Source organism: Lathyrus oleraceus, chromosome 2, assembly GCF_024323335.1.
Source record: "Lathyrus oleraceus cultivar Zhongwan6 chromosome 2, CAAS_Psat_ZW6_1.0, whole genome shotgun sequence".
Classification (NCBI taxonomy): domain Eukaryota; kingdom Viridiplantae; phylum Streptophyta; class Magnoliopsida; order Fabales; family Fabaceae; genus Lathyrus; species Lathyrus oleraceus.
The window spans coordinates 471,674,822-471,746,910 of record NC_066580.1 but is presented as its reverse complement, the minus strand read 5'-3'; positions in this window follow the sequence as shown (position 1 = coordinate 471,746,910).

The window sequence follows — 72,089 nt, the reverse complement described above, 5'->3', positions numbered from 1 at the left end:
GAGAGGTTAACCCTATAATAAGCATGGAAGGGTCATTGTCCATCACTAAGGACGAAGGTGAGTATTACATCTACCACAAAGATAACTCAAACCTAATAGCTAAATGTTATGGAAAAATTTGATTAAGAAGTGGCCGTTGGAACCACAAAAGAAATTTGAATGGGTTATATTTACCACTTAGAAGTATGTACAAAAATGGTCAAAGTTGACTTAGAGATTCAATTCAAAAGAAGTGTTATGAAAAGGAGGTTTGAAAATCAAGAGCATAAGGCTTAGGTTTCTAATGTTGAAAACAAATGAAATGTTTGCACAAAAAGTTTTGGCTTGGGTTAGAGTGGAGAGAAGGAGAAGAATGGCTAAGTCCTAAGGAAAATAAAAGGTGAGGGATAAGAAATCAAAACCACACTAGGAGTTCCTCTCTTGAGATCATATTGATGATCCAAGTAGCTCCCATCCTTTGGAATAAGCAATCACAAGCAAATATTTCAAGCAATCAACACACAGTTCATGCTTCTAGGAATCCTTCAATGGCTTTTGTATCTTTCTCTTTGGATGCTCATGGTAATGGTTCCTCAAAGTGACTCAAAGTGGGAATCCCCTAGCACAAGAAAACACACATCAAAAAGTTCTATAAACAATCAAAGAATGGACAAGAGGAAGTTTAGAATATGGTCCTTTCAAAGTTCATCCTTTAAGCTTTAAGCATTCTAAAGGCATGAGGCCTAGTTGCTCTTCAAATTCCATTTGCTTAGGTAGGGTCCTAAATTCTAAGTCCATATTGTCCAATTCTTGGCATTTGGTCACAACAAACAGACAAACACAAGCACAAAAGATATATTCACAATTATAAACCCAAGTGGGCAAAAGGCAAATGGCATTAACATAAACATGTGCTCCAATGAGCAAAGGAAAAAGCAAATGAATAATATGTGCAAGAATTATAAATTTCATAAAAGTAAATTGCATAAAAGTAAATGTTAGTTGTTAGTGGTTAATAGTTAGTATGCCATAAGGCAAAATTTAGCGCTATGTTAAGCAATCGTAATTGGACTTATGTAGAAGTCACAACTATCTGAGGCCGGCCAATAATAATGTAGGCAACAAACACAAGTTAGGAGTCTTGATTAGTGAACCAAGTCCCAACAACTTGCCATGCCAAAAAGGAGAAGAGAATTGATCTTGTATTGGTTTAAGCCATTTGCATGATTTAGAAGACAACATATCCTTAATGCAAAGCCATTCACTTGATCAATTGATCAAGATGAATTAGATTTGAATCAAGGAATGTTAAATCTCCCTAATCAATGCTAACTTATCAACCTTCAACTCATTGATAAAAAAGAAAAGAAATAGAAGGAGAAGAAAGAGAAGATGGATAAGAGAAAATGGAAATGACAAAATAAAATGCATTAAATGGAATAAAATGTACCAATCCTCATATGTTGACCAATAACATTGAAAGTCAAGGTCAAACAATCAAAAACAGAAGTGAGATGAAGATTGGAAGTCAAGAAAAGAATAGATTTTTTTTGGCATTTTTTATTATTAAAATAAACTTGAATTAAAATAAAATGGAAAGGTCAAACTTCAAAATCACTTCAAATCAACCTTGAAAGGTCCAAGTGATTTATCCCAAGTTCAACAACGTCAAACAAAGTTTGACAAAAAATTTCAGCATTTTTTAAAGTCAGAAACTATTTTTTATCAATTAAAAATGAATAAAAATAACCTAATTGAACTAAAATCTCAAATAAATCTCAAATCAATTCAAAAATTGATGAGAATATTTTTCATAGATCCATCATCATTCAAATAGGTTAGGAAAATATTTTTGTATTTTTTGAATATCAAAAACTATTTAAAATGAATTAAAAATAACCAGAAAAGAGAAAATTCACAAAAAATATCAAATGATGAAATAAAAAATATTAAAAATCAGAAATAGAAACTAGAATTTATTTGAGAAATAATGCAATTGGTCCCATATTTTTTGGAATTAAAATGAGAGAGATATGATTTTTTGAAATAAAAGGAAATAAACAAAATAAAAACAGAAATTAGAAAAATGCAAAAAACGAGAGCCCTTGGATCAGAGCTCATTAATTGAGCTGGCAGATCCAAGGATCTAGAGGCGCGCGCTCACGAAACACCACAGTCAATGCCACCACATGGGAAAGAATAAAAGGTCATAACAAGCAATGGCTATGATTGAATCTGGAGATCACATCCAACGGTCCAAATTCAAACTGGACATGATAAAGCCACCAGAGCCTTCATCTTCTCCGGCGAGCTTCACAGATTCCGGCCAAGTTGTAGAAAATAAAAAGGCAACCAAAACGTACGATCTATATATCAATCGAAAGAGGAAGTGATGTACATCACTCCTATGTCATGCACTTCCACTCTAGATCCCTATAAATGGAGAAATTAGAGCTGGAAGTATGATGGTGTTCATCATGAACTTCATGTTTTTGCAAAATTGAAAGCACAAATCAAATGCCTCTATTGAGAGGACTTCAGCCAACAGTAGATCCAAGCAAAAAAGTCCATGGATGAAGAGAATTGAGTAAATTACCAATTGGAGTGCAAGCTTGAGTTCTGGTGAATGGAGCACGAAACCTTGCTTGCTTTATCAAAACAGAAGTCCAATGGATCAAGGTGAAGAGGTCTAGGAACTTTTAGATCAAAGAAAACAGTCGAGGAAACTGAATTCTAGATCTGAAATTTTTAGAGAAAAGAGGGAGTTCCTTTGAGTGTGGTTGAGGATTCAATTCAGCAGAGGTTCAGGCGCCTTCAGGTTAGTGAAATGAAGCTCATAGGCAATGTATTTATAGGCAAGGCAATGCTGAATGCATGATTTTAAATTTGCATGAATGGAAAGGGCCTCCATGCATGGGCCTGTACAGGCGCATGGATGGCCCAATTCCACTTGGTTTTGGCAGCTGATCATCATCATGTACAAATTGGACGTGCAGATTGTGTATTAATGGATCATGCATGGCAATTGAAATGATTTTCACAAAATGCACTATTTCATTGAAGCCTTCGAAAATGCCATGTCCAAAATCAAAATGCAAGCTTATGAGTAATGGTTGGAAAGCTTATTGCATAAGGAACAAATGTCATGTTGATCAAAATTTCATTTGGGCCTTGGAAATTAGTGAAATTTGAGCTTGAAGGGTGATGTGCAAAACATGTCAAGGCAAGGTTTCTAAAATTGGCCAACTTTCAAGCCCTTCTGTTTTGATGATGCAAGCTCCAAATGGAAAAATCTCAAACATCAAAGTTGTAGATATTTTCAAGAAAATCAAAATGGACTTAAATTTTGTATCATTTGGATTTTTGATGAAAGAGTTATGGGCACTTGAAGTTGGACTTTTTTGACTTTTAATGCCTTTGACCCAAAAGGACCTATAATGTCTTGCATTATCACATGTATTTCTTTTGAGATTTGGAAATTTTGTTCAACATAACATTTGAATTAGACATCTGAAGCTTTCCAATGAATTTGATCCCATCTCAAAATCATAAAAAATGAATGAGTTATGTCCTTGGGAATTTGACCCAAAATTAGGGTTTCAGTCAAAATAACCTATAATGTATTGAAATGGCAGATGGTCTTCCAAGCTTCAAATCAAATTTTGATGAACATGAAAGTTGTTCGAATTGTCCTTAAGAACATTTTTTCTTTTGGAACCATCTCCATTTTACCAACACATAAAAAGTTAGGTCTCCGTGCATTTCAAAAAAAGTCAGATGAATTGACTGATCAACTTCTCAAATCCACAACCCATATCTTGATGAATTGATGATTGAGGACACTCAAATAAGTTCAAATATGCATGAAATGATGAATTAAAGAACTTCCCTTTATTATATTTGACCATGGGCTGAGGTTGCTTCATGAGCAAGGCATTGTGATGCACAGATGAATTAGGGCTTCTCTGGGGAACAACCTCAAATCCTTTGACTTGCCTTGATCAAAAATGATGAATTGAAACACTAGGGGGCATATTTGATGGATGAGAGCTTTGGGAACCATTACCATGCTTGCTTCCACCTCCTCTTGACCAATGACCTCCTTGAAGCTTTTGATCTTGTGATTGCTCAAGCTACAACCAAAAGATGTTAGTGACATATTTTTGGGCTTTTGGTTAGTAAACAAAATGAGAAAAGCAATGATATACAATTCAAGCATGCTTGGTGATCTCAAACCACTCACAAGGAGTCCCACCCAAAGGCAAAGGGAACCAAGATGCTCAATGATCCTTGAGGCTATGCAAATGCAATGTTATGATGCCATGAGGGATCTTAGGGGCAAAATTAGGGTCTTACAGATGCCCCTATTTAAGGTCATTCTAGCCGGAGAAGGGAAGGTTAAAATCTTCGTCTCGACGAGGTAGAATGGGCTTAAATAAAAACAAAGGGACGAATTTTGGTCCCTAAGAGACCTCATGATGCAAATGTATGTATGCAAAAAAAGGTAAAACCCTGTGGGTATATGTGTCCACAATGGTAAAGATTAAGAGGAAATTGACGACTCCCATGAATAATTCATTCTTATGGGGCAGAGACTCTACTGGGGAGTAAAGGACTGAAATCGCATGAGTAGGTCACGACTCAAAGCTGGGGAAAAGAGTCTCCAAAGGGAATAAATCCATTGGAAAGACTCGAGCTGACTCAAAGATGCATGTATTGGGGAATATGCCAATACAGCGAAATTATCCACAATGGATACTTCGGATAAAAATCCGGACGAAGACAAATCACTAAGGACTCGCTGGGGATACCCAACAGAATCTCCTAGGGAAGCAGGGGGATGACGTATTACCGGTTACTGGGTAATAAGCTCAAAGAGACATGTGATCCGAACACCGGTATAAGGGTGAGAGATACCACATACTCAGGAAGAAATGAATATCTAAGATCGGTATAAGGGTGAGAGATATCAAAACTTCAAAACATCTGAGGAAGACCTAAAAAAGGTATATTTCAACTCAGGGACTCTAACTCCACAGGGGACAAAAGTCATAATAGGGAGCAGAAAGGAAGAAACACCAGGGATACCGGTTACTGGGCATATAATAGGTGACCAACCAACGAGTGAATTGGGGAACATTTCCAAAACACTCATCATTCAAAAGAGGGCTAAAAGAAAACTCGATTATAGGATGGATATTCGATTCCGTAAAGGGGATACGAATCTTACTCAACTGGGGAAGAACAAAAGGCTTCAACCAAAGAGTACATGAGATATATTGTCTATTAACGTCAGAACGTAGATAATATACTCGCATGGAAGATTATCCACAACCGGTTACTGGGTTAATAAAGGATAATCAACCGAAAAGAAAAGGCACCGGGATACCGAAACTAGGTATATAATGATGACCAATTCAGAAGAGAATCAATCGTTACCAACAACAGGGTAAACGAGAGATAACTTGCCGGGGGATAAATTGCATAATCAGGGCAACTATCCGAGCAAAAGAGGGAATATCAACATCGAATATTGGATGAAGATAACCGTCAAGGAGGGGATTACACCTACCGGATACTGGGTAGGAAACCACGGAAGTGTAACCGTCATCAATTATGATGAACAAAAGGTTAACTCTGCGAGGAAAAAGAATAGGGTTTACAACTACCGGTATAAGGGTAGAAAAACCACAGACTCCGCCGGGGATAAAATGAATGATTACTAATTACTGAGCAATTATTCATTTATCACGGGGAAGCAAAGGAAACAGTCACAAGATGCCAATTTAGGATCAAACCAAAGAGGCGAACTGAATCAAGACTCGTCCTAATGAGGATATAACTCAATAGGGGAACCCATCCCAATATATGTGTTGGGAAGGAACAGGAACAACCATCATCCACGAGGATATAACTCGGTGGGGAATGTGGAAGAAAGGATAGACGCTTTCTGCCTATGGGGCTGACTCTATATGGAGAGATCAGACGCACACATCTGCTTGGGGAAATGTATACCACCAAATAGCAGGAGGCAACAAACAATGATATATGGCAAAGAAATGCAGCATGAATATCTGAATGTTATAATTATGCATGTATATGCGTGATTTATGTTTGATGAATGCTGACAAACAAACATATCTAACACAAACAGGTCCAGGAATCAACCACCCGGTACTACATCTCAAGAGAGAAAGCCAGGATCACCGGAGAATATCCAATCTGCCAGGGATCAAGGATACCAGAAAACAACAATATCTCTGTAGGGGATGAATCATCACAGATAAAGTCCGCCATACCAACAACTCTACTAGGGATTTATCCGAGGAAAAGAAGGAATTATGGGGGCTGATCACCAAAAAAATGAATCTTCCAGAGAGGACACATCTGCTGAGGAGAAGAGATCACTACTCTATTGAAGGGAGGGGAGGTGAACAAGTACTCTACTCGGTGGACTACACCACAACAATATTCTGAAGGAAGAGGATACAGTCATGCCAGGAATATAAACAAATGTCTTACCCTGTTGGAGATCATACCACCCTTGGGAGAGCACTGAGGATCTCTTAAGTATCCTTTCATCATTGTGAATGTTCACTTTGTTTTAAAAATAATTTATGAAAAATTTATTTGTTTAAAACAATGACATTTTCTCAATTAAAACATGCAAAACATTTGTTGAATGGAAACAAATAAGAGTGCAAATAATTGGATAAAGGCTCAAATTTATTTGATGGAATGGTAGTCTGCAAATGGAGAGACTCCATAGATCTTTACAAATTTGAAATTGGTGATATATATTGGAAAAGGGATACATTGAACATAATGACCATTTCTCCACCAATTCCGAATCCGATGTATTTGAAGCTTCGGTTGATGATGACTGAGCGAGAATCTCTGATGGATGACAGTTGTAGAACAAAAGTCTTGTCAGGATGCAGTTACTTGCCAAATCCCTAATTTTTGCCTAGATTGCCCCAGGATGAGGTGCTCAATCTAGCGGGATATATATATATATTTATTTTTTCATGTCTCTAATTTTTGCCTGGATCTCCCTTTCGGGTTTTCAATCCACCGAGACGCTCATTTTTGCCTAAGCCGCCCTTTCGGGTTTTCAACTTAGCGAGCTATTCTGTTTTTATTTTTAGGCGAAGTATTTCTTGACTGCATCTGAATTCACAGGACGAGTGAAATCCTCCCCATCCATAGTTGTAAGTATCAAAGCGCCGCCTAAAAAGGCTCTCTTAACAACATATGGACCTTCATAGTTTGGAGTGCACTTGCCCCTGGAATCGGGCGCGAAAGACAAGAATTTCTTGAGCACAAGGTCACCTTCTCGGAACACACGAGGCTCGACCTTCTTATCAAAAGCTTTCTTCATCCTTTGCTGATATAACTGACCATGACACATGGCAATCAATCTCTTCTCTTCAATCAGATTTAGTTTGTCGTAACGACTCTGAACCCATTCAGCATCAGTCAACTTGGCTTCCATCAAGACTCTCATTGATGGGATCTCCACCTCTACTGGGAGTACAACCTCCATGCCATAAACAAGAGAAAAAGGGGTTGCCCCTGTTGAAGTGTGGACAAATGTACGATATCCATGTAAAGCAAATGGCAACATCTCATGCCAATCTTTGTACGTAACCACCATCTTCTGGATAATCTTCTTGATATTCTTGTTAGCAGCTTCAACAGCCCCATTCATCTTGGGTCTATAAGGAGAAGAATTATGATGTGCTATCTTGAACTCGCTAGACAACTCTGTCATCATCTTGTTGTTCAAGTTAGATCCATTATCAGTAATGATCTTATCTGGCACACCATATCGACATATGAGTTGATTCTTGATAAACTTCACAACCACCTGTCTGGTCACATTTGCATACGATGCCACTTCAACCCACTTGGTGAAGTAATCAATTGCTACGAGAATGAATATGTGCCCATTGGACGCTTTCGGCTCTATCATGTCAATCATGTCAATTCCCCACATGGAGAAAGGCCATGGTGATGAAATCACATTCAGAAGTGTCAGAGGAATATGAATCTCATCCGCATAGATCTGACACTTATGGCATTTCTTCACATATTTGCAGCAGTCAGACTCCATTGTCAGCCAATAGTACCCTGCTCTTAACATCTTTCTAGCCATGGCATGTCCATTGGAATGAGTACCAAATGAACCCTCATGGACCTCAGTCATTAACAGGTTTGCTTCGTGTCTATCCATGCATCTGAGCAAAACCATGTCAAAATTTCTCTTGTAAAGCACATCACCATTGAGGTAGAAACAGCCAGATAATCTCCTCAAAGTTTTCCTGTCTTTCACAGATGCCCCAGGCGGGTAAATTTGACTCTGAAGGAAACACTTGATATCATAATACCATGGCTTATCATCTTTCACTTCTTCAACTGCAAATACATGAGTTGGTCTATCCAAGCGCATTATAGTGATATTGGGAACTTCATTCCATAATTTAACCACAATCATTGAGGCAAGTGTAGCAAGAGCATCCGCCATCCGATTCTCATCTTGAGGAATATGATGGAAGTCAACCTCAGTAAAGAATGTTGAGATCCTTCTTGCATAATCCCTATAGGGAATGAGACCAGGCTGATTCATTTCCTATTCACACTTAATCTGATTAACGACGAGGGCCGAATCACCATATACATCAAGATGCTTGATCCTAAGATCAATGCATTCCTCCAATCCCATAATACAGGCCTCATACTCAGCCATATTATTTGTGCATTTGAAAGTTAGCCTTGCTATAAAAGGAATATGTGTGCCTTGAGGAGTAATAATCACTGTCCCAATACCATTTCCATACTGATTTACAACGCCATCAAACACCATACTCCATCTGGAACCAGGCTCTGGCCCTTCATCAAGTGTAGGCTCATCACAATCTTTCATTTTCAAATACAGAATCTCCTCATCCGGGAAGTCATACTGAACTGACTGATAATCTTCAATTGGCTGGTGTGCCAAATGGTCAACCAAGATACTACCTTTGATAGCTTTCTGACCTCGATACTCAATATCATACTTAGACAACAACATCTGCCAACGGGAAATCCTCCCAGTTAAAGCAGGTTTCTCAAATATGTACTTTATTGGATCCATTCTGGATATCAACCAAGTTGTATGATTTATCATATACTGGCGTAAGCGCTTAGCAGCCCAAGCCAAAGCACAACATGTTTTCTCAAGCATTGAGTATCGAGACTCACAATCAGTAAACTTCTTGCTCAAGTAGTAAATAACATACTCTTTATTTCCTGATTCATCTTGCTGACCAAGGACACAACCCATTGAGTCTTCAAGAACAGTCAGATACATAATCAATGGTCTCCCTTCCACAGGTGGGGACAAAATCGGAGGCTCGGACAGATACTCTTTAATACTGTCAAAGGCTTTTCGGCAATCCTCGGTCCAATCATGAGACTGATCTTTCCGGAGGAGCTTGAATATCGGCGCACATGTGGGAGTCATGTGGGATATGAATCTGGAAATATAATTCAAGCGGCCAAGAAAACCTCGGATTTGCTTCTCAGTTTTGGGCGCAGGCATCTCTTGTATTGCTTTGACCTTTGCAGGATCAACTTCAATACCTCTTTCATTGACGATAAAACCCAATAACTTGCCAAAACGAACTCCAAATGTACACTTGTTGGGATTCAGACGAAGCTTATACTTCCTCAGACGCTGAAAAAGCTTCAAAAAGTGCTCTACATGTTCAACTTTCGTTCTCGACTTAGCAATCATATCATCAACATATACCTCAATCTCCTTGTGCATCATATCATGAAACAAGGTAGTCATAGCTCGTTGATACGTGGCTCCGGCGTTCTTCAAGCCGAAGGGCATAACTCGATAACAGAATGTTCCCCAAGGTGTGATGAATGTTGTCTTATCCATATCCTCGGGTGCCATTTTAATCTGATTATATCCGGAAAATTCATCCATAAATGAGAAGACTTTGAATTTAGCTGTAATGTCTTCCAACATATCAATATGTGGTAGGGGAAAATCATCTTTCGGGCTAGCTTTATTCAAGTCCCTATAGTCCACACACATCCGGACTTTTCCATCTTTCTTAGGCACGAGCACAATATTGGCCACCCATTGAGGATATGTAGAAGTCACCAGAAACCCCGCATCAATTTGCTTCTGAACTTTTTCTTTGATCTTTACTGCCATATCAGGATGAGTTCTTCTGAGCTTCTGCTTTACTGGCACGCACTCAGGCTTCAAAGGCAGGAAATGTTGCACAATATCAGTGTCTAGACCAGGCATGTCTTCATATGACCAGGCGAAGACATCGACGTATTCTCGTAGCAATTCAATCAACCCCTTCTTAACAGATTCTTCCAGGAGTGCCCCAATCTTGACCTCTCGCACACGATCCTCAGACCCCAAGTTGACTGTTTCCAGATTCTCGAGATGTGGCTGAATGATCTTCTCTTCATACTCGAACAGACGGGTGATCTCATCAGGAATCTCTTCAACATCATCTTCCTCTGCCTCAAATACAGGGAATTCAAAATTGGGAGATGGCGTTGGGTCATTATGTTCAATGGGTTTAGAAATCAACCTGCATAATGGTTTGGGATATGAAAACCTTTAGAATCCAAACAAGGCAAATCATTATGCAGATGAAAAGATTGATTTTATTCTATTTTTAGGGTTTTATGTGATCACCAATTTCATGCAAAAAGCAAAAAGGGAAAATAATTGGAAAAACAAACATTTAACATGAATTTATTGAATGAAAATATCATTGTATTTATGTTGCCAACAATTCATCACTCCTCCTTTTGGCATGGGAGAAGGGTTTTTAAACAAAGTGATCATTACGTTGACTTGTGGATAACTGTAGGAATATCCACAGCGACCCAATTGTTGCAGATCCCTCCAGGGATAATGAAATTGCCAGAGTCCTCTGCATCCTCTTCCAAGACAGCAGCAGCTTCCTCATCTTGACCAGTATGGATAAAACCTCCACTCTTGAACAACCCTTTCTCATTGAAGACCCCAGAAGAAAAGCCAATGCCAGCCCGGGACTTGTTGTCTTCTAGCTCGATCATTTTTCCTAAACCAGCAGTTGCACCACATTCGATGGCCAACTTTGCATCTTTATAGGAAGCAAATGAAGGAGTTCTCTTCTCAACAGGCTCAGTTATAGATAAAGCTTGAAAAGGAGTTCCAACTTCATCCTCAGCATCTATGTAGGAGAAGGAAGACAAGTGGCTAACCATGAGAGCCTTTTCTCCCCCTACGACTACCAGTTTCTTGTTCTTCACAAATTTCAGCTTCTGGTGTAGGGTGGATGTAACGGCGCCAGCCTCGTGAATCCATGGTCTACCTAAGAGACAGCTATAGGATGGGTGGATGTCCCTAACCTGGAAGGTAATTTGGAAATCACTTGGTCCAATCTTGATTGGGAGATCAACTTCCCCAATCACAGTTTTTTACGCGACCCATCAAAAGCTTTCACAACAACTCCAATCTGCCTCATGGGAGGCCCTTGATATGACAGTCTTGAAAGAGTGGACTTTGGCAATATATTCAAGGATGACCCAGTGTCCACCAGCACATTGGACATGGCGTCGTCTTTACAGTTCGTAGAAATGTGTAAAGTCAGGTTGTGGTCTCTTCCCTCCTCAGGGAGATCAGAGTCACAGAAACTCAAATTGTTACAAGCAGTGATGTTTGCAACAATGTTATCAAATTGTTCTATTGTGACATCATGATCTACATAAGCCACATCCAAAACTTTCTGCAGAGCCTCTCTATGTGGTTCTGAATACATAAGTAATGATAACACAGATATTTTGGATGGCGTTTGTAGAAGCTGGTCTACAACATTGTACTCACTCTTCTTGATGAGCTTCAGCATCTCATCACAGTCTTCTTTCACATTGCCACTAGGGCCAACAAAAGTAGGAGTTATCAATGTAGAGGAGGGTTTAACAGCAAGTGTCGGATTCGGAGAATTCACCGCATTCCCAATCGGGCGCTCAAAAAAATCAGCATTAACTTGAGGTTTTGGTGGTGCCGAAAACACACGACCGCTGCGGGTCAAACCACTTACATCAGCGATGTTAACAATAGAGGAGGATGGTTAAGACACCTCTTTTCCATCTTCTACAACAACAACATTGTAACGGAAGGGAATTGCTTTGTCGGAAGAGTACAACACTGGACCGGCAGGCTTAATGATCAGGGAAGGAGAAACCTTCTGCTTGCTACCATCGTACTTGATGATAACAGGTTCGGGTATCCGAAACACTGGGGAAATTACGTTGACCTCAGGCTCATCTTCGTCAACATTCCTATTTTGGAGGATCTCAATAACTCCTTCATCCAGCATTTCCTGAAGATCTTTACGCACCTGGCGGCAACCCAACCTGTTAACAGGGCAGATTCGACATCTATCATGGTCGTGCTCATAGTGATTGTACTCACACAGCAAATGGTGCAACTCAACTAGAGACTGTCGGATATGACTGACATATTTGACCTTATATTTGCCAGGGCAACCCTGGACCATGTTAACAGATTTCCCATGCTCGGGCAATGGGTTCTTCTTTACATTAGGACCTACGTCCTCAAAACACAGAATGCCACACCTCACAAGGTCTTGAACCTTGGTCTTCAAAGGGTAGCAATTCTCCACGTTGTGGCTGGGAGCACCAGAATGGTAAACACAATGCAATTCGGGCTTATACCACCACTGAGGGTTATCAGGTATAGCCGGTGGTCTCTCGGAGTAATCAACTTCCTCTCTATCAAAGAAGGATATAATTCTGCGTACGTCATCGGAATAGGATCAAAGGTGACCCTTTTCCTCTCGTAACTCGTGCTGGTTTGATTACTATTGCGAGGCTGGTAGGCCTGCTGCTGCGGACGATGCTGTTGTTGCTGATATTGCCGAGGTGGTTGCTGATTGTTGTTATGATGTTGATACTGTTGATTGTCTCTGAAAACAGGTGCTATATGAGCCACCTGGTGCTGGTTACTGGATGGACGCACAGTCTTCCTCCTCACATAGGGTCTTCTTGGTTTCACATGGGAGGTCACAACATGTGCCTCTCCATCTTTCTTCTTCGCAAACGCCCCATAACGTTTGGCAGAAGAGCCTTCATCTCTAGTTAGACGTCCTTCTCTAACCCCTTCTTCTAGACGCATCCCCATATTCACCATCTCGGTGAGGTCAGAAGGATCGCTAGCAATCATCCGCTCATAATAGAATGAACTCAAGGTCTTCAAAAATATCTTGGTCATTTCCTTCTCTTCTAGCGGAGGCACGATCTGTGCTGCCACCTCTCGCCACCTCTGGGCATACTCTTTAAATGTTTCCTTGTCCTTCTGGGACATGTCCCTCAACTGATCCCTATCGGGAGCCATATCCATATTGTACTTGTATTGCTTGACGAAGGCCTCGCCAAGGTCGTTGAAGGATCGGATGTTTGCGCTGTCTAAACCCATATACCAACGCAGAGCGACACCGGACAGACTGTCCTGAAAGTAGTGGATGAGCAACTGGTCGTTATCAGTCTGAGTAGACATTTTCCTGGCATACATGACCAGGTGGCTGAGAGGACAAGTATTCCCCTTGTACTTTTCAAAGTCAGGGACCTTGAATTTCACAGGAATCTTCACGTTCGGAACTAGGCAGAGATCGGCAGCAGACTTGCCAAAAAGATCCTTTCCTCTAAGAGTTTTCAATTCCTTGCGAAGCTCAAGAAATTGATCATTCATAGCATCCATCTTCTCATAGACATCTGGGCCTTCAGACGGCTCAGAATGATAGATGGTGTCGTCTACCCTGGGCATGGTATGCACGACGGGAGGAGGAACGACAAGGACTGGGCTAGATGCTGGCATAGAAGCAAAAGTTGGAGCAGAACCCTCACGCATGAAATTAGGAGGCATCCCCCACGGAAACCCGATTGGCATGGCTGTAGGAGCAAAGTGTGCGCTGGCAGCAGGCACAGTTGAGGAGACAATCTTTGAGATAACTGTCCTCTGGGGAGGAGTTGAAGGCATTGGAGAAGACTGGCTCTGGGCAGCCAAAAACGATTCCATCAAAGTGCTCAATCTGGGCACCTCCTCCTTGAGTTCACGGTTCTCTTGCTCTAGTTGATCCATTATTCTTACAGAGTTGGCTCTAGTGTAGTACCGGTGAGTCAGCTTGTCTTCAAAATAAATAAAGAGCACAGACTTAGACCACAGGACAAGAGACCGAAAACAAAACCTGCTTATGCACATGATGCATGCAATGCTTGTGCATATGATTTGTTCTTATATTTCAAAGGAACTTTAGGGTTTTATTTGTAAATTTTGGGAATATTAAGCATTTTATCACATACGGAAATATCTCGTCAAATAATATCAGGGAAAAGAAGTACAGCACTGTCAATCATGTACAAGAGAAGAGGAAAATAATCATCCTATGGATCCCTAGAAACAATCATCTAATGCTCGGGACACAGGAAGATAAGATGCACGAAGCCTCTTCACCTCTTCTTCATAAGCTGCCTCCATATCTGCCTTCTCTTTGGTTAGTCGATCGTACTTCCTCTTCCAAAACTTGGAGGACTGAGGAAGTAGAGAAGTACATGCATCATCAGGGTCATCAATAACCTGATGCTCGAGAAACTCTATCAAAGCATCCTTCTCCTTAATCTACTGGAGCAACTCTTCACGTTCACGGATCCAGGCATGTGAACAGTCTTCGTCTCCCAACTCCTCTACTCCTTGATTAGGGAGGGTTGAAGGCCTAGCCATAATCATAGGTGTAGGTCTTGGATACTCGTAAGGCATGAGATACTCAGACGCTCTCTTCCTCACCCAAGCAGTATAAGGCTCCAAAGCGATGCAATTCTTAGGACCCAATTCCTTCCTTCCCTTCTTATGAATCTTGCGCCAAGCGCGAACCATCCTAGCTTTCAGGCCTTGGGGATCTTTACCCTCCTGAAAGAACACACCCTCTAACATAATGTTATTAGGTTTATCCTTTAGGGGGAACCCAAGCTGACGACGTGCCAAAATAGGGTTGTAGTTAATCCCACCACATGTACCAAGAAGAGGCACATTGGAGAATTCACCACAAGATTCGATAATCTGCACACCATCATACACGCGGTTGTACCAAGAGATATCATCATTAGTGAGAGACATAAGCCTCGTGGACCACCGTAGATATCCTTTATTCTCCTTGAAAGCGACCGTCTGAGGTAAGTGAGAAATAAACCACTTATACAACAGAGGCAAACAGCACACAATAGCGCCACCACCCTTTGCATTCCTCATATGCAAAGAGAAATAAGCATCACCCAACAGAGTCGGAACGGGATTAAGAGTAGAAAAGATCCTAATAGCGTTCACATCCACAAACTTGTCGATGTTGGGGAACAATACCAATCCATAGATGAGAAGTACAAATATGGCTTCAAAGGCATCCTTACTCATGGCCTTCCCATACATAGTAGCTTGAGCAATGAGGAACTCAGAAGGGAGACCTTGAATTCCACCTTTGGTAGTCATATGAGTACCAACCAAAGATTCATCTATGTGCAACATGTCTGCTATCTCTCGAGAAGTAGGAATACTCTTCAAGCCATTGAACGACACCTGATCCAGAATGGGTATACCCACAAGATAAGCATACTCCTCAAGGGTAGGAAAAAGCTGAAAGTCCGGAAAAGTGAAGCAACGATACAAAGGATCATAAAACTGCACCAACACGCTCATCAATCCTTCATCCACCTGAGTAGTCAGAAGAGGAAGAAGCTTTCCAAAACGAGCTTTGAAACCCAAAGGATCTAGTACATAGGATGTCAGATTCCTTAACTCTTTCAAATCTGGTTGTCTGAAGCTGTACTTCTTTGTATTCCTTCTTTGTCTTTCCTTGTCTGAAAATTTTGCAAATAAACCCCTTAAGTTCCTTGAAATTTTTCTTTTATTATTGATGATATGGATGCAAATTAGTGCATGAATGCATGGATGCAACAATCATACTCAAAGATCAAGCAAAGCACACCAAACAAAGGTCATGGGATGGATCATATCATCCTTAATATCAATCATCCATTTTGGTGGATTATGGTTTTCACCTTATCAACACCCAAGTTCCATTGATATTAAGGATATATGAACGGATCAACCATGAATCAAGGGTTTGTTTCAAGTCACGAGCATGGAGTCTTGGTTAAGGACCACCCAAAGGGAGTGTACTAGGGTTTAAACTTGCCAAACATGTTCTACAAAGGGTTCCCATAGTCATCATCCCATCTTTCGGATATTATCGGAGAAACGACTACTCGTATTCCAAAAATGTTCTCAAGAGAGACTCTTATGAGTGTAGTATCGCGTAACAATCGTATCAAATCTTACACTTGAACGACTTTCGCACTACATCCTAAGAATAGGCCAAGATGGGCTTGGTAAACTAAGGTCCTTGGCTTCTAAGGTCTATATTGGAAGGAGTAATGTCTAACCACAACTTACTTGTGTGACATTATTGATCCCAACATGACCTCCACCAAGTGAATGGACTTGCAAGTCAACTTGCTAAGGAATAACTCCACACAAGTCAACAAGACTATGCCATTCTCCTATCCTAAGTGCACTCGAGTCAGGGTATAGAACTCATCTCACAAAGATCACCAAGCATACAAGGAATTAATATCAAGCAAATCAATCATTACATACAATACAGTAATCCCAAATTTGCACAAAAATATGTCACAAAACAATACAATACAACAAGCATGAAAAGTTGGCAAAACCCACTAGGATTCTACATATCCCCAGCAGAGTCGCCACTTTTCTGTAGCGGGGTATTCATTACCATTAGAGATATTGACTAAATCCAAGGTAAATCATACAAGTCGAGTCGCCACCGCACTTCTATTTATCCAAAGGAATGGTTAGAAAGCGAACAAAAACCTAAAAGTTTTAACAAAAAACTAGTAAAAGAAACAGAAATCTGGGTAAGGGGGTTGGTTATGCAATGGGAAGGTGTTAGGCACCCAAAACATCCTAGGTACTCCTAGGTAGCTCTTTTCATACTTGTTGTAAGGTTGGTATTTTGTGAAAGTTTATTTCGTGCAAACATGATTGAAGGGATGAGAGAAGAATATACAAGTTTATTTACATTTTTTTGTGTTTGAATGGATGAACCCATTGCCTACGTACCATCTTAAAAAGATTAGGATGAAAACCTCGTAGTTCGGGATAAAAATCTCAAAACAAATGAGGGATTGATTGGTCCAAAAGCCTTAAGGTCTTTTGTTATCAAAGGGAGAAAACTCAACCTAAAACCACAAGTCCACCATGTGAGGATAGCTTCAACATGCTAGTGAGGGGTTAACCCTAAAATAGGCATGGAAGGGTCATTGTCCATTGTAGCGGTGTATTCATCACTTTATGATTTATTGACTAAATCAAAAGCAAAGCATACAAGGACAGAGTCGCCACCGCACTTTTATTTATCCAAGGAATGGCTAAAAAGCGAACAAAAGCCTAAGAAGTTTTACACATAGAAAACTAATGAAAGGTCAGAGATCTGGGTAAGGGGGTAATTATGCAAAGGGAATGTGTTAGGCACCCAAAGCATCCTAGGTACTCCTAGGGAACCCTTTTCATAAATTGTTGCAAAAGATATTGTTTATGAAAATATTCGTTGTGCAAACTTTGATTGGGAGGATGAGAGAAGAATATACAATTTTATTATTTTTGTGTTTGGATGGAAACATCCATTGCCTACGTACCTTTACAGGATCAAAACCTCGTAGTTCGGCTAAAAGATTTCCAAAAAATAAGTGGATTGATTTTAAACAAAAGCCTTAAGGTCTTTCATTATCCATGGGAGAAAACTCAACCTATACAACCACAAGTCCACCATGTGAGAAAAGCTTCAACTTGCTAGTGAGGGACCATGCCCTATAATAAGCAATGAAGTCTTACAATTCAATCGCTAAGGACTAAAGTTGAGATTCACATCAACCACTAAGATAACTAAGATCTATGGCTAATGTATGAAAACTTATCAAGAAGGGGACAAAGCCACAAAACAATTGAATGAGTGGAATTAGTCAATTAGGATTTATTCACAAAAGATGGTCAAAGTATGATTAGAATTCAATTCAGAAGGAGTATTGTGAAAATGAGGTTTGAAAAATCAAAGGCTTAAGGCTTAGGTTTCTAATTTTGAAAAGAAATGAAAATGTTTGCACAATATTTTTTTGGTTTTGGTTAACATGCAAATGGAGGTTTAAAGAACAAAAAGGGTGAGAGGTTAAGGGATGTAAAACTTCTTAGATGTTCACCTCTTGAGATCATATGTAGATGATCCAAGTGATTCCTTTGGAAAAGGCAACAAGTGATAACAAATAAACAACATAAATGGATACCGGATGCCAATCAATGGACTTACACCAATCTCACAAAACCAAAATGGATACCGGATGCCAATCAATGGACTTACACCAATCTCACAAAACAAATATGGATACCGGATGCCAATCAATGGACTTACACCAATCTCACAAAGCAAAGAAAACAAATGCAATAAGCAAGAGGAAACAAGTTGCCAATAAATGGTCTTACACTCGACTCCAAGCAAATGGGATGCCAATCAATGGTCTTAGTCCCAAATCCTACCAGATCATAGGAAACAACTGCCAATAAATGGACTTACAATTGACTCCTCAATGGACAAAACAAAACAAGGAAACAGGTAACCAATCTATGGACTTACACCTGACTCCACAACAAATGATAATAGGAAACAGATAGCCAATCAATGGTCTTACATCTGACTCCTCACATAAACAAACATGCTATGAAAGGCAAAAGCAAGCACATGGAATAATGCAAAAGCAATCATGAAAGATGCACAATTAAGCAATCAAGCAATCAGTTAGCACACACTATACACAATCAAGAGGCTCAATCAAGGTTAGGCTTTAGAAACAAGTCAACTGGAATGAGGTGTTTTTAGCTCTTAACCCTAACATTGAGAGTTAGGGTGAAGCAAATGAAATGGAGATGAGGGTTATGCCTCATAGCTCTTATCCCTGGCCTGGGAGAGCTTTAATCAAATAGAAAGCGTGGGAGTTCAGAATGAGGGAACTCTTCTCCACATATGATGGACTCTATAAGATCTTGGGTTCTTATTCACAATGCATCAACACATGGTGTGAGCAAAGTGGATGACACAACTGAATAGCAGGGGATGGATTACACATCCCTTTTATCTGCCAATTGCCTCTTAAGAGGACTTAACCTGCTTGGCACAAAGATAAACAAACAAAAACATGGCCTCTTAAGGAGGGCTTCAGACAGGTGCCTGCCAATAACAGCAGGTCTTCCAGACTACATGAAGATTAGGGGTTATACCTAAGTGGTATGCCAACCACAAGCAAAGCAAAGCAAAGTTCAAATGAACTTAAAGCAACTTAAGTACCTGGGGAAACAACTAAATAATACAGTACAATACTCAGACAAACAGACAACAGTCAATAACAAATAGACAATCCCAATGTACAAAATGTAAGCCATGAGGCAAACTCAAATGAGTTATCATCAACCTACAAAACAGCAAATGTTAGCAATCAAAAGCAAATATCAACATTCAAATGATGAAGCAACATTAACCATGGAATTTGGATGCTTGAACCTGAAATTCAAAGCTCACATGTAAGTACAAACCACTAGGTCAAAGCCTAGGGTCAAAGGTGAAGAAAAAATTCAAAACAAGAGCTGAAATTCAACACAATGTAACTTCAAACACATATTAACATGTCCCAAAAAGGATCACCTCAAAATCATCAAGCAAAAGCATTTCATGATCAAAAGAAGTCAAAGGCAATTTTAAAGCTCATATTTGGTCATCATGAATGAAAATTCCAAAACAAAACAGAAATGATTCAAATAATTCTGGAAAAATTCATGAGCATCCAATATATCCAATCCAATCATCATACAAAAAATCAGAAGCATCAAAGATCAATTGGCATGGAAATTAAATGGTACAAGTTGAACAATCAATTGTGTGACACAAATTGTCACACCATGCAAACACATGCATAAAGCAGAAATGGTAAATGGGAAAAATACCAAACCAAGTCTAAAACATCCATCAATGTGCCTAGATTCATCATGTAAAATTTCATGTCCATTGGATTAAAATCAAGCATTTCACAATAGAAAGAGCAAGGCAAGGTCACACATGCACACATGATCAAAGATTATAGCACAAACAAAAATCCAGCAATGCATAACTTCAACAATTATCATCATAAAATTCTAGACATTCTAAGGAACAAGTAGCAAAAAACCAGGTATTTTTTGGATCATTTTTCAATTTTATATGAATTTTTTAAGTTGGCATAAAAAATTTGAAACAAAAATGATCATAGCACATGGAAATGGAGGGAAAGCATATAATGATGAAAACATTTGAAAATATGCGCTCGCCAGGAATCGATCCATGTATGGATTTGAATGAGCGCGCGTTGTGTACAAAACGACACCGTTTCCACTGTAAACCCTAGCCAGGCAAAATGGACGCAAAACCGTCACTAGTCCGACGCTACTTCGTCTTCTCCATGAAGACGAAGATGAACAGTGAAGAGCTTCATACGCGTTTTCCAGAAATTTCCAGAATTTCAAAACAAGCATATCAACATGAAGCATTTTCAATGGAGATCATAGATCAACAAACATCTAATCCTAATTCATCATAACAAGAGAGAATCGATAGAAAACATTTTGATGCATAATCACACATATCTTGCTCAATAATGCACCAATTCACACGATTTTTAGCTCAGAATCATCAACAAGCATAGATCTACAAGAATATGGCAATGAATTGCAAAATTAAGAGATTCGAAACTTGACCTCTTAAAGAGCAGAATATTGGAAATGCACGATCCACAGCTTGTAATGATCCAAATCCAATCTACAATGCTTGAAATGATGTTTGATGAAGAAAAGGAAGCTTGAAAACGTGTAGATCTAGCTCAAAACAGAATTTCCATCTTCATCTTCATGAGCTTGCTACACTTGGTTCTTGCTCGAATTCCACAATTCAAAGCTTGATCTGCACAAAATCAAAGCTAGGGAACCAGAATATGGAAAGAAAAAGCAATGTTATGAAGAGAAAATTTGAATTATGAATGGAAGAAAATTTTGGAGGGAGAGAGAATTTGGATCTTGAAATGTGAAAAAATGATTAACCTCCCTTCAAATTCTGTTAGATTTAGGTATTTATATGAAGTCCTAATCAACTTGCTAATCCATAATTAACTTGGTTAATGAAAATAAGGTGTTTTGCAAAAAATCAAAATTGCATGGTGCATGTAGTAAACCCACGTGAACAGTACCACTCCCTTCATCAAAGTCACTTAAAATCATTTTTTAAACACAATGGCAATGGTAGAAAGTCCATACAATGCACCATTTTTGAATTTTGCAATTTCCCTCCAAAAAAGGCATGGAATAGCAAGTGATCATGTGATAATATTTCATGCAATGTGGTGAATGTTTTGAAAAGCTCATGTCATGACAAGTAATATGCAAAAAGAACCACCAAATTTGGAGTTATGGATCAAAAGATATGGCCATTTGAAGTTCCATGCACACTTGGCAATGATTGGATCATATCTCCTCAACCATTCATCAGATGCTCATGATCTTGGACCTTTTGGAAATGGGAGAGAGAGATCTTCAACTTTCATGTTGGACAAAATTTCATTTGAAGCTTCTTTGATGTTGGAAAGTTGAGTTGAAGTTGGATCAAAAACTTGCCATTTTTGGAAAGTTGAAATTATAGGTCACTTTCCATTTTTGGAAACTTTTGACTTGACTTCAAATTCTTCAACCTTGATCTTTGGTATGATGAATAATCATGATTTGGACATGAATAGGATGAAGAAACTCAATTTCCACACTCAAAACCCACAGTTGACTTTTCAGTTGACTGCATAGGTCCTTAGATGACCTGAAAATGTCCTAATGAATTTGGGGCCTCTGCCACTTGAGAATTTGCTCCAAAATGCACCTCTAGCTCACATGAGCTCAAAATAATGATCACATGATCCATATCTCAATGGAAACTTCATCTCTTGCACACAAGATTTACTTGAATTGCCTTGACTGTTGACTGCTTGAGCTGCAAGTAACAAAGGTTAATGACATATTTTTGTACATTTTGGTTAGTGATTAAAAGAAAAGCAATGATATACAAATGCAAGCAATGCTTGGTGATCAAAAACCACTCTCAAAGGGATCCTACCCACAGGGGAGGAAGCAAGGTGTCCAATGATCCTTGAGGCAATGCAATGATATGATATGATGCCTTGAGGGATCTTAGGGACAAAATTGGGGTCTTACAGATGCCCCTATTTAAGGTCATTCTAGCCGGAGAAGTGAAGGTTGAAATCTTCATCTCGAAGCGGTAGAATGGGCTTAAATAACAATAATGAGACAAATTTTGGTCCCTAAGAGACCTCATGATGCAGATGTATGCATGTAAAGCAAACAAACTCTGTGGGATACAGGTCCACAAAGAAGAAAAGACGATCCATCGGAGTAATACACTCACCAGGAACAGAGACTCTAACAGGACTCTCATGGGGATAAGAAAAGAAATGCGTGAGCAGGACACGACTCTGAATCAGGGGAAACAAAGAACTAGACACAGCGTGAGCAGGACACGACTGGACTGGAGACCTTACTGGGGAGTAAAGGACTCAAACTGGGGAAAAGAAGAAATTTCCAAAGGGAACACATCCATTGGAAAGACTCAAGCTGACTCAAACTATCCACAAAGGATACTTCGGATAAAAATCCGGACTCGGACTGGGAAAAGATTCACAGAGAACCTCCTTGCCGGGGAAAATTGCATATATTGGGGAAAACGCCAATACAGCAAAAGGGCAAAAATCACAACAGAAACTCCGCTGGGGAACGTCTAACAAAGACTCTCCTGGAGAAAATCTGCAAGATGAGGTGTTACCGGTTACTGGGTAACAAGCTCAAAGAGACATGTGATCTGAACACCGACTACTGGCTGAAAGAACAACAAGCTCAGGAATAAAGAATATCTAAGACCGGTATAAGGGTGAGAGATATCAATCAACCAAAACATCTGAGGAAGACCTGAAAAAGGTACATCAACTCAGGAAAATCTGACTCCATAGGGGACCAAGGTCATAATAGGGAGCAGAAAGGAAGGAGCACCAGGGATACCGGTTACTGGGTATATAATAGGTGACCGACCAGAGCGTGAATTGGTATATATGCCAAGACACTCATCATCCGAAAGGAGGGCTTAAAAAAGCAAATCGACTTACAGGATGGACATTCGACTACACAACGGGAAAACGAGTCTTACTCAAATGGGGAAGGACAAAAGGCTTCAACCAAAGAGTGCATGAGATATATTATCCATTACCGTCAGAACGTGGATAGTATACTCGCATGAGATACATTATCTATTACCGTCAGAACGTAGATAATATACTCGCATGGAAAGAACACCAGGGATACCGGTTACTGGGCATATAATAGGTGACCTACCGAAAAGAGAAACAATCATTAGCAACAACAATAAGGCAAACGAAAGATAACTCACTGGGGATAAATTGCAAGCATACGACAATTATCCAAGAGACATATCACCGGTTATTGGGAGATACGCTCGAAAAGGAGAACAAAGAATATTCGATTCCGCAAAAGGAACACGAATCTTATTCGACTGGGGAAACACAACAGGTTTCAACTGAAGAGTGCATGAGATATATTATCCATTACCGTCAGAACGTGGATAGTATACTCACATGGAAGATTATCCACAACCGGTTATTGGGTTAATAAAGGATAAGTCAACCGAAAAGAAAGGCATCGGGATACCAAAACTAGGTATATAAAGATGACCAATCAAAGGGAGCAACAATCATTACCAACAAAAGGGTAAATGAAAGAGGACTCACTAGGGATGCATTGATAACAAATCAATGATCCGGGGAACAAATCACTGGCATATGGTGAAAGGATCCGCTGAGGATAAAATTGCTAGCATCCGGCAATTATCCACAAAAAGACTTGCTGGGAATACAAATGCTTACTCAGAGCAAATGCCCAGAAGAGAGGGAATATCAACATCGAATACTGGATGAAGACAACCACAAAGAGTAACCATCATCGGTTAGGATGAACAACAAGGTTAACTCTGCAAAGGAGAGAACAAAGGATTTGCAACTACCGAATACTGGGTAGGAGACCAAAGATTGTGGCTGAGGAAACAAGAGGTTTACCACTACCGACTACTGGGTAGAAAACCAAAGACTCAGCTGAGGATAAAATTGCTAGCATACGGAAATTATCCATAAAAAGACACAGACTCCACTAGGGAGACAACAACAACATAGGATTTACAACTACCGAATACTGGGTAGAAAACCACAAAATCCACCATCAACCAGAATGAACCACAAAGGTTACCTCTGCTAGGGAAATAGAGATATGACTTACAACTACCGGTTACTGGGTAGAGGGCCAAAACTCTGATGAGGATAAAAATAATAGGGTTTACAACTACCGAATACGGGGTAGAAAACCAAAGCCTCTGCGTGGGGAGCGAAAGGATCACAACTCCGCACGGGGAAAACACAAATAGGGTTTATAACTACCAGTTACTGGGTAGAAAACCACAAACTCTACTGGAGAGCAAGAAAATAGGATTTACGACTACCGAATAGTGGGTAGAAAACCAACGACTCTTGCTGAGGAACAAAAAGTTCACAAATACCAATCTCTGGGCAAACAACCACAGATTCCACAAAGAGGGAAAAAGGTATATAGGATTTAGAACTACCGGTTACTGGGTAGAAGCCCAAAAATCCGCTGGGGATAAAATGAACTATTGCTGGTTACTGGGCAATTTATTCATTTATTCCACAGGGAAGCACGAGAGACAGTTGAAAAAAGGCCAATTCAGGATCAAACCAAAAAGGCAAACTGAATCAAGACTCGTCCTAATGAGGATATAACTCAATAGGAAAATCTATCCCAATATATGTGTTGGGAGGAAACGGAAATAACCGTCATCCACGAGGGTTTATCAAAGTGGGGAACTGTAGAAGAAAAGACAGACGCTTTCTGCTTATGGGGCTGACTCTATATTGAGAGATTAAACACCTCACATCTGCTTGGGAAGATCTATTAGGGAGATCTATATCACCAATCAGCAGGAGACAACAAACAAAAGATATATGGAAAAAAATGCAACATGAATATCTAAATTTTGAAAGTATGCATGAATATGCGTGATTTATGTTTGATGAATGCTGATAAAACAGACATTTCTAACACAAACAGGTCCAGGAATCGAAAGCTCGGTACTACACTTCCAGAGGAAAATCCAAGAAAACCAACTGGAAAGCCAATCTGCCGGAGATCTGAATGCTAAAAAGCAAAGATCTGCTGGGAATATCACAAAATCTCTGAGTGATGGATCATCAATCAACCCAACTGGGGAACAGAAGTTCACAACAGGCCAAAACTGCCACAAAGGCAAATCTGTTGGGGAAGTAGAGAAATCCCGAGATTTCGGCAGGGGGATCACCAGTCTCAGTTGGGAAACAGGAGTTTGCCGCACAGGCAAAAACTTCTACAAAAACAGACCACACAAGTAGAATTTGGCCGCACAAGCAACTCTATCGGGGATACTGTCTGCAACTCCATTGGGGATAAATCCACTGAGGGAAAACAGATCACATAAGTAGATTCTGCCACACAAGCAACTCTACTGGGGATCAAAAGCATCAGGAAATCACCAAATCTCTGCATAGGAGGAATCATCACAGATACAATCCGCCATACCACAAATCTACTGAGGATTTATCTGAGACAGAGAAGGAGAGCTGGGGATCAACCACCAAATACCAAACCTTCCAAAAGGAAACCACAACTGCTGAGGAGGCAAGAATCACTGCTCTGCTGAAGGAAAAAGAGGTGAAAACCTCAACAAGCACTCTGATGGAGAGAGATAGCATAGATGAAGTACATCATACCCATAACTCCGCTGGCGACTACACTGAGGAGAGTGACGAGGTACCGGGATGTCAACCCACAAACTACCGAATCTTCCAAAAGGAAAGCACCCATGCTGGGGAGAGAATGCTGCTGGAGAGGAAAACTGAAGTTTCCAACAAACACTCTGCTCTGGGAACACAAAATCTCAACAAAAACTCTGCTTGGGGAGCAACCCCAACAACAATCTGGAGAAAGAGGATACAACCATGCCAGGAAATGAACAAATGTCTTACCCTGTTGGAAATCATGCCACCCTTGGGAGAGCACTGAGAAATTCTTAAGTATCCTTTTATCATTGTGAATGTTCACTTTGTTTAAAACAATTTTGATGAAATTTTTTTATTGTTTAAAACAATGACATTTTATCAATTAAAACATGCAAAACATTTGTTAAAATGAAACAAATAGGAGTGCAAATAATTGGATAAAAGCTCAAATTTATTTGATGGAATGGTAGCCTGCAAATGGCAAGACTCCATAGATCTGTACAAATTTGAAATAGGTGATATATATTGGAAGAGGGCTACATTGAACATAATTACCATTTCTCTACCAATTTGAATCCGATGTATTCGAAGCTTCAATTGACGACGAATCGAGAATCTCTGACGAACAGACGGCTGTGGAACAGAAAGTCTTGTCAGGATGCAGTTACTTGCCAAATCCCTATTTTTTGCCTAGATTGCCCTAGGGTGAGGTACTCAATCTAGCGGGATGCAAGTTCATTTTTCATGTCTCTAACTTTTGCTTTGATCACCCTTTCGAGTTATCCACCGCGACGCTCATTTTTGCCTAAGCCGCCCTTTCAGGTTTTCAACTTAGCGAGCTATTCTATTTTTCTTTTTAGGCAAAGTATTTCTTGACTGAATCTGAATTCACAGGACGAGTGAAATCCTTCCCATCCATTGTTGTAAGCATCAAAGCACCGCCTGAAAAGGCTCTCTTGACAACATATGGACCTTCATAATTTGGAGTCCACTTGCCCCTGGAATCGGGCGCGAAAGACAAGACTTTCTTGAGCACGAGGTCACCTTCTCGGAACACACGAGGCTTGACCTTCTTATCGAATGCTTTCTTCATTCTCTGCTGATATAACTGACCATGACACATGGCAGTCAATCGCTTCTCTTCAATCAAATTCAGCTGGTCATAACGACTCTGAATCCATTCAGCATCAGTCAACTTGGCTTCCATCAAGACTCTCATTGATGGGATCTCCACCTCTACTGGGAGCACAACCTCCATGCCGTAAACAAGAGAGAAAGGGGTTGCCCCTATTGAAGTGCGGACACATGTACGATAACCATGAAAAGCAAATGGTAGCATCTCATGCCAATCTTTGTACGTAACAACCATCTTCTGGATAATCTTCTTGATATTTTTATTAGCAGCTTCAACAGCCCCGTTCATCTTGGGTCTGTAGGGAGAGGAATTATGGTGTGCAATCTTGACTCAGCGCACAACTCTTCCATCATCTTATTATTCAGATTAGATCCATTATCAGTAATGATCTTATCTGGCACACCATAATGGCAAATAAGCTGATTCTTGACAAACTTCACGACCACCTGCCTGGTCACATTAGCATATGATGCGGCTTCAACCCATTTGGTGAAGTAGTCAATTGCTACGAGAATAAACCTGTGTCTGTTGGACGCTTTCGATTCAATCATGCCTATCATGTTGATTCCCCACATAGAGAAAGGCCATGGTGATGAAATCACATTCAGAAGTGTCGGAGGAATATGAATCTTGTCCGCATAAATCTGACATTTGTGGCATTTCTTCACATATTTGCAGCAGTCAGACTCCATTGTCAGCCAATAGTAGCCTGCTCTCAACATCTTTCTAGCCATGGCGTGTCCATTGGAATGAGTACCAAATGAACCCTCATGGACCTCAATCATCAACAGGTTTGCTTCGTGTCTATCCACGCATCTGAGCAAAACCATGTCAAAATTTCTCTTATAAAGCACTTCACCACTGAGGTAGAAACTGCCTGACAACCTTCTTAGAGTTTTCCTATCTTTCACAGATGCCCCGGGCGGGTAGACCTGGTTCTGGAGGAAATTCTTGATATCAAAATACCAAGGCTTGTCATCATTCACTTCTTCAACTACAAACACGTGAGCTGGTCTATCCAAGCGCATCACGACAATATTGGGAACTTCATTCCAATATTTAACCACAATCATTGAAGCAAGCGTAGCAAGAGCATCTGTCATCCGATTATCCTCTCGAGGAATGTGATGAAAGTCAACTTCTGTAAAGAACGTTGAAATCCTCCTCGCATAATCTCTGTATGGAATGAGACTTGGCTGATTCGTCTCCCACTCTCCCTTGATCTAATTGACAACTAGGGCCGAATCACCATACACATCAAGATGCTTGATCCTCAGATCAATGCATTCTTCCAATCCCATAATACAGGCTTCGTACTCAGCCATATTATTCGTGCATTTGAAAGTTAGCCTTGCTGTAAACGGAATATGTGTGCCCTGAGGAGTAATGATTACTGCCCCAATTCTATTTCTATACTGATTTACAGCGCCATCAAACACCATCGTCCATCTAGAACCACGTTCTGGACCTTCATCAAGTGTAGGCTCATCACAATCTTTCATTTCAAATACAGAATCTCCTCGTCTGGGAAGTCGTACTGAACAGACTGGTGATCTTCGATCGACTGATGTGCCAAATGGTCAGCCAAGATACTACCTTTGATAGCTTTCTTAGCTCGATACTCGATATCATACTCAGATAACAACATCTGCCAACGGGCAATCCTCCCAGTTAAAGCAGGCTTCTCGAAGATATACTTGATTGGATCCATTCTAGATATCAACCAAGTTGTATGATTTATCATGTACTGGCGCAAACGCTTAGCAGCCCAAGCCAAAGCACAACACGTCTTCTCAAGCATAGAGTATCGAGACTCACAATCAGTGAACTTCTTACTCAGGTAGTAGATAGCAGATTCCTTCTTTCCAGATTCGTCTTGCTGACCGAGTACACAACCCATCGAGTCTTCAAGAACAATCAGATACATGATCAGAGGTCTTCCTTCTACAGGTGGAGACAAGATCGGAGGTTCAGACAGATACTCTTTGATACTGTCGAAAGCTTTCTGGCAATCCTCGGTCCAATCATGAGATTGATCTTTCCGGAGGAGCTTGAATATCGGCGCACATGTGGCAGTCATGTGGGATATAAATCTGGAAATATAGTTCAAGCGGCCAAGAAAGCCTCGGACTTGCTTTTCAGTTTTGGGTGCAGGCATCTCTCGTATTGCTTTGACCTTTGCAGGATCAACCTCAATACCTCTCTCGCTGACAACAAAACCCAATAACTTGCCGGAACGGACTCCAAATGTACATTTGTTCGGATTCAGACGAAGCCTAAACTTCCTCAGACGCTGAAAAAGCTTCAACAAATGCTCAACATGTTCTACTTCCGTTCGGGACTTAGCAATCATATCATCAACATAGACCTCTATCTCCTTGTGCATCATGTCATGAAACAAGGTAGTCATAGCTCGTTGATACGTGGCTCCGGCGTTCTTCAAACCGAAGGGCATCACTCGATAATAGAATGTTCCCCAAGGTGTGATGAATGTTGTCTTCTCCGTATCCTCGGGTGCCATTTTGATTTGATTATATCCGGAAAATCCGTCCATAAAGGAAAAGACTTTGAATTTATCTGTATTGTCTACCAACATATCAACGTGTGGTAGAGGGAAATCATCTTTCGGACTAGCTTTATTCAAATCTCTGTAATCAACACACATACAGACTTTTCCGTCTTTCTTGGGCACGGGCACAATATTGGCCACCCATAGAGGATATGTAGAAGTCACCAGAAACCCCGCATCAATTTGCTTCTGAACTTCCTCTTTGATCTTTACTGCCATATCTGAATGAGTTCTTCTGAGCTTCTGCTTCACAGGCACACACTCAGGCTTCAAAGGCAGGAAATGTTGCACAATATCTGTATCTAGACCCGACATGTCTTCATATGACCAAGCAAAGATATCGGCATATTCTCGTAGCAAACTGATCAACCCCTTCTTGACAGACTCTTCAAGGAGTGCCCCAATCTTCACCATTCGAACACAATCTTCAGACCCTAAGTTGATTGTTTCCAGATTCTCAAGGTGCGGCTGAATGACCTTCTCTTCGTGCTCAAGAAGACGGGTAATCTCATCAGGAATCTCTTCAACATCATCTTCCTCTGCCTCGAATACAGGGAATTCAAAATTGGGAGATGGCGTTGGATCATTATGTTCAATGGGTTTTAGAATCAACCTGCATAATGATTTTGGATAATAAAAACTTTAGAATTTAAACAAACAAATCATTATGCAGATGAAAAGATTGCTTTTATTCTTGTTTTTAGGGTTTTTTGTGATCACCAATTCCATGCAAAAGCAAAAAGTGAAAACAATTGGAAAAACAAATGTTTATCATGAATTTATTGAATGAAATATCATTGTATATATGATGCCAACAATGTCATCACTTCTCCTTTTGGCATGGGAGAAGGGTTTTTAAACAAAGCAAACATATTACGCTGACTTATGAATGACCGTAGGAACATCCACAGCGACCCAATTGTGGCAGATCCCACCAGGGATGACAAAATTGTCAAAGTCCTCTGCATCCTCTTCCAGAATAGCAGCAACTTCCTCACTCTGATCAGCATGGACGAAACCTCCACTCTTGAACATCCCTTTGTCATTGAAGACCCCAGAAGAATAGCCAATGCCAGCCGGGGATTTGTTATCTTCAAGCTCAATCATCTTTCCTAACCCAGCAACTGCACCACATTCAATGGCCAGTTTCGCATCACGATAGGAAACAAATGAAGGAGACTTCTTCTCAATCGGCTCAGCAATAGACAAAGCTTGGAAAGGCGTTCCAACTTCATCCTCATCATCAATATATGAGAAAGAAGATAAATGGCTAACCAGGAGAGCCTTTTCTCCACCTACCACAACCAGTTTCTTATTCCTAACGAATTTCAGCTTCTGGTGTAGGGTGGATGTCACGGCGCCAGCCTCGTGAATCCATGGTCTACCAAGGAGACAGCTATAAGATGGGTGGATATCCATAACCTGAAAGGTAACTTGGAAATCACTTGGTCCAATCTTGATCGGGAGATCAACTTCCCCAATCACGGTCTTACGCGACCCATCGAAAGCTTTCACAACAACACCACTCTGCCTCATGGGAGGACCTTGATATGACAATCTCGAAAGAGTGGTCTTCGGCAATACATTCAAAGATGACCCAGTGTCCACCAACACATTGGACATGGCGTCGTTCTTGCAATTCATGGAAATATGTAAAGCCATGTTGTGGTCTCTTCCCTCCTCAGGGAGATCAGCGTCACAGAAATTCAAAGTGTTGCAAGCAGTGAGGTTTGCAACAATACTATCGAACTGTTCAATTGTGACGTCGTGATCAACATAAGCCAAGTCCAAAACTTTCCGCAGAGCCTCCCTATGGGGTTCTGAATTCAGAAGCAAAGATAACACGAAAATTTTGGACGGCGTTTGTAGAAGCTGGTCTACAACGTTGTACTCACTCTTCTTGATGAGCCTCAGCATCTCATCACAGTCTTCATTCACAGTGCCACTCGGGCCAACAGAAGAAGTAGGAGTCTTTTGTACAGAGGAGGGTTTAGCAACAGCAAGTGCCAGGTTCGGAGGATTAACAGCATTCCCCACCGGACGCTCAACAAAGTCAGCCCTAGCCTGCGGCTTCGGCGCTGAAAATACACGACCACTACGGGTCAATCCACTCACGTCAGCTATATTAACAACAGAGGATGAAGGAAACGACACTTCCTTCCCATCTTCCACAGCAACTGGATTGTAGCGGAAGGGAACTGTTCTGTCGGACGAATAAGGCACAGGACCTGCAGGCTTGATAATCAGGGAAGGAGAAACCTTCTGCTTGCTACCATCATAACGGATGACAACAGGCTCAGGTATCTTGAACACAGGGGAAATCACATTCACCTCTGGCTCGTCTTCATCAACATTTCTGTTTTGAAGAATCTTAATAGTCCCATCATCTAACAACTCTTGCAGCTCTCTACGCACTCGGCGACAACCCAGACGATTGACAGAGCAGATACGACATTTGTCATGGTCGTGCTCCATATGACTGTAATCACACAGTAGACGATGCATCTCAACCAATGACTGTCGAATATGGCTTACATATTTGACTTTGTATTTACCAGGGCAACCCTGGACCATGTTAACCGACTTCCCATGCTCGGGCAATGGGTTCTTCGTAACATTGGGGCCTGAGTCCTCAAAGCTCAAAATGCCGCATCTCATAAGGTCTTGAACCTTAGTCTTCAATGGATAGCAGTTTTCTACATTATGACCAGGAGCACCGGAATGATAAACACAACGTTGGTCGGGCTTGTACCACCACTGCAGGTTAGCAGGTACAGCCGGAGGGTCCCTCAGAGTAATCAGTTTCCGCTCTATTAAAGAGGGATATAGCTCAGCGTATGACATAGGAATCGGATCGAAAGTGATCTTCTTCCTCTCATAACTCAAATTAGCCTGATTACTGTTGCGAGGCTGGTAGGCCTGTTGTTGAGGGCGATGCTGTTGTTGCTACTGTTGAGGTTGTTGATTGGAATGCTGATGTTGCTGATTATCACGGAAGACAGGTGCTATATGAGCCACGTGGTGCTGATTGCTGGCATGACGCACAAGCTTCCTCTTAGCAGAGGGTCTTCTTGGTTTAGCATGGGATTGCACAGCATGTGCCTCCCCATCTTTCTTCTTAGCAAACGCCCCATACCGCTTGCTAAAAGAGCCTTCATCCTTGGATAAACGTCCTTCACGGACTCCTTCCTCCAATCGCATCCCCATGTTCACCATCTTGGTGAAATCAGAGGGAGCACTAGCGATCATCCGCTCATAGTAAAATGAACTCAAAGTCTTCAAAAAGATTTTGGTCATTTCCTTCTCTTCCAGCGGAGGAGTAATCTGAGCTGGCAGGTCTCGCCACCTCTAGGCGTACTCTTTAAATGTCTCTTTGTCCTTCTGGGACATGGCTCTGAGTTGATCCCGATCGGGAGCCATATCCACGTTGTATTTGTACTGCTTGACGAAGGCTTCGCCAAGATCGTTGAAGGAACGGATGTTTGCACTATCTAGGCTCATATACCACCGAAGAGCTGCACCGGACAAACTATCCTGGAAGTAATGAATCAGCAGCTGATCATTATCCGTCTGAGTAGACATTTTCCTGGCATACATAACCAGGTGACTGAGCGGGCATGTGTTCCCCTTGTACTTCTCAAAGTCAGGGACTTTGAATTTGACAGGTATCTTAACACCGGGAACCAAACATAATTTAGCAACAGATTTGCCGAACAAATATTTCCCTCTAAGGGTCTTCAATTCCTTGTGGAGTTCAAGAAATTGGTCATTCATCGCGTCCATCTTTTCATTAACATCTGGGCCCTCAGACGGCTCAGAATGATAGATGGTGTCGTCTACCCTGGGAATGGTATGCACGACAGGAGGAGGCATTGCAAGGACCGGGCTAGATGCCGGCATGGAAGCAAATGTCGGGGCTGGAATATCAGGCATAAAACCAGGAGGCATCCCCCACGGAAACCCGGGCGGCATGGCTGTTGGCACAAAGTGGGCACTGGCAGCTGGCACTGTTGAGGAGACTATCTCTGATATAACAGTCCTCTGGGGAGGAGTTGCAGGTGGTGGAGACGGCTGATTCTGAGCAGCTAGAAATTGCTCCATCAGAGCGCTCAGTCTGGCGACCTCTTCTTTCAGCTCACGGTTCTCTTGTTCAAGTTGATCCATCACTCTTGCAGAGTTGGCTCTGGTGTAGTACCGATGAGTCAGTTTGTCTTCAAAATAAATGAAGAGCACAGAGTTAGGCCACAGACAAGAAGACCGGAACAAACACCTGCTTATGCAAAATGATGCATGCAATGCTTGTGCACATGATTTGTTTTTATTTTCAAAGGAACTTTTAGGGTATTATTTGCAAATTTTTGAATATTAAAGCACTTATTCGCATATGGAAAATATCTCATCAAATATATTTGAGCCAAAGAAGTACAACATTGTCAATTACATTACAAGAGAAAAGGAAATAAACATCCTATGGATCCCTAGAAGCTCGAGATGCTGGAAGATAAGTCGCACGAAGCTTCTTAATCTCTCTCTCATATGTTGCTTCCATATCCGCCTTATCTTTGGCGAGTCTGTCATACCTCCTTTTCCAGAACTTGGAAGACTGAGGAAGTAGAGAAGTCCAAGTATCATCAGGATCATCAATGACCTGATGCTCGAGGAACTCGATCAAAGCGTCCTTCTCTTTGATTTGCTGAAGCAACTCTTCTCTTTCACGGATCCAAGCACGTGAAAGGTCTTCTTCTCTCAACTCCCCTACGCCTTGGTTAGGGAGGGTTGAATGCCCAGCCACAACCAACGGTGTAGGTCTCGAATAATCATAAGGCATGAGATACTCAGATGCTCTCTTCCTTACCCAAGTCGTGTATGGCTCCAAAGCAATGCAGTTCTTCGGACCCAATTCACTTCTACCCTTCTTGTGAATCTTGCGCCAAGCGCGGACCATCCTTGCTTTCAGGCCTTAGGGATCTTTACCCTCCTGAAAGAACACACCTTCTAACAGAATGTTATTAGGTTTATCCTTTAGGGGGAACCCAAGCTGACGATGTGCTAACGCAGGGTTGTAGCTAATCCCACCACATGTACCAAGAAGAGGCACATTGGAGAATTCACCACAAGAATCAATAATCTGGACATCGTCATATGCACGGTCATACCAAGAGATATCATCATTAGTGAGAGACACGAGTCTCGTGGACCACCGTAGACATCCCTTGTTCTCTTTGAAAGCGACCGTCTGAGGTAAGTGAGAAATAAACCACTTATACAACAGAGGCAAACAGCACACAATAGCACCACCACCCTTTGCATTCCTCAGGTGCAAAGAGACATATGCATCACCCAACAGAGTCAGAACGGGATTAAGAACCGAGAAGATCCTAATAGCGTTCACATCCACAAATTTGTCGATATTGGGGAATAATACCAATCCATAGATGAGAAGCACGAATATGGCTTCAAAGGCATCCTCACTCATGGCCTTCCCATAAACGGTAGCTTGAGGGATGAGGAACTCGGAAGGGAGACCTTGAATTCCACCTTTGGAAGTCATATGAGCTTTAACTAAGGATTCATCTATGTGCAACAAGTCTGCGATCTCTCGAGAAATAGGAATACTCTCCAAGCCACTGAACGGCACCTGATCCAGAATCGGAATACCCACAAGATGCGCATACTCCTCAAGGGTAAGCAACAGCTGAAAGTCTAGAAAAGTAAAGCAGTGATACAGAGGATCATAGAACTGCGCCAAAGTATTCATCAGTCCTTCATCAACCTGAGTAGTCAGCAGAGGCAGAAGCTTCCCATAACGAGCTTTGAAACCCAAGGGATCTAATACATAAGATGTCAGATTCCTTAACTCTTTCACATCGGGTTGTCTAAAGCTGTACTTCTTTGTATGCCTTTTTGTCTTTCCATATCTGAAAATTTTGCAAATAAACCCCTTAAGTTCCTTGAAAATTTTCTTTTTTTCGATGATATGGATGCGGATGAATGCATGAATGCATGAATGCAACAATCACACTCCAGGATCAAGCAAAGCACACCATACAAAGGTCATGGGATGGCTCATATTATCCTTAATATCAATCATCCATTTTGGTGGATTATGGTTTTCACCTTATCGACACCCAAGTTCCATTGATATTAACGATGGGTGAACGGATCAACCATGAATCACGGGTTTGTTATGAGTCACGAGCATGGAGTCTCGGTTAAGAACCACCCAAAGGGAGTGTACAATGGTTTAAACCCGCCGAACATGTTCTACCAGAGGTTCCCATAGTCATCATCCCATCTTTCGAATATTATCGGAGGAACGAATACTCGTATTCCAAAAATATTCTCAAGAGAGACTCTTATGAGTGTAGTATCGCGTAACCATCGCATCAGATCTTACATCTGAACGACCTCCGCACTACGTCCTAAAAATAGGCCAAGATGGGTTTGGTAAACTAAGGTCCTTGACTTCTACGGCACATATTGAAAGAATAATGCCTAACCACAAATAACTTGTGTGACATCATTAATCCAACATGACCTCCACCAAGTGAATGGACTCGCAAGTCAACTTGCTAAGGAATAACTCCACACAAGTCGACGAGACTATGCCATTCTCCTATCATAGGGTGCACTCGAGTTCGGGTATAGAACTCATCTCACAGAGATCACCAAGCAAGCAAGCAAATGATATATCAAGCAAATCAATCATTACAAGCAATACATTCATCCCAAATTTGTACAAAAATATGTCATAAACAATATATCACAACAATTGTGAAAAGTTGGCAAACCCACTAGGAAGATGATCTCCCCAGCAGAGTCGCCACTTTTCTGTAGCGGTGTATTCATCACTTTATGATTTATTGACTAAATCAAAAGCAAAGCATACAAGGATAGAGTCGCCACCGCACTTTTATTTATCCAAGGAATGGCTAAAAAGCGAACAAAAGCCTAAGAAGTTTTACACATAGAAAACTAATGAAAGGTCAGAGATCTGGGTAAGGGGGTAATTATGCAAAGGGAAGGTGTTAGGCACCCAAAGCATCCTAGGTACTCCTAGGGAACCCTTTTCACAAATTATTGCAAAAGATATTGTTTATGAAAATATTCATTGTGCAAACATTGATTGGGAGGATGAGAGAAGAATATACAATTTTATTATTTTTGTGTTTGGATGGAAAGATCCATTGCCTACGTACCTTTACAGGATCAAAACCTCGTAGTTCGGCTAAAAGATTTCCCAAAAATAAGTGGATTGATTTTAAATAAAAGCCTTAAGGTCTTTCATTATCCATGGGAGAAAACTCAACCTATACAACCACAAGTCCACCATGTGAGAAAAGCTTCAACTTGCTAGTGAGGGCCCATGCCCTATAATAAGCAAGGAAGTCTTACAATTCAATCACTAAGGACAAAAGGTGAGATTCACATCAACCACTAAGATAACTAAGATCTATGGCTAATGTATGAAAACTTATCAAGAAGGGGACAAAGCCACAAAACAATTGAATGAGTGGAATTAGTCAATTAGGATTTATTCACAAAAGATGGTCAAAGTATGATTAGAATTCAATTCAGAAGGAGTATTGTGAAAATGAGGTTTGAAAAATCAAAGGCTTAAGGCTTAGGTTTCTAATTTTGAAAAGAAATGAAAATGTTTGCACAATATTTTTTTGGTTTTGGTTAACATGCAAATGGAGGTTTAAAGAACAAAAAGGGTGAGAGGTTAAGGGATGTAAAACTTCTTAGATGTTCACCTCTTGAGATCATATGTAGATGATCCAAGTGATTCCTTTGGAAAAGGCAACAAGTGATAACAAATAAACAACATAAATGGATACCGGATGCCAATCAATGGACTTACACCAATCTCACAAAACCAAAATGGATACCCGATGCCAATCAATGGACTTACACCAATCTCACAAAACAAATATGGATACCGGATGCCAATCAATGGACTTACACCAATCTCACAAAGCAAAGACAACAAATGCAATAAGCAAGAGGAAACAAGTCGCCAATAAATGGTCTTACACTCGACTCTAAGTAAACGGGATGCCAATCAATGGTCTTAGTCCCAACTCCTACCAGATCATAGGAAACAGCTGCCAATAAATGGACTTACAATTGACTCCTCAATGGACAAAACAAAACAAGGAAACAGGTAACCAATCTATGGACTTACACCTGACTCCATAACAAAAGATCATAGGAAACAGATAGCCAATCAATGGTCTTACATCTGACTCCTCACATAAACAAACATGCTATGAAAGGCAAAAGCAAGCACATGGAATGATGCAAAAGCAATCATGAAAGATGCACAGTTAAGCAATCAAGCAATCAGTTAACACACACTATACACAATCAAGAGGCTCAATCAAGGTTAGGCTTTAGAAACAAGCCAACTGGAATGGGGTGTTTTGAGCTCTTAACCCTAACATTGAGAGTTAGGGTGAAGCAGATGAAATGGAGATGACGGTTATGCCTCATAGCTCTTATCCCTGGCCTGGGAGAGCTTTAATCAAATAGAAAGCGTGGGAGTTCAGAATGAGGGAACTCTTCTCCACATATGATGGACTCTATAAGATCTTGGGTTCTTATTCACAATGCATCAACACATGGTGTGAGCAAAGTGGATGACACAACTGAATAGCAGGGGATGGATTGCACATCCCTTTTATCTGCCAATTTCCTCTTAAGAGGACTTAACCTGCTTGGCACAAAGATAAACAAACAAAAACATGGCCTCTTAAGGAGGGCTTCAGACAGGTGCCTGCCAATAACAGCAGGTCTTCCAGACTACATGAAGATTAGGGGTTATACCTAAGTGGTATGCCAACCACAAGCAAAGCAAAGCAAAGTTCAAATGAACTTAAAGCAACTTAAGTACCTGTGGAAACAACTAAACAAATCAGTACAATACTCAGACAAACAGACAACGGTCAATAACAAATAGACAATCCCAATGTACAAAATGTAAGCCATGAGGCAAACTCAAATGAGTTATCATCAACCTACAAAATAGCAAATGTTAGCAATCAAAAGCAAATATCAACATTCAAATGATGAAGCAACATTAACCATGGAATTTGGATGCTTGAACCTGAAATTCAAAGCTCACATGTAAGTACAAACCACTAGGTCAAAGCCTATGGTCAAAGGTGAAGAAAAAATTCAAAACAGGAGCTGAAATTCAACACAATGCAACTTCAAACACATATTAACATGTCCCAAAAAGGATCACCTCAAAATCATCAAGCAAAAGCATTTCATGATCAAAAGAAGTCAAAGGCAATTTTAAAGCTCATATTTGGTCATCATGAATGAAAATTCCAAAACAAAACAGAAATGACTCAAATAATTCTGGAAAAAATCATGAGCATCCAACACATCCAATCCAATCATTATACAAAAAATCAGAAGCATCAAAGATCAATTGGCATGGAAATTAAATGGTACAAGTTGAACAATCAATTGTGTGACACAAATTGTCACACCATGCAAACATATGCATAAAACAAAAATGGTAAATGGGAAAAATACCAAACCAAGTCTAAAACATCCATCAATGTGTCTAGAATCATCATGTAAAATTTCATGTCCATTGGATTAAAATCAAGCATTTCACAATAGAAAGAGCAAGGCAAGGTCACACATGTACACATGATCAAAGATTATAGCACAAACAAAAATCCAGCAATGCACAACTTCAACAATTATCATCATAAAATTCTAGACATTCTAAGGAACAAGTAGCAAAAAACCAGGCATTTTTTGGATCATTTTTCAATTTTATATGAATTGTTTAAGTTGGCATAAAAAATTTGAAACAAAAATGATCATAGCACATGGAAATGGAGGGAAAGCATATAATGATGAAAACATTTGAAAATATGCGCTCGCCAGGAATCGATCCATGTATGGATTTGAATGAGCGTGCGCTGTGTACAAACGACACCGTTTCCACTGTAAACCCTAGCCAGGCAAAATGGACGCAAAACCGTCACTAGTCCGATGCTACTTCGTCTTCTCCATGAAGACGAAGATGAACAGTGAAGAGCTTCATACGCGTTTTCCAAAAATTTCCAGAATTTCAAAACAAGCATATCAACATGAAGCATTTCCAATGGAGATCATAGATCAACAAACATCTAATCCTAATTCATCATAACAAGAGAGAATCGATAGAAAACATTTTGATGCATCAAACTTGAATCACACATATCTTGCTCAATAATGCACCAATTCACACGATTTTTAGCTCAGAATCATCAGCAAGCATAGATCTACAAGAATATGGCAATGAATTGCAAAATTAAGAGATTCGAAACTTGACCTCTTGAAGAGCAGAATCTTGGAAATGCACGATCCACAGCTTGTAATGATCCAAATCCAATCTACAATGCTTGAAATGATGTTTGATGAAGAAAAGGAAGCTTGAAAACGTGTAGATCTAGCTCAAAACAGAATTTCCATCTTCATCTTCATGAGCTTGCTACACTTGGTTCTTGCTCGAATTCACAATTCAAAGCTTGATCTGCACAAAATCAAAGCCAGGGAACCAGAATATGGAAAGAAAAAGCAATTTTATGAAGAGAAAATTTGAATTATGAATGGAAGAAAATTTTGGAAGGAGAGAGAATTTGGATCTTGAAATGTGAAAAAATGATTAACCTCCCTTCAAATTCTGTTAGATTTAGGTATTTATATGAAGTCCTAATCAACTTGCTAATCCATAATTAACTTGGTTAATGAAAATAAGGTGTTTTGGAAAAAATCAAAATTGCATGGTGCATGTAGTAAACCCACGTGAACAGTACCACTCCCTTCATCAAAGTCACTTAAAATCATTTTTTAAACACAATGGCAATGGTAGAAAGTCCATACAATGCACCATTTTTTAATTTTGCAATTTCCCTCCAAAAAAGGCATGGAATAGCAAGTGATCATGTGATAATATTTCATGGAATGTGGTGAATGTTTTGAAAAGCTCATGTCATGACAAGCAATATGCAAAAAGAACCACCAAATTTGGAGTTATGGATCAAAAGATATGGCCATTTGAAGTTCCATGCACACTTGGCAATGATTGGATCATATCTCCTCAACCATTCATAAGATGATCATGATCTTGGACTTTTTGGAAATAGGAGAGAGAGATCTTCAACTTTCATGTTGGACAAAATTTCATTTGAAGCTTCTTTGATGTTGGAAAGTTGAGTTGAAGTTGGATAAAAAACTTGCCATTTTTGGAAAGTTGAAATTATAGGTCACTTTCCATTTTTGGAAACTTTTGACTTGACTTCAAATTCTTCAACCTTGATCTTTGGTATGATGAATAAGCATGATTTGGACATGAATGGGATGAAGAAACTCAATTTCCACACTCAAAACCCATAGTTGACTTTTCAGTTGACTGCATAGGTCGTTAGATGACCTGAAAATGTCCTAATGAATTTGGGGCCTCTGCCACTTGGGAATTTGCTCCAAAATGAACCTCTAGCTCACATGAGCTCAAAATAATGATCACATGATCCATATCTCAATGGAAACTTCATCTCTTGCACACAAGATTTACTTGAATTGCCTTGATTGTTGACTGCTTGAGCTGCAAGTAACAAAGGTTAATGACATATTTTTGTACATTTTGGTTAGTGGTTAAAAGAAAAGCAATGATATACAAATGCAAGCAATGCTTGGTGATCAAAAACCACTCTCAAAGGGATCCTACCCACAGGGGAGGAAGCAAGGTGTCCAATGATCCTTGAGGCAATGCAATGATACGATATGATGCCATGAGGGATCTTAGGGACAAAATTGGGGTCTTACATCCATCACTAAGGACGAAGGTGAGTATTACATCTACCACAAAGATAACTCAAACCTAATAGCTAAAGGTTATGGAAAAATTTGATTAAGAAGTGGCCATTGGAACCACAAAAGAAATTTGAATGGGTTATATTTACCACTTAGAAGTATGTACAAAAATGGTCAAAGTGGACTTAGAGATTCAATTCAAAAGAAGTGTTATGAAAAGGAGGTTTGAAAATCAAGAGCATAAGGCTTAGGTTTCTAATGTTGAAAACAAATGAAATGTTTGCACAAAAAGTTTTGGCTTGGGTTAGAGTGAAGAGAAGGAGAAGAATGGCTAAGTCCTAAGGAAAATAAAAGGTGAGGGATAAGAAATCAAAACCACACTAGGAGTTCCTCTCTTGAGATCATATTGATGATCCAAGTAGCTCCCATCCTTTGGAATAAGCAATCACAAGCAAATATTTCAAGCAATCAACACACAGTTCATGCTTCTAGGAATCCTTCAATGGCTTTTGTACCTTTCTCTTTGGATGCTCATGGTAATGGTTCCTCAAAGTGACTCAAAGTGGGAATCCCATAGCACAAGAAAACACACATCAAAAAGTTCTATAAACAATCAAAGAATGGATAATAGGACGTTTAGAATATGTTGCTTTCAAAGGTCATCCTTTAAGCTTTAAGCATTCTAAAGGCATGAGGCCTAGTTGCTCTTCAAATTCCATTTGCTTAGGTAGGGTCCTAAATTCTAAGTCCATATTGTCCAATTCTTGGCATTTGGTCACAACAAACAGACAAACACAAGCACAAAAGATATATTCACAATTATAAATCCAAGTGGGCAAAAGGCAAATGGCATTAACATAAACATGTGCTCCAATGAGCAAAGGAAAAATCAAATGAATAATATGTGCAAGAATTGTAAATTGCATAAAAGTAAATTGCATAAAAGTAAATGTTAGTTGTTAGTGGTTAATAGTTAGTATGCCATAAGGCAAAATTTAGCGCTATGTTAAGCAATCGTAATTGGACTTATGTAGAAGTCACAACTATCTGAGGCCGGTCAATAATAATGTAGGCAACAAACACAAGTTAGGAGTCTTGATTAGTGAACCAAGTCCCAACAACTTGCCATGCCAAAAAGGAGAAGAGAATTGATCTTGTATTGGTTTAAGCCATTTGCATGATTTAGAAGACAACATATCCTTAATGCAAAGCCATTCACTTGATCAATTGATCAAGATGAATTAGATTTGAATCAAGGAATGTTAAATCTCTCTAATCAATGCTAACTTATCAACCTTTAACTCATTGATAAAAAAGAAAAGAAATAGAAGGAGAAGAAAGAGAAGATGGATAAGAGAAAATGGAAATGACAAAATAAAATGCATTAAATGGAATAAAATGTACCAATCCTCATATGTTGACCAATAACATTGAAAGTCAAGGTCAAACAATCAAAAACAGAAGTGAGATGAAGATCGGAAGTCAAGAAAAGAATAAAATTTTTTTGGCATTTTTTAATATTAAAATAAACTTGAATTAAAATAAAATGGAAAGGTCAAACTTCAAAATCACTTCAAATCAACCTTGAAAGGTCCAAGTGATTTACCCCAAGTTCAACAAGGTCAAACAAAGTTTGACAAAAAATTTCAGCATTTTTAAACTCAGAAACTATTTTTTATCAATTAAAAATGAATAAAAATAACCTAATTGAACTAAAATCTCAAATAAATCTCAAATCAATTCAAAAATTGATGAGAATATTTTTCATAGATCCATCATCATTCAAATAGGTTAGGAATTTTTTTTTGTATTTTTTGAATATCAAAAACTATTTAAAATGAATTAAAAATAATCAGAAAAGAGAAAATTCACAAAAAATATCAAATGATGAAATAAAAAATATTAAAAATTAGAAATAGAAACTAGAATTTATTTGGGAAATAATGCAATTGGTCCCATATTTTTTGGAATTAAAATGAGAGAGATGTGATTTTTTGAAATAAAAGGAAATAAACAAAATAAAAACAGAAATTAGAAAAATGCAAAAAACGAGAGCCCTTGCATCTGAGCTCATTAATTGAGCTGGCAGATCCAAGGATCCAGAGGCGCGCGCTCACGAAACACCACAGTCAATGCCATCACATGGGAAAGAATAAAAGGTCATAACAAGCAATGGCTATGATTGAATCTGGAGATCACATCCAACGGTCCAGATTCAAACTGGACATGATGAAGCCACCAGAGCCTTCATCTTCTCCGACGAGCTTCCCAGATTCCGGCCAAGTTGCAGAAAATAAAAAGGCAACCAAAACGTGCGATCTATATATCAATCAAAAGAGGAAGTGATGTACATCACTCCTATGCCATGCACTTCCACTCTAGATCCCTATAAATGGAGAAATCAGAGCTGGAAGTATGATGGTGTTCATCATGAACTTCATGTTTTTGCAAAATTGAAAGCACAAACCAAATGCCTCTATTGAGAGGACTTCAGCCAACAGTAGATCCAAGCAAAAAAGTCCATGGATGAAGAGAATCGAGGAAATTACCAGTTGGAGTGCAAGCTTGAGTTCTGGAGAATGGAGCATGAAACCTTGCTTGCTTTATCAAAACAAAAGTCCAATGGATCAAGGTGAAGAGGTCTAGAAACTTTTAGATCAAAGAAAACAGTCGAGGAAACTGAATTCTAGATCTGAAATTTTTAGAGAAAAGAGAGAGTTCCTTTGAGTGTGGTTAAGGATTCAATTCAGCAGAGGTTCAGGTGCCTTCAGTTTAGTGAAATGAAGCTCATAGACAATGTATTTATAGGTAAGGCAATGCTGAATGCATGATTTCAAATTTGCATGAATGGAAAGGGCCTCCATGCATGGGCCTGTACAGGCGCACGGAGGGCCCAATTCCACTTGGTTTTTGCAACTGATCATCATCATGTACAAATTGGACGTGCAGATTGTGTATTAATGGATCATGCATGGCAATTGAAATGATTTTCACAAAATGCACTATTTCATTGAAGCCTTCGAAAATGCCATGTCCAAAATCAAAATGCAAGCTTATGAGTAATGGTTGGAAAGCTTATTGCATAAGGAACAAATGTCATTTTGATCAAAATTTCGTTTGGGCCTTGGAAATTAGTGAAACTTGAGCTTGAAGGGTGATGTGCAAAACATGTCAAGGCAAGGTTTCTAAAATTAGCCAACTTTCAAGCCCTTCTGTTTTGATGATGCAAGCTCCAAATGGAAAAACCTCCAACATCAAAGTTGTATATCTTTTCAAGAAAATAAAAATGGACTTAAATTTTGCATCATTTGGAGTTTTGATGAAAGAGTTATGGGCACTTGAAGTTGGACTTTTTTGACTTTTAATGCCTTTGACCCAAAAGGACCTATAATGTCTTGCATTTTCACATGTATTTATTTTGAGATTTTGAAATTGTGTTCAACATAACATTTTAATTAGACATCTTAATCTTTCCAATTCATTTGATCCCATCTCAAAATCATAAAAAATGAATGAGTTATGTCCTTGGGAAGTTGACCCAAAATTAGGGTTTCAGTCAAAATGACCTATAATGTATTGAAATGGCAGATGGTCTTCCAAGCTTCAAATCAAATTTTGATGAACATTAAAGTTGTTCAAATTGTCCTTAAGAACATTTGTGATTTTGGAACCATCTCCATTTGACCAACACATAAAAAGTTAGGTCTCAGTGCATTTAAAAAAAAGTCAGATGAATTGATTGATCAACTTCTCAAATCCACAACCCATATCTTGATGAATTGATGATTAAGGACACTCAATTAAGTTCAAATATGCATGAAATTATGAATTAAAGAACTTCCCTTGATTATATTTGACCATGGGCTGAGGTTGCTTCATGAGCAAGGCATTGTGATGCACATATGAATTAGGGCTTCTCTGGGGAACAACCTCAAATCCTTTGACTTGCCTTGATCAAAAATGATGAATTGAAACACTAGGGGGGCATATTTGATGGATGAGAGCTTTGGGAACCATTACCATGCTTGCTTCCACCTCCTCTTGACCAATGACCTCCTTGAAGCTTTTGATCTTGTGATTGCTCAAGCTACAGCCAAAAGATGTTAGTGACATATTTTTGGGCTTTTGGTTAGTAAACAAAATGAGAAAAGAAATGATATACAATTCAAGCATGCTTGGTGATCTCAAACCACTCACAAGGAGTCCCACCCAAAGGCAAAGGGAACCAAGATGCTTAATGATCCTTGAGGCTATGCAAATGCAATGTTATGATGCCATGAGGGATCTTAGGGGCAAAATTAGGGTCTTACACAAAGGAGTCACGAACAACATCACCTCCAGTATTAGCTTGGGATTTAGCAATGATGAACTCCCGCCCAAAGGAAGGAATCATAATAAAGCTTTACACATCTCCAATGAGTGTATAGACACAATCTTTTCAAGGGTTTTCATGGATATAGGTTCATCCTTGAAAGTTCTGCTGAAGAGTTCATTGTCAAAACTAACCATTGAGGGATTGCTGATGAAGCCTAGTGAGTTAATAGTGAGAGCTTTCTATGACTCAAGAAGGACAATCATTGGAGAAGTATAACTTCCGATTAAAATTAGACACCATACGTTTATCATCATTTTCTATGTCATGGACATCAACCTGACTTACAATTGTCTTCTTGGACGACCTTGGATTCATTCAGCTAGAGCAGTCACTATGAATCTCCACCAAAGGATAAAGTTTTTGATCAACAACAACCTGGTAGTAGTGGAAGGTGAAGAGGACATTGTAAGACCCCAATTTTGAACCTAAGATCCCTCATGATATCTCATCATATGCATTAGAATTGGGATCACACCTTGGCATCCTCCTTACCCCTTATTCATTGGGTTTGCATTGGGAGAGATCACCAAGCATATTTGATTGTATCATTCTTCATTTTTCTTTGTTTACTAACCAAAATACAAAAAAAAAATATGTCATTGTATAGTTTAACTGCTTTTGTAGGTAATGTGTATGCTCACCTTTGATCTATCAAGTTCATATTTAGGGTTCAAACCCCTTAATGCAAGGAGTTCAATCAAGAAATGGTTTAATATGGATCTAATTATCATATATGGATCCCCATAATCTTCACATGTTATTTTGATCAAGAAATCATCAAGAGTTTGAAGCTTGTTTGCCTTGGAAACCCTAATACATCTGGGTATCTTGTGTGACTTCTTAAACAAGTTTCTTTATCAATTGGTCAAATATTTCAAGGGATACTTCATATTTAATCATCTTATGCATACATGATCCTTCATGAGTCCCAAAAGTCAAGAGAATATCAAGATAGCAAGTAGGTTCATGTTGGTTGACCAGAGGAATTCAACTGGTCAAAACTGGGGTTCCCTAGACCCTATCTCCTAAGATTTTTATCATATGAAAATGATTCCAAGAGAAAGGTTACTCTAAATAACATTCAAAACAACTTTCATGTTGAGGTCAAGAGCTAGTTTTGCTTGTAAAGTCAATTTTATTGGTGAAAGATTATAGGTTATTTTGTCTAAACCCTAATTTGGAGGTCAACTTCCCAAGATCATAACTTGCTCATTTTGTATGATATGAAAGCCATTAAATTTCCAAGATAAAATTCCATATGTCTACTTCAACTTTGATGTTTGGAGGAATTGCAAATTCAACTTGCAAATGTATGTGCCAAGAGGAAACTTTATAGGTCATTCTGGGCCAATACCATTGAACAAGTGATTTTCATCAAATTCGAAAATGCGTAAATCCTTCATACTAAATACAAAGGAGGTAAAATATGTGACTAAATTGAATGTATTTGAAATATCTACAACATTGATGAAGGAAGTTTTCTCATTTAAAGCCCATAGAAAAAGTTATTAAAGGTGGAAGAAGTGAACATATGGCTTGGTACTTAGAAATGTTTTTGATATGTTTGATTTTCCAAACTTCCACCTCAAAATTCATCATGATCCAAGATTAAAATGAAAAAGTGTTCAACATGAAAGTTGTTCCTCTTGATCTAAACTTTCCGAAAAGTCAAAAATCATCTCATTTGCACAAAGTGTGAATGACTTGCGCATGGCTTAAAGTTGAAGGATCATTTGGAAGATTTCAAGTTCCACTTTTCATACACGAATGCATGGCTTCACAACATGATTTCAGCATGGCTTACACTCATTTTTGGACCTTGGTGCATCACTTTATAGGCGTATCACACGCCCATGCAAGCATGCAAGAGAGATTTTCAAATTTTTCCAAAAATGGAAGTGTGCAATTATCAATCCCTTTGGCCTATAAATAGAAGCTCTCTTGCTCAGAATTAAGGACCTCATGCGCCAACTTTGATTAAGCAACCCTAAACCCTCACCATTAAAGGATAAGCTTTAAGATTTTCTTTGAAAATCGAGTTTGAATCTCCCATTATTTTTGAGATTGAAACTCCAAGAGTTCATCCCTTTCATTGATTCATTCTTACTCCATCAAGCATCTGAAGCAAGGCCAAGCATAATTGAGAGCAAGATCGTGTCAATCTAAAGCTCCATTGAAGGTGATTTTCCATATTTTTCCACTCTTTGATTCTCTCTTATTTCTTCACTATTCTTGTTGATTTTTGGTTGTCTGAAGTCCTACCAATGTAGGCAACAAGATTGAGTTGCTTAGAGGTCAAATCGAAGCAACTCAGATCATGATCCTCAAAATTCAACTCCCTGTATCTTCCTATATACTTGGAGTTAGACAAAATTGAGGCCAGATTCGAGCTCCTGGGCATTTTTTCTTTAAATCCATGTCTTGCTTTTTCATTTTGCTGATGGTTGAAGGTGGACCAGTCTGGTGAGGTCCACCGGAGAAGAAGACCGGAGCTCTGGCTCCGGCGATGGGTTGGCAAGTCTCTGAACCACATGATCCATCTAAATTATTTTAATCTCACGCGTTGGTTGTGATTACCATGCCTATTACGCTGTTGACTCAAGACCACATGGAACACGCACTAGGGACCATCTGATCTGCCACCTTAATTAATGAGGGAGATCAGGTAGTCCACGTATTTTTGTAATTTCTGATTTTCATTTTAATTGCTTTATTTTTATTAATCATATTAATTTTAATATTGATCCTAAAAATATGGGACTTTCACCAAAAGCTTTCAAATATTTTTCTTTCATTTTCTGAATTAAAATTATTTTTTGGATCAATATTAATATTTTTCATGATTTAATTGTTTTTGTGCATATTTTTAATTGTTTAAAAATACTTTTGCATTTCCAAAAATAATGAAATATTTTCTCCAGTGTCTTTTGACCTTGTTTGACCGATGATAAATCTCTTGGCCATTTATTTGGTGTTTTGAAGAGGTTTTAGGTTTTTGATCAAACATAATTTAATTTAATGCATTTTTAATTGATTTTTAATTCTTTAATAGTGAATAAATTGTGCTGAGCTATTTTTATTGACTTGTGAGGTTTGACTATTGTGTTTGGGCCTTGGTCAATGTTGATTTGACTTTGTTGGATTAAAATCATTAGATTTAGTGGATTGATGAAATGTACATTTCATCTCCCAAAATGAAAGAATGATTTTACTTTGATAAAATCCTTCCCTTGTCCAATTTGTATTTGTCTCATTTCCCCTTCCTCTTCATCTTTGATCCCCTTCTACCCCATTCATTCCATTGACCTATGATGTCTCTATATCCTAAGGCTAATTGGTTGATAAACCAATACAAGTATGGATGAGATTAGGTCCACCCTTTTGCCATTTTCTTTTAAGTGTGGTATCTTTTAGGAGTATGGTTCATTATACCATATCTCTAACATGCATTAACACTAAAAAATTTATTGCCCGACCTCAGATAGTTGTGACTTGTACATAAGTCCAATTACGATTGCTTAACATAACGCTAAATTTTGACCCGAAAGCATAGCATTCTAGTAAGTGATATTGTAAGTATCCCCCATTTCATGGTATTGTATGGAAACTTAGTATTTTTTTCTTCCTTGGGAAGATGTCTTGGTTCAAGGATCCATGCTTATGAATAGAGGGTTGAGTGTTCTCCAAAGAATGACTTAAAGAATTAAAAAGCAAAAACAATACTAACATCTAATCAACTAACATTTGACTAACTTTTAATTTCAAGTCATTTACCTTATGCACTATAAATTCAAGCTCTTTTATCATTTGCCATTATTCATATCATTTAACTTGTGTATTTTAATGCCATTTTTACTTTGCTCACTTGAGCCATATATTGTGATTGTATATACTTGTTTGTGTATTTTGTTTGTGTTTGTGGTCTTAGGACCTTAATGTACATAATAATAACAAAACCCCCTAAAAATGTTTGTGTGGATTGTTGGATTTGATCTGAGACTTGGACTTAGAATTATGCAACATTCCCTATGCAAAAGGACTTGGCCAATGCCAACTTTTCTGAAGCCAAGCCATTGAGAATTGAACTTTCATCTGATGTAAGTATTGAGATCCCTCTTGAGTTCATCTGCTTAATGGTCTTGATACAAATGTGACTTTGAACCTGTGTCTAATACCTTATTATGAGTCGTTCAAGGAGTATGTCATCTGATACATGGGGAAGATTTTGAAGAAGACTATGAAGTTGCTAGCTTGGATGTGGCTATCTTTATTTGATGTCTTGCTCTTCATCTTACTTGCTTATTGACATTGCTTAATTTTAAAGTCCAAAGGAAAGAGTGGGTTTCTATATGACATTCTTGTCTATTGGATTGCATCCCACCGGTCAGATCTTTTCAAGTCTTAGCTTTTAAATTCTTGCTTGATATTAGTCTCTTCATCTCCTCACATCTCTTAAATTTCAAATCTCTCCCCCTTTCAAAATCTTATTTGCTTACGATTTTTAAACTTAGACTCTTTCTTGCAAATTAGAATCTTTGGCCTTATGCCATTGCATTTTTAACTTCTCTTTCTCAATCAAACTTGTAAATGAACTTAACCATACTTGACTTAAAATTTCAAAAGACAAAAAGAACTAACACTCATTCAAACTCTTTTAGGCCTTTTGTGCCTCTTTAAAACTTAAATTTTTGTTAAAAGAAATTCACTCACTTTGAAATTGATACCACGAACTACGAGGTTTTGATCCCTCATTTTTATGTTGGTACGTAGGCACAAGTCCGAAGGAAACACAAAAATATAATTAATGAATTCTTTTCTTATCTCCTCACTCTATTTATTGCAAACATTTTTTATGCCAAAACACATACACATATAAAAAAGGGCTCCCTAGGAGTACCTAGGACACTTTGGGTGCTAACACCTTCCCTTTGTGTAACCAACCCCCTTACCTGTATTCTCTGGCATTTTATTAGTTTTGATTTGAAAACTTCTTATCTCGGGGTTTTGTTCATACTTTTCCCTTTTACTTTGGAAATAATAAAAGCGCAGTGGCAAATCTGGTTTTATTGATGTTAAGTTTATCCATAGCTTAATGGTCATGAATTTACCGCTACAGAAATTAAGTGCCGACTCTGCTGGGGAGTAATCCTCAGTGGGTTTAGCCTACTTTTTTATGTGTATATAATTGTATATTAGATGTTTGTATATTTGTTTGTGTGATATAATCTGCTTGTTGTGCTTGGTGATCTCTGAGTGGTGAGATAAGTTCTAACCCGAACTTGAGTGCAATTAAGATAGAAGGATGGTATAGTCATGTTCGACTTGTGTGGAGTAGTCCTTAACAAGTTGGCTTGAGACCCATCCACTCAGCGGAGACCCTTTTGGAGCTATTAATGTCACACAAGTTATTTGTGGTTAGGCATTACTTTCTATGATTTGGGGTCCAAGAAGCTGAAGACTATAGAACATTTAACCCAACTTGGCCTATTTAGGATGTAGTGCGGAGACTGTTCAGGTGTAGACTTGATAACAGTTGTTACACGATACTACATTCAGACGGGTGTCTCTTGAGAATATTATGGGTTGATGACTCAATCATCCTAACCTGTAATATCTGATAGATGGAATTAAGACTCTGGGACCTTTTTAGAACATGATTTATAGGTTTTATCCTTAGTACACTCCTTTGGGATGGTTCTTAACCTGTCTCCATGCTCATGACTCACAACAAACCCTTGATTCTTGGTCGATCCAATCAAGTCTTGTCAATATCAATGGAACTTGGGTGTGGATAAGATGAAAACCATAATCCACCAAAATGGATGGTTGATCTTGACAATGACTTGATTCATCCCTTGACCTTTGTTTTCCTTGTGTGTGATCCGTTATTTGTGATTGTTGCATTCATGCATTCATGCGCATCACAACATTCATCACACGAAAAATAGTTTCAAGGAACTGAGGTTTTGTTTGCAAATATTTTCAGACCATGGATTATGGACGAAGGAACACTAAGAGTACAGTTTCAGATGTCCGAATTTGAAAGAGGTAAGGAAGCTACCATCTTTTGTATTAGATCCCTTGGACTTCAAGCAACGCCATGGGAAGCTTTTATCTGTGTTATCTGCTGATGTGGACGAAGGACTTTTGAGTGTGTTGGTTCAGTTTTATGACCCTCTCTACCGTTGATTCACTTTTCCCAATTATCAGCTTATGCCTACGTTGGAGGAGTATGTCCATCTCTTGGAAATACATGTTTCTGACAAAATGTCATTTAGTGGATTAGAAGAGATTCTCATATCTCATATCATAGCTGAAGCTCTTCACTTGAAGAAGTCTGAGATTGAGGCTCATTGGGTGAAGAAAGGAGGAATGTTTGGGTTAACTTCTGAGTTTCTCATAGGGAAAGCTATTGTCTTTGCTCAAGCCGTGTGGATGCTTTTGAAGCCATCTTTGTGTTGCTCATCTATGGGTTAGCTTTATTCCCTAACATTGACGATTTTGTTGATGTTAACGCCATTAGAATCTTATTGATTGGGAATCATGTGCCTACTTTGTTGGGTGATATATATTTCTCTTTGCATCTAAGGAGTTCTAAAGATGGTGAAACTATTGTGTGTTGTGTTCCTCTTCTGTACAAGTGGTTTATTTCGCACTTGCCTCAGACGCCTGCTTTTATGGAGAACAAACAATGTCTACGGTGGTCTCAGAGACTTATGTCTCTCACTAATGATGATATAGTTTGGTATGATTATTGATTGGGTAGCTTGGAGATTATTGATAGTTGTGGTGAATTCTCTAATGTGCCTCTCATTGGTACACAAGGAGGAATTAACTACAATCCTGCTTTGGCACGTCGCCAACTTGGGTTCCCCTTGAGAGACAAACCTAATAACACTCAGTTAGAAGGTCTTTTCTATCAAGAGGGTAAAGATCCCCCAACTTTTGAAGCAGAAGATGATTCACGCTTGGCATAATGTGCATAGGAAAGGAAGATCCGAGCTTGGTCAACGCAACTGTGTAGCTTTGGAAGCTTACACTCCTTGGGTGAAGAAGAGAGCGTTGGAATTAAATATGCCATATGCTTGTGAGAGACCTATGTCTATGGTTGGGGTTGAGCCGTCAACTCTCCCTAACCAAGATGTAGAGGAGTTGGAAGACGCACTCGCCAAGATGAAGCAAGCGAAGGATATTTGAGAAGAACGGTCCCATGCTTTGAGCAGAAAGCATGAGGAGTTGCAGCTTGAGTCTAAGGACAAAGATGCGCTTATTGAACTTCTTGAAGACCGAGCAGTGAAGAGACAGAGAGAACCAGAGGGTCCATCTTCCTCTAGTATGCCTCAGCCTTCCGGTGCTTGGAAGAAGATTGTTGATCAGCTTGTCCTTGAGAAGGCTCAGATGAAGACTTCTTTTGAGTCCGAGATTCGACGCATCCGAAGGAAGTACGCGCCTGCAGCCAGATCATCTGACACCGTTGTTAGGGGATCCTTAGGATGATTAGTTTCCTTTTCCCTTGTATTTGTATTTTTGGTTTCTTAAATTGTACTCAGTATAATCCTTCCAAATTGTATGAATAAAAGAAATTTTTATAGTCAATCAAATTGTTATAATTGTTATTATATATTTGCAAATAAAATAGTATGTTCCTTGAAAATAAAAACAATCAAAGCATTGCATTTCATGCATCATTTGCATATCAGGTTTTTCTTTCGCCAGATGTCTTATTGGTTATTCTTCTGTGCTTCAGCCAAGCTGACTCATCGATACCATACTCACGCCAATCATCCGAGAATCATGGAACACTTAGAATAAGAAAACCAAGAGTTAAAGGACAAGATTTCCCGCTTGACTACCATGATGGAGTCTGTACTAGCTGCTCAGAGTCAATCTTATCCAACGCCTGCAACTTCTCCTCCTCAGAGGACTGTCATTTTATAAGTTGTTACTTCAACCGTGCCTACCACTCAGTTTGCGCCTGCTATGCCTGTCGGATTCCCGTGGGGAATGACACCGAACTTTGTACCTGAAGGGTTTGTGCCTACTTTTGCTTCCATGCCGACATCTAGCGGTCATGTCTGTGCCGCCTCCAGTTGTTTACACTATGCCTCGTGTTGAGGGCACCATCTATCATTCTGAGTCGTCTGAGGGTCCGGATGTTTATGAGAAGATGAATGAGATGAAAGACCAATTCCTTGAGCTGTGAAAGGAGTTGAAGACCTTGAGGGGAAAATATTTGTTTGGTAAGAGTTCTGCTGAACTATGCTTAGTGCCAAATGTCAAGATCCCAATGAAGTTCAAAGTCCCTGACTTTGAAAAGTATAAGGGAAATACTTGCCCACTTAGCAATCTTGTCATGTATGCTAGGAAAATGTTGATGCAAACTGATAATGATTAGTTATTGATTCACTACTTTCAAGACAGTCCAACTGGTGGCGCTCTGAGGTGGTACATGGGATTGGATAGTGCAAGTGTTCGCACGTTCAATAATTTTGGTGAAGCCTTTGTGAAATAGTACAAAAACAATATGGACATGGCGCCCGATAGAAACCAGCTGAGGTTTATGTCTCAGAAGGACAAAGAGACGTTCAAAGAGTACACCCAGAGGTGGAGAGAGCTTGCTGCTCAGATCAACCCTCCGTTGGAAGAAAAAAAGATGACCAAGATTTTCCTTAAGACCCTGAGTTCGTTTTATTACGAACGAATGATTGCTAGTGCCCCTAGTGATTTTACTAAAATGGATTAGAAGGGGGTGTCCGTGAGGGACGGTTGTATAAGGAAGAGATATCTTCAAGCAAGAAGTATGATAATAGTTTCGCCAAGAAGAAGGAAGGTGAAACCAATGCAGTGTCAGCAGAGAGGCAGATGAGGCCTCATGTCAAAAGAAGTCTGCAACCGCGTCAGCATCATCATCAAGTTTCATCCGTTATTCTGGTATTTTCCAACAATCAATCAATACCAGTTCAACAACAACATCAACAACAGCCGCAACAAAGAACAAACAACTACATCCACACCAATAATCAACAACAACAACAGAACTTTGAGAGGAAAAAGGTCTCTTTTGACCCTATTCCTATGACATATGTTGAGTTATATCCATCTTTGGTTCTCAAGAACCTTCTCCAACCAAGAAATTTGTCACAAATTCCAGAACCACTTCCATGGCGGTATAAGCCCAAACTCCGATGTGCCTTTCATCAAGGGGATCCTGGCCATGATATCGGGAATTGCTACCCGTTTAAATACGAGGTTCAGAAGCTAGTGAAGAGTGGGATGGTGTCCTTCGAGGATCGTGCGCCGAATGTTAAAGCTAACTCATTGCCAGCTCATGGTAATCCCTCTATTAATATGGTAGATGGTTGTCCAGGAAGTTTCCGAGTATTTGATGTGCGACATATTCGTCGGTCCTCGGTAGAGATGCATAAGACCCTGTGTACCATCAGTGATTGTGAGCACGACCATGACGGTTGTGCAATTTATAGTGTAAACCCCCATGGGTGTTCAATCCTCAAGAGAGATATCTAGAAGTTGATGGATGAGAATGTAATCCAGATTCAACAGTCAAGGGATATAGATGATGTCAACGTGATAGCGCCAGTCTTTAAGACCCCTGAGCGGGTGGTAATCCAGTTTGATAGCAGCAACAGTAATAGTGTCAACAGATCGGTATCACCGTTAGTGATATGGTTAGCGGGCCCTGTCCCGTACGCATCCGATAAAGTTGTTCCATATTAGTATAATGCAACAATGGTAGAGAATGGTCAAGAGGTCCCGTTACCTATGACTAATTCTGTTGTGAACATTGCCGATATAGCAAAGGTGACCCGTAGCGATCGTGTGTTTGGTTTTATTTTCCCGAAAGATATAGAGGATGTTGGTAAGAAGGGTGAAGTGTCTGTGGAAAATCCGGTTAGTACTCCAAAGTGTCAGTCTGATGAATCCAGCAATTTGAAGCCTAATGATGATGACGAGGTGCTTCGTTTGATTAAAAAGAGTAAATTCAATGTGGTGGAGCAGCTGCTCCAGACTCCTTCCAAAATTTCAATGTTGTCTCTGCTCATGAACTCTGAAGCATACAGAGAAGCATTGCAAAAGGTATTGGAGCAAGCTTATGTAGAGCATGATGTAACAGTAGATCAGTTTGATCACATTGTGGCTAACATTACTTCCTGCAATAATATGAGCTTCTGTGATGAAGAACTCCCCGAGGAGGGTAGGAATCACAACCTGGAACTACACATATCAATGAATTGCAAGAAGGATGCATTGTCAAATGTGTTGGTTGATACCAGATCTTCTTTGAACGTACTCCCTAAGTCAACTCTGTCAAGATTATCCTACCAAGGAGCTCCGATGAGGTACAGTGGTGTGATCATCAAAGCTTTTGATGGTTCTCGCAAGACCGTTATTGGTGAGGTGGACCTTCCAGTGAAGATAGGTCCGAGTGATTTCCAAATTACTTTCCAGGTAATGGATATCCACTCGGTCTATAGCTGCTTGTTCGGAAGGCCATGGATACATGAGGCAGGAGCTGTGACATCCACTCTGCACCAGAAGCTGAAATTTATGAAGAATGGCAAGCTTGTCATTATGGGTGGAGAGAAAGCGCTATTGGTAAGTCATTTGTCGTCTTTCTCGTATATTGAGGTTGAGGATGAGATTGGAACTCTGTTCCAAGCTCTATCTATTGCTGAAGAAAAGAGAGTTGGGGAATCTATGTCCTCTTTTAAAGACGCTCAGAAGATTGTTGAAGATGGTAGTTCTGATCAGTGGGGCCGGATGGTAGAGGTCACCGAGAACAAGAATCGTGCTGGTTTGGGATTTCAGCAAGGGTCGTATGTAGTGAAAGTTGAAGATGTGCAACCGAGTTTCCGTAGCGGAGGATTCATCCATGGTAATGAACAACACTCAGCTGCAGTGATTGAGGATAATGAAGATGAAGACTGCACCAATTTTGTGACACATAGAAAAGCTTGCAACAATTCGATCGCTGTCAATATTCCTGTTATTGGTCATCGCTCTAAGTAATTGTTTTATTATTTTTGAAAATCCTTCTCCTATGCCTAAGGGGGAAGAGAACATTGTATGGCATCTTTCAAATTGATAATTAATAAAATGGAATTCTATTCATCCACATCTATGATGTTTTATTTTTACTTTTTGCTTTTCTGAAAAAATGGTGATCACAAAAAACATAAATAAATAAATAATTGTCCATATGCATAATATTTGGTCACAATTCACTTCTCTAAAATCAAAATATCAAATCATTATGCAGGTTAGTTTCTAAACCCATTGAATACAACGATCCTACTCCTTCTCCAAACTTTTAATTCCCGGTGTTTGAGGCTGAGGAAGAAAGTGATAAAGAAGTGTCTGATGAATTGTCTCGTATACTTAAGCACGAGGAAAAAGCCATTCAGTTGTTCGAAGAGTAGATTGAGTTAGTCAACTTGGGTTCCGAGAATATGTGAAGAAAGTCAAGGTTGGGTCACAACTGTGTCCAGAGGCTAAGAAGGGGTTGATTGATCTTCTTCGAGAGTATTCAGATGTGTTTGCTTGGTCCTATCAAGATATGCCTGGTTTGGATTCTAAAATTGTGGAGCATAGATTTCCATTGAAGTCAGAATGCCCGCCAGTCAAGCAGAAGTTGAGGAGGACCCATCCTGATATGGCAGTAAAGATTAAAGAAGAGGTGCAGAAGCAGATCGATGTCGGTTTCCTTGTTACTACTGAGTATCCATAGTGGGTGGCCAACATTGTGCCTGTTCCGAAGAAAGATGGAAAAGTCCGTATGTGTGTTGATTATAGAGATTTGAACAAAGCTAGTCTAAAAGATGATTTTCCTCTACCACACATTGAATTGTTGGTAGACAATACAACTAAATTCAAAGTCTTTTTATTTATGGATGGATTTTCTGGATATAATCAGATTAAGATGGAACCCGAGGATATGGAGAAGACCACATTCATTACACCCTAGGGAATATTCTATTATAGAGTGATGCCTTTCGGTTTAAAGAATTCTAGTGCAGCATACCAGAGAGCAATGACCACTCTTTTTCATGATTTGATGCATAAAGAGATCGAAGTCTATGTTGATGATATGATTGCTAAATCAAGTGATGAAGAAGAACATGTTGAGCATTTGTTGAAACTCTTCCAGCGTCTGAGGAAGTACAAACTCCGCTTGAATCCCAATAAATGTACTTTTGGTGTTCGTTCTGGTAAGTTGTTGGGATTTATTGTCAGTGAGAAGGGTATTGAAGTTGATCCTGCCAAGGTCAAAGCAATACAAGAGATGCATGCGCCTAAAACTGAGAAGCAAGTAAGAGGTTTTCTCGGCCGCTTGAATTATATCTCGAGATTTATATCGCACATGAATGCCACATGTGCGCCTATATTCAAGCTTCTTCAGAAAGATCAGTATTTTGATTGGATTGAGGACTTCCAGAAAGCTTTTGACAGTATCAAAGAGTATCTGTTTACGCCTCCGACTCTGTCTCTTCCTGTTGAAGGAAGACCTTTGATCATGTATCTGATTGTGCTTGATGAAAGTATGGGTTGTATTCTTGGTCAGCAAGACGAAACTGGAAACAAAGAATATGTTATTTACTACCTCAGTAAGAAATTCACCGACTGTGAGACTCAGTATTCTATGTTAGAGAAGACTTGTTACGTATTGGCTTGGGCTGCTAAGCGTCTACGTCAATATATGTTGAATCATACCACTTCGTTGATATCCAAAATGGATCCAATCAAGTATATTTTTTAGAAGCATGCTTTAACTAGGAGGATTTCCCGTTGGCAGGTGTTGTTATCAGAGTATGATATTGAATACCAGTCTCAGAAAGCGATTAAAGGTAGTGCCTTGGATGACCATTTGGCTCACCAATCAATTGAAGACTACCAGTCAGTGCAGTATGATTTTCCTGATGAAGAGATCTTATACTTGAAAATGAAATATTGTGATGAACCATTGCTTGAAGAAGGGCCAGAACCTGGTTCCCGTTGGGGCATGGTATTTGATGGAGTTGTTAATCAGTATGGTAATGGCATTGGGGCAGTAGTTATTACTCCTGAAGGCACTCATTTTCCGTTTACAGCTAGATTGACCTTTAAGTGTAAAAATAATATGGTTGAGTATGAAGCTTGCATTATGGGGCTTGAAGAGGCCATTGATCTCAGAATCAAGTACTTAGACATCTATGGAGGTTCAACTTTGGTTGTGAATCAGATCAAAGGTGAATGGGAGACGAATCAACCCGATTTGATACCATATAGAGACTATGTGAGGAGGATTTCAACTTTCTTTACAAAGGTTGAATTTCATCATATCCCTCGAGATGAAAACCGGATGGAAGATGCTCTTGTAACGTTGGCTTCAATGATTGTGGTGAAGTATTGGAATAAAGTTCCCAATTTGACTGTGATGCGTCTTGATAGGCCAACTCATGTGTTTGTTTTTGAAGAGATCAAGGATGAGAAGGCCGTGGTATTTTGATATCAAGTGTTTTCTCCAAAGATAGATTTACCCTTCTGGGGAAGCTTTGAAAGATAAGAAGACCTTTAGGAGATTAGCTGGCAACTTCTACCTGAATGGTGATGTGTTGTACAAGAGAAACTTAGATATGGTTCTGCTCAGATGCGTGGATAGACACGAAATAGACTTATTGATGACTGAAGTCCATGAAGGTTCCTTTGGTACTCATTCCAATGGACATGTTATGGCTAAGAAGATGTTGAGAGCAGGTTACTATTGGCTGACAATGGAATCTGACTGTTGCAAATTTGTGAAGAAATGCCACAAGTGTCAAATTTATGTAGATAAGATTCATGTTCCTCCGACACTGTTGAATATCATTTCCTCCCCGTGGCCTTTCTCCATGTGGGGAATTGATATGATTGGTATGATCGAGCCCAAAGCTTCGAATGGACATCGTTTCATTTTTGTGGCTATTGATTACTTCACAAAGTGGGTTAAAGCGGCATCGTATGCAAATGTAACCAAGAAAGTTGTTGTGAGGTTTATCAAGAATCAGATTATATGCCGGTATGGTGTGCCAAGTAAGATCATTATTGATAATGGATCTAACTTGAACACTAATATGGTGGAAGCTCTTTACAAAGACTTCAAGATTGCACATCATAATTCTTCTCCCTACAGACCTAAGATGAATGGGGCCGTTGAAGCTGCAAACAAGAACATTAAGAAAATCATTCAGAAAATGGTTGTCATGTACAAAGATTGGCATGAGATGCTCCCGTTTGCTTTGCATGGGTATCGTACATCCGTCCGCACTTCAACAGGGACAACCCCTTTCTCACTTGTTTATGGCATGGAAGTTGTGCTCCTAGTAGAGGGTAAGATTCCATCATTGCGTGTGCTGATGGAAGCCAAGTTGACTGAAGCTGAATGGTGTCAGACCAGGTATGACCAGCTGAACTTAATCGAAGAAAAGAGGCTAACTACCATGTGTCATGGTCAGTTATATCAGTAGAGAATGAAGAAAGCTTTTAATAAGAAGGTCAAGCCTCGTGTATTCAGAAAAGGTGACCTTGTGCTCAAGAAGATTCTACCTTTCAAACCGGATTCTAGGGGAAAATGGACTCCTAATTATGAAGGCCCATATGTTGTGAAGAGAGCCTTTTCAGGTGGTGCTTTGATTCTTAAAACTATGGATGGTGAAGAATTCACTCGTATTGTGAATGCTGATGCAGTCAAGAAGTACTTCGCCTAAAAAGAAAAAGACCAACTCGCTAAGTTGAAAACCCGAAAGGGCGGCTTAGGCAAAAATGAGCGTCTCGGTGGATTGAAAACCCAAAAGGGCGATCTAGGCAAAAGTTAAGGACATAAAACAGAAAAAAAATTGTCCCGATAAATTGAGTACCCCACCTTGGGGAAATTTATGAAAAAATTAGGGATTATGGCAAGTAACTACAAGCTACTGCTCTTCAACTTTGAAGACTTTCTTGATCATAATGGTTGGTTCTGATTCATCTTCAACCAAAGCCAAGAGCATAGTGGATATTGAAGGCGATAGAAGGATTAGTGATCATTGTATTTGATGTAGCCCTTTTCCATGAAAATTACCATTTTTCAACTTTTGTAAAGATCTATGGAATCTTGTCATTTACAGACTACCATTCTATTAAATAAAATTGAGCTTTTTATCCATTTGTTTCTACTCTTATCTATTCAGCTAGATAGAATTAAATTTTATTGTGTTCACTTTGAAATTAAAGTTTTTAAAATAAAAATCATGTTTTCTTAAATAATAAAAGCAATTACTTTTTAAAGAGCAATCAATTTCCTTTAAGGAATATCCATAGCAATCTGAGAACAGGCAAGCCCCAAATGTGAAGCATTGTTGGTTTCATCCCCAAGCAGTTGGTGTGATCTCTGTTTCTTCCCTGACAACCTTTCAATCTCCAGCCGAGTTTTATTGGTTTCCCCAGCTGAGTTCGTAATTGCCTCCCTCAAGTTGAAGGCGCATTATCGCAGTAGGTTGCATAGATTCAGCAAAATTTTGTTTCCCCTTAAGTCGCCGGCGGATTTGTTCCTAACCCCTGTTAGCCTTGATTCTTGAGCAGTATTTTCGATCCTCTGCAAGGTTGTGTCCCATTTGATATGGTGTTGACCTAAAATTCCCCGCAGAATCGATAGTGTAGTTTTTCGGCAAATCTTTTCATTTTCCCCAGCCAGGGTTGAGCCTTTGAGGTAGATGATTCCCGTTCATCCTTTGCAACTCTTTCTCTCCAGCAAATGCTTCCTTCCTATGAGGATTGGATGAGTATTGTATTGATGACGCAGACCAATGACATTTGTATCCTTTGTGATCGTTTTGTCAGCATAATCATCATATATACATATACATATACATATACATATACATATACATTCATGGATTTCATTATTATATAGTTAATGCACTGTATGATCCTCTGCTACGGTGGTATCCTTTCCCCCATGCAGACTTGGTGTGTTATGTCCTCTTTCAATTATAGACTGTCATCCCCTTAAGCAGAAAGAGTTTAACCTTTCTCATTCCCCACTGAGTTACTTCCTCATGGATGATTATTATTTCAGTTTCCTCCCCAGTTGATCGTCTAGATGGAATCACTCTCCCTGAGTTATATCCTCATTGGGTTAAGTCTTTGATTGACTGTTTCTTTCTAGATCTTACCTTGATAGATGCTTTTGGTCCCCTGAGAGTCTATTATCCAGTAACTTGTAATATTCTTCTCAATTTGTAAGTATTTCACTTCTTCCCCAATACCTGGCAAAGGTAACCTTTTTCTCCCCAGCGGATTCGTTTTCACGTCTCCCAGGAAGTTTATCTCTGATATGTTCATCTTAACTGGTGACGGATATTTTCTTCCCCTACTTTGAGTTTATCCTTGATATGTTCACTTTAATTAGTGACGAATATTCTCTTTTTGGTATTCTACCCAGTAAAAAGATAGTTGTAATCCGTATTTTGTTTCCTAGAAGGGTAATCCTTGATGTGTTCATCCTAACCGATGATGGATTTCCTTTTCTTTGCGGTCTTCTGCCCAGTAACAGGTAGTTGTAAATCCTGCTTTACCTTTTGTGGAGTGTATCCTTGATATGTTCATCTTAATCGATGACGGATATTCTCTTTCCGGTATTCTATCCAGTAACTGATAAATATAATTCCTACTTTTTCAGGCAGTTTATCCTTAATATGTTTACCCTAATCGGTAACGGATATTCTTCCTAATGTCCCCAGGTGAGTCTATCCTTGATATGTTCATCTTAACCGATGACTGGTATTCTTCCCTTTGAGTCTATCCTTGATATGTTCACTTTAACCAGTGACAAATATTCTCTTTCTTTATTGTCTTCTGCCCAGTAGCGGTAGTTGAAAATCCTATTTGATTTGGTTCTTTCCTCAGCGAGTCATCCTTGATATGTTTACCCTAACCGGTAACGGGTGTCCTCCCTGACAGATTATGTTATCTTCTTACCCAGTAACCGGTAGTGGATAATATACTTCTGTTACTCCTGTGTTGAAGATCATTTCCTCCCCAGTTAGGTCTGAGTGCGTAATTCCTTAGTGAAATCGCCTTTCCCTGTTTGGATCGAGTATTTCAGTTTTGTCCTGATTTACCTATTTCCCCTGCATATATTTTCCTTTATCCCCGACTGAGTCTTTACATGGATCTATTTCATGGAATCCCTTGTGTCCTCTAGCAGTTTTAAAGTCGTAGCCTGGCCTACGCACAACCTTTTTATCCCCTAGAGTCTCTATCTCCCCCATGAGTTTTCCTTACGGAATGCATTATACTCCTACGAACTTTCAGTCTCTCCAAATTCTTTTCCTTTGTGGCAACATTTTCCCCATAGAGATTATTTTAACATTCATATCATATGCAATCATGAGGTCTCTTAGGGACCAAAATTTGTTTCTATATGTTGTTATTTAAGTCCATTCTACTAAGTCGATGCGAAGATTTTAACCTTCATCTTCTCATCTAGAACGTCCTTAAATAGGGGCAACTGTAAGACCCCAATTTTGACCCTAAGATCCCTCATGCTATCTCATCATATGCATTAGCGTTGTGATCACACCCTGGCATCCTCCTTACCCCTCATTCATTGGGTTTACATTGGGAGAGATCACCAAGCACATTTGATTGTATCATACTTCATTTTTCTTTGTTTACTAACCAAAATACAAAAAAAAATGTCATTGTATAGTTTAACTACTTTTGTAGGTAGTGTGTATGCTCACCTTTGATCTATCAAGTTCATATCTAGGGTTCAAGACCCTCAATTCAAGGAGCTCAATCAAGAAATGGTTTACTATGGCTCTAAGTATCATATATGGATCCCCATAATCTTCACATGTTATTTTGATCAAGAAATCATTAAGAGTTTGAAGCTTGTTTGCCTTGGAAACCCTAATTCATCTCGGTATCTTGTGTGACTTCTTCAACAAGTTTCTTTATCAATTGGTCAAATATTTCAAGGGATACTTAATATTTCATCATCTTATGCATATATGATCCTTCATAAGTCCCAAAAGTCAAGAGAATATCAAGATAGCAAGTTGGTTCATGTTGGTTGACCAGAGGAATTCAACTCGTCAAAACTGGGGTTCCCTAGACCCTATCTCATACACTTTTTATCATATGAAAATTATTCCAAGAGCTACGTTACTCTAAATGACATTCCAAACAACTTTCATGTTGAGGTCAAGATCTAGTTTTGATTGTAAAGATATTTTTTATGGTGAAAGATTATAGGTCATTTTGTCTAAACCCTAATTTGGAGGTCAACTTCCCAAGATCATAACTTACTCATTTTGCATTATATGAAATCCATTCAAATTCCATGATCGAATTCAAGATGTCTACTTCAAGTTTGATGTTTGGAGGAAGTTCAAATTCAACTTTCAAATGCATGTGCCAAGAGGAAACATTATAGATCATTTTGGACCAATACCATTGAACAAGTGATTTTCCTCAACTTCTAAAATGCATAACTCCTTCATACTAAACCCAAAGGAGGTCAAATTTGTGACCAAATTGAAGGGATTTGAAATAAATACAACTTTTATGAAGGAACATTTCTCATTTGAAGCCCATAGAAAAAGTTATTCAAGGTGGAAGAAGTGAACATATGGCTTGGTACTTAGAATTTTTTTTTTGATATGTTTGATTTTCCAAACTTCCACCTCAAAATTCATCATGATCCAAGCTTCAAATGAAAAAGTGTTCAACATGAAAGTTGTTCTTATTTATCTAGCATTTCCAAAAAGTCCAAAATTATCTCATTTGGACAAAGTATGAATGACTTGTGCATGGCTTAAACTTGGAGGACCATTTGGAAGATTTCAAGTTCCACTTTTCATACACGAATGCATGGCTTCACAACATGATTTCAGCATGGCTTACACTCATTTTTGGACCTTGGTGAATCACTTGATGGGCCTATCACATGCCATGCAAGCATTCAAGAGAGATTTTCAAATTTTCCCAAAATTGGAAGTGTGCAATTATCAGTCCCTTTGGCCTATAAATAGACGCTCTCTTGCTCAGAATTAAGGACCTCATGCGCCAACTTTGAATCAGCAACCCTAAACCCTCACCATTAAAGGATTAGCTTTAAGATTTTCTTTGAAAATCGAGTTTGAATCTCCCATTATTTTTGAGATTGAAACTCCGAGAGTTCTTCCCTTTCATTGATTCATTTCTACTCCATCAAGCATCTAAAGTAAGGCCAAGCATAATTGAGAGCAAGGTCGTGCCAATCTGAAGCTCCATTGAAGGTGATTTTCCATATTTTTCCACTCTTCGGTTCTCTCTTATTTCTCCACTATTCTTGTTGATTTTTGGTTCTCTGAAGTCCTACCAATATAGGCAACAAGATTGAGTTGCTTAGAGGTCAAATCGAAGCAACTCAGATCATGATCCTCAAAATTCAACTCCCTGTATCTTCCTATATACTTGGAGTTAGACAAAATTGAGGCTAAATTTAAGCTCCTGAGCATTTTTTCTTTAAATCCATGTCTTGCTTTTTCATTTTGGTGATGGTTAAAGGTGGACCATTCCGGTGAGGTCCACCAGAGAAGAAGACTGAAGCTCTGGCTCCGGCGATTCGTTGGCAAGTCTCTGAACCATATGATTCATCAAAATTGTTTTAATCTCACAAGTTGGTTGTGATTACCATGCCTGTTGCGTTGTTGATTCAAGACCACATGGAACACGCGCTAAGGACCATCTGATCTGCCACCTCAATTAATGAGGGGGATCAGATGGTCCACGTATTTTTGTAATTTTTAATTTTCATTTTAATTGCTTTATTTTTATTAATTCATATTAATTTTAATATCGATCCTAAAAATATGGGACTTTCACCAAAAGCTTTCAAATATTTTTCTTTCATTTTCTCAATTAAAATTATTTTTTGGATCAATATTAATATTTTTCATGATTTAATTGTTTTTGTGCATATTTTTAATTGTTTAAAAATACTTTTGCATTTTCAAAAATAATGAAATATTTTCTCCAGTGTCTTTTGACCTTGTTTGACCGATGATAATTCTCTTGGCCATTTATTTGGTGTTTTGAAGAGGTTTTAGGTTTTTGATCAAACATAATTTAATTTAATGCATTTTTTAATTGATTTTTAATTCTTTAATTGTGAATAAATTATGTTGAGCTATTTTTAATGACCTGTGAGGTTTGACTATTGTGTTTGGGCCTTGGTCAAGGTTGATTTGACTTTGTTGGATTAAAATCATTGGATTTAGGGGATTGATGAAATGTACATTTCATCTCCCAAAATGAATGAATGATTATAATTTGATAAAATCCTTCCCTTGTCCAATTTGTGTTTGTCTCATTTCCCCTCCCTCTTCATTTTTTATCCCCTTCTACCCCATTCATTCCATTGACCTATGATATGTCTATACCCTAAGGCTAATTAGTTGATAAACCAATACAAGTATGGATGAGATTGGGTACACCCTTTTGCCATTTTGTTTTAAGTGTGGTATGATTTAGGAGTATGATTCATTATAGCATATCTCTAACATGCATTAACACTAAAATTTCTATTGCCTGACCTCAGATAGTTGTGACTTCTACATAAGTCCAATTACGATTACTTAACATAGCGCTAAATTTTGACCCCGAAAGCATAGCATTCTAGTAAGTGAGATTGTAAGTCTCCCCCCTTTCACGGTATTATGTGGAAACTTGGCCTTTTTTTCCTTCCTTTGGAAGATGTCTTGGTTCAAGGATTCATGCTTGTGAATAGAGGGTTGAGTGTTCTCCAAAGAATGACTTAAAGAATTAAAAAGCAAAAACAATACTAACACCTAATCAACTAACATTTGACTAACTTTTAATTTCAAGTCATTTACCTTATGCACTATAAATTCAAGCTCTTTTATCATTTGCCATTATTCATATCATTTAACTTGTTTATTTTAATGCCATTTTTACTTTGCTCACTTGAGCCATATATTGTGAGTATATTGTGATTGTATATACTTGTTTGTGTATTTTGTTTGTGTTTGTGGTCTTAGGACCTTAATGTGCATAATAATAAGAAAACCCCCTAAAAATGTTTGTGTGGACTGTTGGATTTGATATGAGACTTGGACTTAGAATTATGCAACATTCCATATGCAAAAGGACTTGGCCAATGCCAACTTTTCTGAAGCCAAGCCATCGAGAATTTAACTTTCATCTGATGCAAGTATTGAGATCCCTCTTGAGTTCACCTGCTACATGGTCTTGATGAAAATGTGACTTTGAACCTGTGTCTAATGCCTTATTCTGAGCCATTCAAGGAGTATGTCATATGATACATGAGGAAGATTTTGAAGAAGACTATGAAGTTGCTAGCTTGGATGTGGCTATATTTATTTGATGCCTTGCTCTTCATCTCACTTGCTTATTTATATTGCTTGATTTTAAAGTCCAAAGGAAAAATGGGTTTCTATATGACATTCTTGTCTATTGGATTGCATCCTACGAATCAGATCTTTTCAACTCTTAACTTTTAAATTCTTGCTTAGGATTAGTCTCTTCATCTCCTCCCATTTCTTAAATTTCAAATCTCTACCCCTTTTCAAAATCTTCTTTGCTTGTGATTTTTAAACTTAGACTCTTTATTGAAAATTAGAAAATTTGGCCTTATGCCATTGCATTTTAAACTTTTCCTTCTTAATCAAACTTGTAAATGAACTTAACCATACTTGACTTAAAATTTCAAAATACAAAAAGAACTAACACTCATTCAAACTCTTTTAGGCCTTTTGTGCCTCTTTCAAAGTTAAATTTTTGTAAAGCAATTCACTCACTTTAAAATTGATACCACGAACTACGAGGTTTTGATCCCTCATTTTTATGTTGGTACGTAGGCACAAGTCTGAAGGTCTTGTCAAACACAAAAATATAATTAATGAATTCTTTTCTCATCTCCTCACTCTATTTATTGCAAACATCTTTTATGCCAAAACGCACACACACATAAAAAAAGGGCTCCCTAGGACACTTTGGGTGCTAACACCTTCTCTCTGTGTAACCAACCCCCTTACCTCTAATCTCTGGAATTTTATTAGTTTTGATTTGAAAACTTCTTATCTTGGGGTTTTGTTCGTACTTTTCCCTTTTCCTTTGGAAACAATAAAAGTGCGGTGGCGACTCTGGTTTTATTGACGTTAAGTTTATCCATAGCTTAATGGTCATGAATTTACCACTACAGACATCGTGGTGAGTCATCTAGCGTCTTTCTGCTATGTTTAGGTTTGAGGAGAAGTTCATGAAACCCCTTTTCAAGTTTTTGAGGTAGTAAGTGCGGTGATGGTTCCCCCTGCAAAAGAACCCAAAAATGATGAGTTCCCCATGGTCTCTTGGAAGGATGCAAGGATAGTGATTGAAACCGGACACCCCGAAGGTTGGGGTAGAGTATTGGAATTACTAGTGAACAAGGATCGCTCTGGCTTGGGATGCCATTCCTAACAGTCAACTGTGAAGAAACCAATGACAAATGCTGCTATGGGATAAGTGCTCCCATTACCAGACATCTTCACTAGTGTCGGACACCTTGTGGATGGATGATTAGTATGGTGGAGGAAGAAGAAGACGGTGTTGATGAAAAAGTAGGACTTGTTTATTAGAAATTGGAAAGCCAAGAGCTTGCGAATTGGACATCAATAGAGATGCCTGAAGTTACAATGATCTAGAAGTAATTTCCCTTTGTTTGTTTTGCTTTGGAAAAAAAAGAACCATGATCTGCCCAAGGTATGGGGAACCACTTGTAGGACCCCCCCTTAAAATTTTAAAATCAATATTAATTAATGAAATCATCATTTTGCATCCAAATTGTGTTCCTTGTCTTTCATGTTTTTACTTTTCATTTTTAAAAAAAATGGCAATATTTTCTTATTTTCTTTTAAGTTTTCATTCATTTTCCCTCATAAAAACAAAAGCATGAACCATGAATCATGCAGATTCCCCTTGATTTCCATCGATAACAATACTGCTACGGTCTCCTATGACTTTGACAACCCTATCTTTCACACTGATGAAGATTGTGAAGAAGATTGTGAACTCTCCGAGGAGTTAGCCTGACTACTACAATAAGAATCAAAGGTCATCCAACCACACTAGGAACCGATAGAAGTTATCAACCTTGGAACAGAGGAGGATCCAAATGAAGTCAGAATAGACGCCACCCTAGAAGATGACATAAAGGAAAAGTTGATCAAGCTCTTGCGAGAGTATATGGATGTGTTTGCTTGGTCTTACTAAGACATGCCCAAACTTGACACGGATATTGTGGAGCATAGGGTACTCCTCAAGGAATATTTCCCTCTAGTGAAGCAAAAATTGAGGAGAACTCGGCCTGACATGGAGATGAAAATCAAGGAGGGGGTTCAAAAGCAGCTTGACGCGGGCTTTCTAGAAGTAGCAAACTACCCCCAATGGATTGCAAACATCATGCTAGTACCCAAGAAGAATGGAAAAGTGAAAATGTGTGTGTACTATAGAGATTTGAATAGAGCTAGTCCAAAGGACGACTTCCCACTGCCTCACATTGACATGCTAGTGGACAATACAACTCAGTTCTATGTATTCTCTTTCATGGATGGCTTCTCCAGCTACAACCAGACTAAAATGGCCCCGAGTGACATGGAAAAGAGTACCTTCATCACCCTATGGGGAACTTTTTTCTATAAGGTTATGTCTTTTAGCTTAAAGAATATTGATGCAACATATCAACATGCAATGGTAACGCTCTTTCAGATATGATTCATAAATATATTGAAGATTACATTGACGATATGATTGCCAAATCCCAAACGAAAGAGGAGCATATAGTTAATATGGAGAAATTGTTTGCACATCTAAGGAAGTTTAGATTAAGGTTGAACCCCAACAAATTCACCTTTGGGGTAAGATCTAATAAATTGCTAGGATTCATTGTCAGCCAGCGAGGCATTGAAGTCGATCCTGAAAAGGTCAAAGCCATGCAAGTTATGCCAGCACCAAAAACTGAGAAATAGGTTTGTAGATTTATAGGGAGGTTAAATTTCATCTCCAAATTTATATCTCACCTCACGGCCACATGTGAGTCGATATTCAAGCTTCTTCGTAAAGATTAAGCAGTCGTGTGGAATGACAATTGCCAAAACGCTTTTGAGAAGATCAAAGAATACATGCAAGAACCTCTAATCTTGATGCATCTTGTACAAGGAAGGCCTCTTATCATGTACCTGATAGTCCTCGAAGGGTCAACGGGATGTGTTCTTAGTCAACACGGTGAGACTGGAAAGAAAGAGGACATAATCTACTACTTAAGCAAGAATTTCACTAAATGCGAGAGTAGGTATTTAATGATTGAAAAGGCATTTTGCGTACTTGCTTAGGCTACCAAAAGCTTAAGTCAATATATGCTTACACATACAACACTTCTAATCTCCAAGATGGATCCTTTCATGTACATCTTTGAAAATCCTTCTCTAACAGGAAGATTCTCCCATTGGCAGATGGCCCTTGCTGAGTAGGACATCCAACATATCACCCAAAAATCTGTCAAAGGAAGTGTCTTGTCCGACTATCTTTTCCATCAACCCTTGGAAGATTATCAGTCGATGCACTTTGAATTCCCCAACGAGGATATCATGTTTATAAGGGATTGCATCTTTCCCGACCCCGAGGAAGGACCAGAACCTGGATCACGTTAGACACTTATGTTTGATGGTGATTCTAAAGCTCAAGGCAATGGAATTGGGGCAGTTATCACACCCCTAACTGGTTTTCATCTATCCTTCACTACGAGGTTGTGCTTCAGTTGCACCAATAATATGGTGGAGTATGAGGCCTATATCTTTGGCATTAAAGCAACTATTGATCTAAGGGTCAAAATCCTTGAAGTCTATGGGGATTCAGCCTTGGGAAGCTCGTGATCACAAATGGATCATGTACAAAGAGCATGTCTTGAAGCTAATCCAATATTTTGATGAGATCACATTCCATCACATCCCTCGAGAGGAGAATCAGTTGGCTGATGCCTTAGCTACTATATCATCCATGTTTGAGGTTAAGAGGAAAAATGAAGGACCATTTATCCGTACTAACTAATTAGACGAATCAACCTACTGTTCGACAGCTGAAGACGAATCAGATGGCCATCCTTGGTTTTATGATATCATGAGGCACTTGGAGGACCAGGAATACCCTAAAAATGCATCCATCATGGACAAAAAGTATCTTTGAAGGCTCTCAGCCAAGTTCTTTTTTAGTGGAGGGGTATTGCATAAGTGAAATTATGATTCGATTTTGCTCAGATACGTGGACAAACAAGAAGCAAACCAGATTATAATGGAAATTCATGAGGATCCTTTGGGACGCATGCCAATGGACACACAATGGTCAAGAAGATCTTGAGAGCGGGCTATTACTGGATGACTATGGAGGTTGATTGTGACCGCCACGTGCAAACATGTCATAAATTTCATATTTATGCCAACAAGATACATGTGCCATTAGTTCCACTAAATGTATTAACATCACCTTGGCCTTTCGCCATGTGGGGCATTGACGTGATTGGGTGCATCGAGCCGACTGCCTCAAATGGACATCGTTTCATTTTGATAGTTATAAACTATTTCACCAAACGGGTGAAAGCGGTCTCATATGTAAATGTCACCAAGCAAGTGGTGGTTCTTTTCTTGAAAAAAATATCATATGTCGTTATGGGTTCCTAAAAAAATCATTACCAGTAATGTTTTCAACCTCAATAACAAGATCATGAAAGATCTATGCAAGAACTTCAAGATCGAACACCACAATTCATCATCGTATCGGCCAAAGATGAATGGAGATATTGAGGCAGCCAATAAAAATATCAAGAAGATCATGCAAAAGATGGTGGAGACCTACAAGGATTGGCATGAGATGCTCCCATTTTCTTTGCATTGCTACCGTACTTCAGTGTGTACTTCCACCAGGGCAACCCCTTTCTCTCTCTTGTATGGCATGGATACAATTCTTCCTGTTGAAGTAGAGATCCCCTCCTTGAGAATATTGACCAATGTTAAGCTCGA